Here is a 72,089-nt window from a genome sequence, read left to right on the forward strand (position 1 = left end):
ATATGAATTGGTACAACAATCCGTGCTTATACCATTTGAAAGCCACTTCACGTGAAACTGCCATGCAACTTTGTTAGGAAAAATTCCTTTAGGGTTTATAATGCTTATCATGGTAATGTCATAGCAGAACAATTGGTCTCTTGTGATTCTGACTGATAATGCTTGCCTCCTCCTGGGATATGTTAGACAGCCATTTCAGAGACATTTCCCAGAGATGCTTCTCCTCAGCTGTTGCTTAAATGTGTCTTTTTTTAATTTTATCACTCCACGTCCACCAGCTGCCTCTTGGGAATACATGATATCCCTATAAAGCCTGTGCAGCAAAACTTCTGTCCATGTTACAACCTTTCTGTGGTATAGTTTCCAACCGAGAGATCTGCTGCAACGTGCTGCAGAGCAGGTGAGCTTTAACAAGGCACTGAAAGAGTCAATGAAGAAGGAAAAGATTGTCTCCTAAGCATTATTTTTAACCACAGATGTGGCATTTGAATATTTAATGAAAAGTGGCCACATGGACATCACTTCTTGTTCCATCAAATAGCATGAATATCTGAACATGCTTGAAATGCAGAATTACTACATCACTACAGAATCATAGAACAGTTTAGGTTGGAAGGCATGTCTGAACAAGGGGGAATGGATTAAAACTAAAGGAAGGAAGGTTTAGATGAGATATTAGTGGGAAATTTTTTACAGAATGAGTGGTGAGGTGCTGGAACAGGCTGCCCAGAGAGGTGGTGGATGCCCCGTCCCTGGAGGTGTTCAAGGCCAGGTTGGATGAGGCCCTGGGCAACCTTGTGTAGATCCAGGCCTGGAGGTTGGTGACCCTGCCTGTAGCAGGGGGGTTGGAGCTCTATGACCCTTGGGGTCCCTTCCAACCCAGACCATTCTATGATTCTGTGATTCTATGAAGGACATGCAGGGCAACTCCCTTCCTAGCTGGGTGACTTAGATCCCGAAGACTGAAGTGGTAGATGACAGGAGGAATCTTGACCTCACTCCTGAGTTGAGCAGAGCACTTCAGCAAAATGAATTGTCCCAGAGGACTTCAGTATTTGTGGTGTGGTTCAGTTTGTGATACAAAGAGAGAAAATAACTCGTGATTCTTAGTAATGATTTTTTGCGTGCCACCAGCCCAAGCTGCCATTTTGGATGCAGACTAAGCGATGCCAACTAGACTACACTCTGAGGCAGCCAACAGAAAAACAGACCCCAGCAACGGGCGAAGAGGCACATGATTTCTGCAAGAATACCCATGTCTCTCACTCACTGAAATCTGTAACTCTCCTTCAACAGTTGAAACATTTCTTCCAACTGCCAGATTCAGCAATGTCTGTGGTTCCAAGAGTTTCAGAGAGCACTTGTGACATAAATTTACACTTCTTTTTCCCATCTCTTCTGAGGAATGTTACATGTACAAAAGGGAAAATGAGACATTGACTGAATGGCACCTCTTTAAAATGCAAATCAACAATCATGTCTGACATCAAAACACTGGAGCCCCGCCAAAACTTTTATAAAGGTGTGAATTGCTAATCTAACTTGGTGCAGGACTAGATGTTTTGACAATAATGTTAACAAAAGCAGAACATGTATAAAGCAGGGAGACAAATGAGTTTTGCCAAAACATATGGTAATCACAAGCTAAAAGACCACAAAACCATCTACTTAGTGTCATGATCTTCATGATCTTTTTTTTTTTTCTTTTGGATGGGGAGTGTGGGAGCAATAAACACCATGTTGTGTCCATGGCTCAAATCCTTCTCACACAAATCGTGATGCAGAAGCCTTTCAAACGGAATTTTTCTGAGACAGAATATACTACTCACAGGCTTTTGCCTACAGTAGAATACGTAAATAAAGGAATGAATTATAAGTGAAATTGGTTTATCATTTTCTTATTGGTGAATATGCCACAGAAATTTGGGACTGATTTCCCTTCAGATAAAATAACATAATTTATAAAGGAAATAACTTTAATTACATTAAATGAAGTGCAGCAGTGCTTCTGCTTGCTGTCTGATATTTTCCACAGTGGCAGAGAGACCAGTCAATGGAGACAAGTACTTTACTGATATTTACACATACAAGAACCTGGCTTCCTACTAACACAGTGATACATCTGTGTGAGATTCGTTAGTCTCTCACGTGCTTTGCTATTGAGGAAGCACAGATTAGTACTGGATAACCTATGTGGATGCACCTTTGTGAACAAAATCTCATTTGATTTGGTTCAGGAATACATTATTGAAATGGAGCTTTTTAAAGAGTACAGCACTGAAGTTCTTCCTGCAGAATAAGAACATCTAGTTGACTTTTCATTATAGTCCCAGAGAGCACAACTGTATTCTCCACTCTTGGGACATATGCTTTTCTTTGAAAGTCTGTGAAAATGTGAAAGAACTCTAAGCTGAAAGGGACAGGATCAATCATTAAAATAGAATAAGCATGGTCTAGTTAAAAGGTCTATAAGGGAAATTCAGGATTCCACATGTGCTGTGAAAGTGTTTCATAGTCTTCTGAGTAGATGAAAGTAATGGAAGAACAACCTAGATCCTGGTATATAAAACAGTTGTAAAAATACATTTAGCAATAATAAAAAATAACAGTTTCTAAGTTACTACTTAATCGTTTCTAATTTTCTACTAACAAAAATAATAACAAAAGTCATTATATGTTCTTAGTGTTTAATTCAGTTCAAATATGGTTCCTGGGTTTATGTGAAATACTACTAGTGTTAAAGTAGTCTGTAGTCAGTATTTAACGAGCTAATACCAGGTCTTCTTTCAAAATGACAGTGAAATGTATAAGCGATTCTAAAACATAATTAAATATATGGCACACCACAGGATTCAAAGAAAAATTTGTACCTAGTTTTCCACACAAGACAAATTGTCTTTGGGAGTCCTCTTGTGGTAGGACCTAATTATTGCACTTAAAATCTACCTGGTGGTCCGGCAACCTTTAGACTGAATCCCTCTTCAAACATTACTTTGTGCGGTTTGTGAAGCTAAAGAAAATGCACGTTAATATTAAGTGCTTTTTAAACCCACAAGAAAAGAAAGAAAGGTTAATATATAGCTATACCAAATATCTGCAGCATATAAACTTATAAATGGTATGTCAAAGATTGTTTTTCAAACCGGTAAAGGATAAAATGTTAGCTATTGAGACAAAAATGTCAGCTATCTTAGCTCAAAAAAAAACCCTCCAACAGTAGAAAGCAGGACTAAAAGACTATTATTACAGGCTGATTGCTTCCTTTGCTTTTTATTTTTGCCACACTAGTCACCTGTTGCTATATTATAAGATTATAGCCTTTTTTTCTATAACAATTTAGTGGAAAAAGACCAATCTTTCAAGTTATGTATGCTTGTAATAGGAAGTTAAATATCACAGTCTGCCAGGATTATGACATTTTACATAGCACTTCCATAGCACCCCCCAACAGGGTCAATACAAATAATGTGAAAGCAATATAAATGTACTAGCATATCTAGCCTTTGAAATACACACCTACTGCTGCCCAGCATCACTGGGAATTCTGCTATGGATTGGGAAGAGTCATGTGATCCTTTCAGATTAACCTTAGTGAAAACTGCAGTATGTTCAAAAGAGGCAGTGATCGATCTCCATAACTCTGTCCTGGCTTCAGTATTGAAGCATCCAGCTCACAGGCACAACAAAACGAGTGCACTGCTGAAACCCCTATCTGATTTACCATGGGTAAAGCTACACAAACATGCTTGGATTCTGTGTTACAGATGTGAAATAACCCAGAAATGCCTGTCCATTGTACAAATAACTTCATGTTCTAGGTTGACTGGAAATGTAGAGCCTATAAGCTCAGAAGTTCCATCTTTGACATTGATGCTGATGAATTCTGCCCTTTAACAAATATACAGGAGCTGGGTGGAAACTCTGTAAAGGCTCCTAATATGGAATTCATCTAAGTGTAACTGTCTTCATCTGAACTGTTATCTGAGGTTCTGCTTACTGCAGAAATGTAGGGCTGTACTTGACCCACCAAGTGAATCACAGATATTTTGACACCCATAACTTTTGGCTATAATTAATTCTACCAAAACAATTCCTGGTAAGTCAATTCCTAATGCATCAATCTTTAGTTTTCTAAATAGCAACTTTAAGGCCTACACTCACAGAGATCACAGAATATTATAGTTCCAGAGAGATACGCTGTTATTTAAGTGCTGTATGTTCATAGAAGTCACTTAACTGAAATGAGGACCACTCTATGGATTACCATACAGTATTCATACATAGTCACCCAGTGTGCATGTTGTAGGGGAACAGCTGCATGTTCATGGTTATAAATGCTGCCTGACCACACGAAAAGGACAGTACCTTTCTCTTGCATTGCATTCCAACCAGTTGTACCCCAAGTTTTCTGCATGTTTTTTTTCTGGTTTAATTCATTCAACCATTCAATAATCACATGATTCAGGGAATCTTTTCATTTCCATTCAAATGCAATTCGGTTGATGATTAATAAAAAACAACGAGCTGAATAAACTAATGTGCAGTTTTACACATGGAAGTGAGTGTTGTCTATTAACATGGACTGTTTACAATACCAATATACTTCTGCAGATGAAATAATGTGCAGGCTTAATATACTAATAAATGGATTTGTGGGGTTACAAGAGAAATTAACAGAAATTCATGAGTGGGAGCTGAACTGAATAATTAAGCAGCAAAATACTACATGGCATGTGTTCAAATTCACTACTTGGAAAAAAGGAACTGTGTTACTGAGCATATGCAACAGGGTATACAGATATTGTGCTTGAAGAATGCAGAAAATACTATTAATTTTAAATGAGACCCATTATCCCAACAAATAATGTAAAATGGAGCAAACAAGAAAGAGATTACTCACCAGGACAATTATTTCACAGGTGAGTCAAATAAAAATGACAGTTGGGTTTGGGATGACCAAACTGACCTACACCTTGACAGTCAGTAGGTAGTAATTTCAAAATACGTATTTTTAGAAGACTATTTTCATAAGTTACATAGTTTAATAACCTTCTGAAGTTTAGATACCAGTGTTTAATTCTTTGACTCTTCTCTGTGAAACTGGGAAGCTTCTGCAGGTGCAAAGTAGATGTAAACCCTTCAGGCGTCCTTCCATATTCAGGTCAGGAAGATACAGTATACTGTAGAAACTGAAAACCACTAATGGAAATGTAGATCTACACTAAAGCAGAATCTGTGACAAAATGAACCTTGGGTGCCTATGTGTTCTGAACTTACTGTACAGAATACCATGTATTTGGAATAGGAGAAGGTGGAGTCAGGACTTACAAAAGAATCAATGAAATAGTAATTTAATCAATGGTCAGCTTAAATAATTATAATATATTTTTACAAGATCAAAGATTACCCACCCATCTAACATGCATCATGAAGGATTTTGGGTTTAATCATTTTATAATACTCAGTTTTGTCTTCTCGTAATGGTTAGACTCTCATTGCCTTTCCATGTGAAAACTACCTTTCAGAGTGTTTTATTGGTACTCCCAGCTAAAGTTCTTATTAACTATTCAAAGAACTGAATGAACAGGCATAGCATAATCTTATTTCTTGCACACATGCAGAAACACTTGCAAACAGTCCCTAGTTTAGTTGAGCTTCCTTTCATGAGTTCTGGGAATCCCTGCAGTTCTGCTCCCTGGTTTGGATCTATGTCATTTCTCGTTATCACTTTACTCAAGGACAAGCTAATAAATCTGCAATTCCTTGGCTATATTCAACCTTCAGCTATTATTGATTAATAATAAAGCAACCTTGTCTAAGAAGTTTTTCAACTTTATATCTTTATTGATTGTAACTGCTTCTTCCATCCGCTGACCTGGTTATTATAACATCACCATTCCAGTTAGATTACTGAAAGGCACTTCATTGACACTTACATTGGAAACCAACAAGAAAGGAGCATCTGACCACATTTAAACTGGCCTGGTAGTCTCCTGCCCTCTGAAACTTTCTGCTACAGCTATAAAGTGACAGGACAACAGTCTGAGCTCTTCTGTCTAATTAAAATGAGTCAAAATCCTGTTTATCTCAGATGAAATCACAGTCTTTTTTTCCTCAGTATCAAATACAGTCTCAGAAACAAACAGATATGTGTTGTGACTACCAGGCTTAGATGGAAACACAGAAGTCTAAATATCACCTGCACAGCATGCTGAAAATAATAACGTAGGGGAAAGGAAGTAATGCAGCTTCCTCTGTGATCTGATGCACTGGGCAAACCAGCAGAACCTCAGCAAGACTAAGATGAAGTCCCAAATGGGTGTGTAAATAAGGATAATTGCTTAAAATTCCATTAATATACTTAGACAGCTAATCGGATTACCATCTTTTAAAACGAATCCTTCATGAATAACTCTTATTTGTAGTCCCTGACCAAGCCATAAGATAAACAGCACGAGATGGGAACTATACTGGGTGGTTCCTGGCACTCTTAGCCTAGTGTCTCTTAAGCAGGGTCTGTCACAAAGGGATCCATAAGCAGTTCGTGATGCTGGGAAAGGCGCTGATTGTTGGTATTGGCCTGAAAGGCTGGTATTGATGGCTACATTTTAAATGCCTAACTTCTTAAATGTACTGAGTCAAAGCTAGAATTTCCTGGTGAAGATCAGTAGACAAAGAACTGGAACACTTAACATACAAATCCCAGGGAAGTACTATTAGCTAAACTGGTACAGATGACCAAGGATACGGGGCTCTGATACACCCTGAGGAGTTCCATTTACCTTCATTTATGTTCTTTATGACTTTCCTAAGGAGGACAAGGTGGGAGGAGACCTTTTCCTTAGTGTTTGCAAATATTTGAGAAAGCATTTGATGTGATCACTGATACAATACATTAGTGAATAAAAGTCTGATGTGTTCCAAATGCAGAGTGCCTGAAATGCTTCCCAGTGAGATCAGCCTGCAAACACCAGGTAGCGTGGATCCGAGAGAAGCACTGAGCATCTGTAGGACCAAACCCAAGAATTGGAGCAGGTGAATTGAGATTGGTGGGAAACATAAAGGAATTTGGGGGGTTGAGAAATGGGGAATTTTGGTTGAATTATAATCCCATAGCCACTTCATAGTGTAACTAGACACTAGGATTATACATAAAAAGTCTACCATTTGAATGAAATAATATTTTATCTTTAGTATTAAAAGACTTGAATGGAATTACTGAGATGTATTTTTATACTGTCAGTCTGTTTGATATAGAGGTTGGACTTGATGATTTTAAGGGTCTTTTCCAACCTTGTAATTCTGTGATTCTATGATAGATGCATTTAAAAGGTTCTAGTTGACTTGAAGTCTATGTGAAAACTAGTTAATTTGTGAATGCATTTTAGAAGGGATGGACAGTTCAGTCTCAAGATAGTTCAAAGTAAAAAAGCAAAAGCAACAAGTAATTTGGAAAATAAGAGGAAAGGTTAAGAGTTAATCAGCAGAAAAACTAGAGAGCAGGCTCTCAAAATGTGTATATTCTCTCATTAAGTAGACATGGATTAGAACATTCACTAGTCAGAAGAAAATAAAAAATGTTGAATTTAAGCAATGGCAAGGAAAATGTAAGTTAAGTGTTAGGGAAGATTATACAGTACAGCGGCTTTTAGCTTAGGGAAAGTGGTGAAATTATCACTGGAAGTCAGAGTTAAATTATACACCTCTATATTCTGTGTGCTCAGAGGTAATCTGCAGGCATGACAACCTACTTTATTAACAAGAGAATAATTACGGCAAACAGTGAATGAAAAAAGAAAAACCCCAAAAGCACAACCCAAACCCTTCAGCTAACTTTGCTTTAGAGCTGGGCATCATCTCTCCTGCAAGATTAATGAAATTTTGAGTCAAACCAGTTACTCGTTATCTAGGTTTTTAAAAGAATATACCAAACGCCTCCCGTTCAAGGCACCTTGCATAGCAATCATATTAAATTTGCTTCAATAGTGTGAATGCATCCAATAAACATCAAAATAAGCAGGTGAATGCATAATATACAAGGATTGCTACAAGCAACTCTCCTCAATCTCTCTCACATTAAGGAACAAACAGAAAGGAAAAGTTTTGGTGGTTGACAAGAAATACCATAGTCCCTTGGGTAGTGTAAAGGTAGAATGCAGCAAACTGAACAGTGCCAACTTGCAGTTTGAAACACAATCATGTAAAAGGAAGAGGAAAGGTTAAGTCCTCAGTTTACTGATTTGTTCAAGAGTTTTGAAAACTCATCAGTATTTACCCCATGACTTACATAAGGAGAGCATCAGGCACGTAGAGGCACCAGTCATGGTTAACTTTGCAATTGTGACTTTTGTGGGTAACAATAGGTCTTACTTTTTCTTCTCTTTGTAGAAAAAAAACCACCACATAGGGAGACCTTGGTAATGTCTGTGTGGGCCTAAGGCTGGACGAGCAGCTTTCGTGCCCCAACACCTGCAGTTGTACATGCTCCATCACTGACACAGCAGCTCTTGCTCTTTAAACTACTCGGCACCAGGTTGTACGGGGAGTCGAAACACCTGTGAGTGTGTAAACGCAGCTCAAGTACGTGTGTGCACGGGGAGTCCCTCAGCCCGCACAACGCCGGCTGCCCGGCCAGCGGCGAGGGCCTGGCGCATCAGCCTCCAGGCCCACAGCTGGGTCCGTCTGGCACTACACCCCTCGGGAGGCGTTCGGGCGCTCGGCATAAGCCCAGCGGACAGACCGTCCGTTAGGAACTGCCGCAGTTCGCGCCGTGCCCCTCAGGCCTGAGCAGCTGTAGCCAGGGAGGCAGAGCCTGCCGAGCCCCCCTCCCGCCGCCGCGGCAGCCATCTCCCGCCGCGCCCCCGGGGCCTCGAAGCGACTCCCTCGAGCCCCGCCCTCCCCCGCCCACTCCGGCGAGCCCCACGTTCCGCCGGCCCCATCACACCATTCGCTCGCCCCGGGCCCCTGCACTACGATCGACCCCGGCCTGTTGACCCGCGTCCCCAGTGCCGCCGCCACCGCCCCCTCCCCGGGCCGCGGAGAGAACGGGACACCCCCCGCCCCCGTCACGCGCGCCTGGCGGGGAAGGCCGCGCGCCCCGCTCCCCCTCCGGTCAGAACACGCGGCACAGCAAGCGGCCTTATTGGCCAGCGGGGCGGCCACTCAAGGAAGGGAGGCGGGACCTCCGCCGCAACTGCCGGGTTCTCTCGCCCCTCGCTGCTGCGGCTGCGCGCGCTGGCGGGAGGAGCTCGGCCGTTAGGCGGTGGGCGAGCGGCGCGTGCTGGCTGGGGCCCGCTCCCCGCCCCGCCCCTCCCGCCGCCACCGGTCACGTGACGCGGATTTAGCGTTTACATTCGAAACGGGCGCCCCCGCGGCCCCCCCTCCCCTCCTTCCCCCCCCGCCCGCGCGCGCCGCCCGGCGGTGACCGTTTCGCTTTCATTTCCGGGCGGCCGAGGGCGAGAAGCGGAGGAGCGGAGCGTCCCCGCAGTGCCCCCCCCCCGCCCCGTGGTCCGCCCTCCGCCAGCCCCACCCCCTCGGGCTCGGAGTGAACCGAGATTCCCCTTCCCCTCCCCCGCCCGGCACACACACCCCTCCTCCTCTTCCCCCTCCTGCGCCGAGAGAGAGAGAAAGGGAAGGGAGGAGGCGCCGGGCCTGGGTCTCCCGCACCGAGCCGCCGCGGCACAACATGGAGGAGCTGGTGGTGGAGGTGCGGGGCTCCAACGGGGCCTTCTACAAGGTACCGGGTGCTCGCGGCTGGGTCGGGCTGGGCCTCAGGGGAGGGAGTGGGGCCTGGGACGGGAGGAGGAGGAGGCGGCGGCAGCGGTGGCGGCTCCTCCTCCCCGCTCTGAGGGAAAGCGGAGGCCCCGGGGCAGGAAGGAGGAGGAAGAGTGGGGAAGGGGTGGAGGCCTCGGCGGGTCCCTCTCGGTGTCTGGGCCGAGGGAGCCGGGCCGCTGGGGTAAGAGGAGCCGGCCGCCGCCTCAGGGCTGAGGGAAAATTCGAGGCCTGACGGGGAGGGAGAGAAGGCCCCGGCGTCCGAGGAGGCCTTGGGCCTTCCCCCTATTGTGGGAAGGGGAGGCCCTCTCGCTGCCGGTGTGCGAGAGGAGGCGAGGAGAGCCCGGGGCCGCCTTCTCCTTGGCGCTGAAGCGAGGATCAAGGCTGGGATGGGGCATTAATTGCTAAATCCTCAGCTTTTGTCGCTACTTAAGGAAAGTCTCTCTCGCTCTCTAGGTTTCCGAGAGAGCTGCGCTGCCGGTGCACGGTCTTTAAGGCGGGGGTGGAGAGGAGGGCCCTTGTTAAATACACGTTCATGATAAAATGCTGTCGTGGATTCCTGCTCTTAATGCCATGGCGGGGACACTGCCTACGGATGTTGAAGAGAGCATTTCTTGACCAAGTACATATGTGCTGAGCTGCTTAATACACCTAATTATCAAGTGTACTTCTTACTGAAACTACTTAATGGCATTCCATGTTTGTTTCTAAGCCCTTGTGCTGAATAAAGCCATCACTGAGCCTTGAACATACATGCTGAGTCCTTAATATTTTGTACAGTATTTCTGTGCCTTGCATGAGTTGGGTTGTATTAATCAGCATATCGATAGGGTATCATTTGTGGGGTTACCTTATTTACAGAAAAATCTAATTTGGACACAGTGGATTTGGGCCTACTACCATTGATGGGTTACCAACAAACCAGAAGCAGTTGTGGATTGGTTTCTGCAAGTCTGCCATGGTTTAAATGTTCCTAGTACTTTAAAAATTGGGCCTAGTTATTGTGCGACATCCAATATTTATGTTAGCGATGAAGGAACAGGTAGAATTTCACCCTCTGATGTTAGTGTGGTAGGGCAGGTTGATGTCCAGATGATACGGTTCTAACAGCTCGGCATGTTTCTAAGACAAAAAGGCTTCCTAAAGCCTCCTTTTTTAAAAGATAGGTGATAATAACTTATTAGGATTTTTTTTTTTTAAATTATGTATGAAACAAGTCTGTAAATCCGGTAAATAAGCATCATGTGGGCTTGCAGTGTTGCAGTCAAAGCCCTTAGATCTCTGTATTGCTTCTTGGAATTATTTAGTGCTTCCAAAAATCAGTTTTATGTGTTTAAAGATGTTCTTCCAGAAGGAAACAGGAGGCTTAAATGTCTTGTGAAAGAACTTGTAATAAGGCTTTAAAAAAATTATATGAGTGTCTACACAATCATGCAAAATAGGTGATCATAAAGAAGACATTGGGTGTTCTTTACTTATAAATATTACAAAGAAACCTGGAAGAATTGAAAGCTTCCGTAACTTCCTTTTGGTTACATTCAGTTTTGAACATCATGGGGTCCTGTACTCCTTTTGTCCATAACATGCTGGCTTTGGTGGTAGTAGTTAGGTGAAAATTTCTTTTTGAGCATATTTTCAGGGGAACGTATTAATGATGACTAAGTGCATCCAAAGTATAAAACAGACATTGCCCACAAGTTGTGTACTACATTAGCCTTTTAACTTTTAGAAATATAAAAATAGGATTTTTTTTTTTTGTGTTGTCTTATTCTCTGACCCAGAGGACTTGGTTAAATTGTCTAACGGGGCACAAGAGATTTTGCATTCACCTGTATTACCTGTCATGATGGAGCATCACACTTAAGATAAATGCAGCAACTAAAAAAGTTTGGATGTCATTTAAAAAAAAAATCCTTATGCAATAATGTTCAATTTAAATGAGTGATTTTCCTTTAGCCTGAAATACTCGAATTTTAGGTACAATTCTTTTCTTTCATCATTAATGTCTGAGTATCACTCTTACTAATGTTTTCTTGTGAGTTTTATGCCCATCTTGCAGATGGGGGATTTGATTATAAAATGAATTACTTGACCCAGCACAAGAAGTGCATGTTGGTATCAAGTATGGATGTAATTGCAAGATGATTTCTAGTTAATGTAGAAAGTTTCTTCAAGCAGCCTCCTGTGAGAAATGTTTTACAATAGTAACACTGCAAACAAATCAAAAGCAAACCCATTCTTTTATTCGATCTCATGGTGTACTGCTAACTTCTGATAATTGCTTTGGCTTTGAACTCTTTTGAAGATCTTCATCAGAATATGTAAATATTTTAGAACAATACAGCTCTATCTTTGATAATTAAGGCATGGAGGGAAGCAATAGAAGACTGCTAGAGGTGTAAAGGGACTAAGTGGAGCAAGTAGGCACTGAATCACCACTTCAGGTTTTCATATCCCCCGTGTAGCTCTCTGAGGACCTTATAAATTCAAGTCCCAAAGCACGTAGTTTCATTTTTGAGTGTACCCAGCATCATCTTGAACTTGACAATACAAAACTGGTGCCCAAGTGTCATCTAAGCCCTAGTGGGACTAATAAACCAGTCTTTTCTCTGCTTGTATTACCTGTGGGACTAGACCTAGAATGCGTTCTGAGATACATCTAGGGGGATCATACTCCATACAAAACGTAGAAGATGGTTTGACGATGCATTTGTACTCAACTAGAATTTCATACTGGTCAGGTGTGCTACCTTTCACAGAGTGCCAGAGTGTGTTGGTGTGATAACTGTAGTGGAAACTATTTCTGAATGGAATTAAAATACTGTTTGGTGAATGCTCCACACTTTCCTGGATTTTTTTCTCCTTGGTTAAGATGAATTTTTCCATGGATAGTGCAGTGCAATCAATGAGCATGATTCAGGGACAATTGACAGTCTAGTACCTAGAGATGCTTAGTCATTACTTGGTGTGTTGCTGGGCCCAGAATCCTTGGAAAGAAAATACTAGATTTCCTCATTTAAAGATGACTGGTCCAACAAACCACAGGACTCTGAATCTTGAGGGGAGGGAGCTGTCTTTCTGCAGCTTACAGCTAAGTAACCGAATCTTGCAGATGGATGCTATTAGGGCACATATATTCATGTTTTTTTCTTGTATAGGTGTAGTAAATTTTGTTTTGAAGTTCTTATCAGGAAACTAACAGACCATCCTTTCTCTATCTTTCTGGGACTAGCTTTAGATAGTTCCCTTTGGAAGGGCACATGCTGTCTACCTTTCCAGCATAGGATTGATTTTTCTTGTCCTGTTTGGGAGTGATTATCTTGTATTTTCTGAGAAAGATGCAGGCCATCCTGTTTGAGGCACATAGTTTTGGAATGTTTGCTGCTAACATCCATTCCTTTTCTGTAGCCAATTTTTACTACTTCTTGCTCTATAACCTTGTTTAAAATCTTTTCATTTTAAAAGGAAAATTGTTTCCTTGGTTTTATAGATACTTCACTTGGTGGGTTTTTTTTAAGCTACAATTGATAAAATCATTCCTCTTTCTTAGGTTTTTTATTACTCCAGGTCTTGCTATTAACAGCTGTCCCTTTGTCCTCCTCCTGCATTGTGTATGAACTTTTTCCTTTTGCTGTTCTGTACAGATGTTGCCTCAGCAACTCTGTCCAGTCTCTTTGTAAATTACCAAGTCTGTCAAATCAATCCTTCTGAGGATTTAGTCCTGCACCCTTTTCCCTTGAGTGGGTACTGCTTCTGTGACTCTTCTCCTTTTCCTATTATGTTTCTTTGTATGGCTTGCCTTTCTCAGACTTGATTAGCCGTGTGACTTTCCTTCCAACAGGTATGATATGTAATGGAACTGTTATGCAAACACTAGACATACACTTGTATCAATGTAGTGTTTCTTAATCCTAAAAAGCATGTTCTTCTGACATTCATTCCTTAGAGTTAATTATCCTCCTTTATTAAAATGGTTGACAGCACTCATGTCTGATGATGTGAGCAGACTTCAAAAAAAGCAACAAAACTTCAAGGCAGCTGGAGCCTTTATTTGTTCCCTTGAAGTAGCTGTCATTCCATTTAGCACAAAAATAACAAATTACTGGTGTCTCTAATAATTCTTGTTTTATATCAGATAATCTGTAAAATTTAGACCGTATCTTCAGCATATAACCCTTAGAACGTGTGTTTGAAAGATGCCATAACATGACAGTGTTGGATTGTAAACTTTTTTACTGAATTACTTCTGCAGGATGGTGAGAAACATGATTGGTGTATGGGACTGAAAGTCGAATTTGGCATAAAAGACTTATGCATATGATTTCTTTTTTCCTCCACATTAGAGAAGAAGAATCAACTGTAGCCATTGTAAAACATGCTTCTGTGAACAGAAGCAAAAGCAAACTTTTTCACTGATTCTGATTTATTTTTGTGTACCTGTGTTGGGTATCTCAGCTGTTGGTGGTAGTGATACCCCAGCTGCTGTGGTCTTTCACTGTCCAGTTCCCCTGTTTTGCTTTGCCTAGTTTCACTGTATTTTTATGCTTTTCATCTATGTGTTGACATTTATCATCACCAGTGTTTTGTCCCTTCATTGGTCTATGTTTCAAGCTCATGCTTTTCCATCTGAATTTCCATGCCCATTTTATAAATTCTTTGAGAAAAAACCTGATGGATGTTTACTGTACTTCTCATCAAGCTTAGTGTGGAGTTAGTACCTCTGCTTTTAATGACATAGCGGGCTAGCTTGTCCTGCATTTGGAAATTTGGTTTATGGTGTTAAGCTTCTCATGTCTTTTTAGCACTGTATATAATTTTATATATAACACAGAATAAAGAAAACAAAACAGTTCTGATAAACATTAATTTTGGTTTTGCAAAGGCATTAATAGTTAATAATTTTTTAATGAAAACTTAGACATGTTTCAAAGAATTATTATTTGTACTTAGAAGTATACAAATACATAGTGCTGTTAGGGTCCAAATGCAGTTTAGTTACTACAGATACATTTAAATACCAAGGAAAACTCACACAGTGTTATGATACTATGAAAAACTGCTGTGTTAAGTTTCTCTTTTTTCTGTGTTACAAGAAACTGAATAACAAGGAAAACCACAATTCTATGGGTAGATGGGATTAGACAACCAAATATTCAGGCTGTTAATATGCTTGGTCTGATTAATTGTATTTTAAGCATATGGAGCTAGGCAGAAGTGTTGTGTATGTGGCATATCTGAAAGTAGGTATTTGGCAAGGCATCATTCACTTTGTAATTAATTAAAAATTCATTACAATGAACATTTGTAATTTTGCAAGGCTGGAAATTAAAAGGCAAACAACAGTGTTATGACATCAAGTTCTCTGGCCAGGTTGGAGTGAAAACCAGATATTCCATCTGTTTCTGTGGTTGTCTTCTAAACTTGGTATAAACAAAAGACAACTGTCAAATTTTTAGTCTTCACTAGCAATGTCTGTCTTGATGCTACCTGTGTATGGTCACCCTTTAATATTCCTGGTTTGGGTTCCTTCGTGCTTCTGGGTTGTGACCAAAGCAGTGTTGAAGACACTTTTCTATTAGCTGGAAAGCAGTAAGACTCTAAAGTAAATGACTCGAAAACCTTTGCACATTGTTGGAATTGTTTTCAGCCAGACAGAGTTGCAATGAGAGAGCGCTTCATCCCTTGTACTAGGTCCTCCTCAGCCTTTACGTTAGGATGTGATGCGAATCTAAGACGAGATTAGTTCAGTATTTTCTTCAACTAGCTCTGTGTCCCAACATTGATTTTTTCCAGGTAACATAAGTACTAGACTCTTTAGAGGCTTTAGTCTGGTCTTCAGCTTGATAACTTACATTTGGTTTTGATTTTTGTATTAATGGTAGGCTTTAGCATTATTACCACAAGTTACTCTCATTGCTTCAGTCGCTAAGATTCCACTTGAGGATTTGTACATTAGGAGCTATCAAATCTGAACACAAGATGAAGTCTTGCCCTTTGCTGCTATGGTTGTGTATTTTTCTGTTGTTTCCTGTAATTTTCAGGAATATCTCTTGTTGTTTCCATCACCATAGAGGGAACGGCTACTTCTCAAAAAATGTATTTCACAGTAGGAGAAGTGTTTCTTTGCTATTTTATGAACATGAGAAAACTTAACTATAGCAGATTCTTCAGGCATTCTGTTTTGTGTTACTCTTAACCTATTTTCCCTGAGGCTATTCAGTGTTAGTTCTGTTGGATTTACTTTATAAAATAATCTCTGCTTTTGCAGTACTCAAGTATTATTAATAATACTAAACTCTATCCTTTTTCAGCCTGTGGCATGCAAGTGTTATACCAAATCCTTGGTAGTGATTATAGTATTTTCCAGGTATGAAAGGCACCAATTTCTGATAGATCTGTAAGAATAGGTGCTTCAGAGCTGCACATGGCAAACATTGGAAGAAATGTGGGTGGAGCCTTTTGAAGGTGATGTGTGTAATCTTCTGAAATGAGTCAGGACTAACATAGTATTTTTCAAATGCATATCCACTTCTTGAATTTTCCAGCAGAAGACACAGCAATATGAAACATTAGAGAAAGGTTTAGTATCTGTAATGATCAGCTGGGAGTTCTGTAGCCTCTTCGTGTAAATAGCATTTGTTAGCGTGATCCAAAGATGTGGTCTTAAAATCTGTTCTGGATCATGTCATTAAAAAATACCAACTATGCTTGTAACCCCCTTGGAAGGAATATCTTGGAATTTTGAGACTTGCCATTATGTAAATACTACAAGACTCAGATATGCTTTGGGTGCTACAGTAGTAAACTTTGTGGTAATCTTACAGTATTGAGAGGTGAGATAAGTACAAAACAATTCTTTGGTATTGTCATTGTGACTATGCTTTGACTTTTATTCAAGGTGGCATTAATTATTTTCAGATTATTAACTAGCGTTGCACTTCATTCTTGTACTGAATGTCTCTGAATAATGACAAGTGTGTGTGCGTGTGTACAGCTTAATTTTAATATAACCAGTTCTTGGCGCTCTATCAGGCATCAGGTACTGCTTTTCTTTGGTGCAAAGATACAGCTGCAACTCATGAAAGGCTTAGAAATACTCTATAAAGGGAAAATATCAGATCCATATATATATTCCATGTAAGAAAGAAACTCTTACCTTTTTTGTAAGAGAAAAGAGCTGGTTTTGTCCTGGAAACTGGAAATGCAAGGAGAATAAAATGTTCCTCAGTTAATTAAAATCTTCAGAAGTGGTAGTTGCTGCTAAATTATTTTGAATTTACTGAGAATTTTTCATTATACAGTCTTGTTCATGGACTTTTATTTATGTATGTTGCAAGGATGTACTATATATGGACAAATACTAGTGGAAAGGTTAGTCAGTTGAGTAGTAAGGGAGGAAAAGCCATCTCAGTGCGGACTCTTAGTTCCGTACTCTGTAGCTGCATGGGAGAGGAAGACTATGCACAACTGCTATCCATCCCTCAGAAGAAAACTGAAGTAACTGTAGTAAGTTAAGTATGATGAAGTAAAAAAAAAGAAAACTGTAAAAAGGGATATAGATAAGTGTTGCTAGTGTGTTCTGTGCATGTATAGCTTGGGCATTCTGTCGGTGCATCAGGATACTATCAGTCATGAACCTAAGGAGGTTATCGGCTTCCAGTGTAAGTCCTTTTCAAAATTAATAAAAGCTGACTCAAAAGCATACTTAAATTCTGAGCTTTAACAGTGTATGTGAAAGCAAGGCATTGTACAGGTTTAATTATGTTTTTTAGTATCTATGAACAGATCTGACTGTACCTTTTTTTCCTGCGCAGGCATTTGTAAAAGATGTGCATGAAGATTCTATAACTGTTGCATTTGAAAACAAGTAAGTGCTTTAATGGCTATACCTATAAATGATAGAGTATCAACCTTGCATTTGATTAACCTACATATAACTTAATAATGTGGAGTAGCATCTTTTAGATAGTTTAAGCCTGCTGCTAGCATGTTTTACAATTATGGTTGACATTCATGGTCATGTGACATTTCTGTATGAATGCTTTTAACTATTTAAATATTTTTAAGCACAAACATAGTAACATGGGTTTGTTGAGAAGATAGCCGTGTTACTGAAATTGCATGATGACAGTCCAGGTTTGAATAAGCAGCAGTGGTACTATGACTGCCTTTCTCATGTGAATGTCTTATTTTTATATTTGGTAGATTATTACAAGACTTGATTTAAAGATGGACTGTAAATACTAGTTTTCTAAGCTTCATTTAAGATAGTAACTTGTCAATTAAGTGACCATTACATGCATATGTTGAATCACATTACCTGTAATACATATAGGCACAAAAGCTTAACAGAATTTAAAAATGTAAAATTACTGGATTAAAAATGTTTCTGAATTTTGTTTACAAAGAGTGGGAAGAGTGTAGGCCACTCACTGTTTTTATTTGTAGCTGGCAACCAGAGAGACAAATACCATTCCATGATGTGAGGTTCCCACCACCTGCAGGCTATAATAAAGATATAAATGAAAGTGATGAAGTAGAGGTATGTATGCTCCATTAACAACATTTCCTTTGAGAAGTGAGAGAATTCAGATTAAAAATGTCAGCCAAGCCAGTTCAAGGTTTGCTTCCATGTTATATGCTGTCATCCTTTTTGATTCAGAGCACTACATAGAACACCATGTCAAGCATTTTGACAGTTGTAAACCATATGGCTATTTTGGAATTCTGTGTACTGTGACCTCTGTACTGACTTACAAACACGATTAGCATTTCTTTGATTACAGGCCAGTTCTTTATCAGAACTGAATTAATCTAGAAATAGATGCTGGACTGTAGTTCTTCAGCAGTAAGTTAATAATGTCTGTATTAGCAAAACTTAAAGCTGAATGAGATAATTTGCATTATGTGTGTACGTAGGTTATAAAAATAGATGTATATGTAAATACTTATGTGAGCACTGAGACAAGTTTTAATATAGCACTTTCTTGAAACTTATTTTATAAAATGATAAAAATTGATTTTTATAATTATTTTTAAAAGAGAACTTTCAAGATTTACATCCTGCTTGCCATGCTATTTAAGCTTATTTTGATTTGAAAGATAAGAAAATGGCAAAACTTCTTTGGTGTGGATGTGGCTGATACCATATGTCCTACAGAAGTGTAGATACGTGTCCTCTCCCTGCTACCCACTGGTAGGATCTCATCAGAATACACACAATTAGAAATAATGTTGATTAAATGTTAACAGATGTAAAAGGCTGAATTATCTCTCTTCTGATGGTATGTAAGACCGAAGCAACTAGTGCCAGTAGATAAGGTACAATGTTAATTGTCTGTACTATCTTACATATTCTATTTTATATCCTGCCTGTGTTTTCAATAGACAGTTTGGCTGTTTTGTGCTTGCTAAGCAGTGCTTAGATTAGAGGCTGTATGTACCAATCTGTTTTGCTGGGTCAAGTTCCTATAGCAGAGTTCCTGATCATATTAGTCAGTGTCAATTTTTGTGATATCTTGTAAAAATGCTACAGAGATGTAATGTGTGTGTTTTGTTTAGGTTTATTCCAGGGCAAATGAAAAAGAACCCTGCTGTTGGTGGTTGGCTAAAGTGAGAATGATAAAGGGTGAGGTAGGAATATGCATATATACATATATATTTTTAAAATACTTTTTTTTTTTTATACTTTAATTTTCTTACAATGTTTTTATATTGACCTGCACAGTGTTTTTAACTTGTCCCTCTTCATTTCCAAAGAGTTCCTTGTTCAGGACTGTTGCAGTTACCGCTAACCTCAACCTGTACAGTTAACAAAAGTGCCTTTCACTTAAAAGTGTAATGCTTGCTCTTGTCATAAAATGTGTGGCTTGGATGATTTTATTATTTTTATATCAGTTCTACGTAATAGAATATGCAGCCTGTGATGCTACATACAACGAAATTGTCACAATTGAACGTTTGAGATCTGTGAACCCCAATAAACCCGCAACAAAAGATACTTTTCATAAAATCAAACTGGCAGTTCCAGAAGATTTAAGGCAAATGTAAGTATAAGCATTTATTTAAGTTGTTTCAGAATGTGGCTAGTTTTTTGAGCATGAGACAAGAAGGAATAAAAATGTGGTTTACTGCTCTAAATTAACTTAAAATTTTCATGTAAGAATATAGGGAATTCCAATGTGGACATGTTTACACTTCAGAGGTATAAAAAATGGTTTTTTGAAATGCAGTTTAATCCTGGAAGAGGAAATAGTTTTTTCAATGTTTTAAGGCTTGTGTGCAGTATAGATTAAGACATTCTTTTCTTTGGATAGAATTTTCACGTGGTCAGTGTTTCACTGGTAGAGTGACCACTGATAGAGTATCTGACTGTTTATGCAAGTTGGTATTTAATGACTAAACACATATTGTAGGGCATAAGACATTTTGGTAATTGTGCAGTAATCACCAAACATTCCATAGTATAATACAGAAACAACTAGTTTTCTTGTAGAACATGAACGTGTCATTCTCGTGTCAATATAGCTCTAAACCTCAGATTAACAGTGACTCTTGTTTTTTAGCATCAGATCACTTTTTTTTTTGACATAGATGTTATTGGCTCAGTGTGCAATAAGCTATAAATTTATGTTAAACTAAGGAGTTCTGAATTGAATGTTAGAAAAAACAAGCTCACTAAGTGAGTGGACAGAAGAAACCTGGAGAGACAAATTACAACATGAGATAAGCATAAAGTCATTAGAATGCAGCAGTAATTACAGTGAAGTTGCACATCATAGTGGTTCGGTGTGTTTGAAATTTTGGAGTTGCTGTCTAACATAGTTTTGCTTAACTGGTTTGTTGTTTCATAGATGAACATACTGAAAACTTAAGAAATATTTCTAATCTTATTCATGAAAACAAATGAAAGACAAATAAGTAAAATAAATTATAACAATAAAATAGCACTTGAGTTCAAAGAGAGAACTTGGATATGTTTAATTAGATTCTTTGTATTAAGAAATTAATATTTTTGGCTGTGAATCATAAACATGGCGGTTAAAAATGCTACAGAGTTATTTTTATTTCTAGGTGTGCCAAAGAATCTGCACATAAGGACTTCAAAAAGGCAGTTGGAGCTTTTTCTGTAACATACGATTCTGAAAACCACCAGCTTATTATTTTGGTAAGCGAGAACTTCTAACCAATACCATTGGCAGTGGTTTGCTTAAAATGTTAATGTCTAAACCACTGTGTTTTCATTTATTAATATCTTAGTCAATCAATGATGTGACAACAAAACGGGCAAATATGCTGATTGATATGCACTTTCGAAGTCTTCGTACCAAGTTATCCCTGATACTGAGAAACGAAGAAGCTAGCAAACAGCTGGAGGTATGTTTGTTTTCTCTGAAGTAATTTGAGTTAAAAATTAAAAAAAAAAAACCCAAACTTCTGCATTTCCTAGCTGGTAGGACTTGGATTGGGGTGGAAGAAGTTATTATGTATTGCTACTATTCTCAAATGTAAAAAGAGGCAGATGGAGATGTAACCCAATGAAGAAATTTATGGATAAAAGGCCTATTGTAGGAAAAACTAATTTTTATCCAATCCAATTTTATTCAGTAGGTTTTTGTGTGGGATTAAATGCAAATACATAAAAATCTGTCATGATTTGAAACAAAGTTATTAGCCGTTATTATTCGTTATTGTACGAATAGTGTCACATTCAATACCTTTGAGTTACTGTTTTTAAAAATAGATGAGAGTGAATATGGCATGATACTGAGGTGAACTAGAACTGGATCTTGTAAAACAACACAGTGAAAATGAGAGCTGGAAGGGCTGAGGCTGGTGTTTGTAGGATGTACAAAGGGATGCGTTTGTAGATAAAATGTTAGGAATTCATCTTGCAGCAGATACAGCTTCTGATATTCCTGTGACTGAAGAGTGGGTGTTGACTGGCAAGAAGCTTGACTCATTTTTGTCCATAGGAGGGGAAAAAAAAGAGTAGGTTAGGAAATAAGGGAATCTTTATACAGTAGAATTAAAGTTTCTTCATGGTTTTTCTTGTATCTGCAAATCAGAAAAACTAGCAACGTTTCTGAAACTTCTTTTTAGATTCACTGTCAAGACTAGAAGCACCACTAACCATTGCAATTCAGTTTTACCTGGGTGTGTTCCAGCTCTTTTACGCTGGAGCCAGGTTTCATTTATACTCGCCCCTAAGGGTTACATGTATTTAATTTCATCTTGAAGTGGATGTGGTGTAGTAATTCAGGTCTCGTATATCCATTAGGTGTATTCGCCATTACAAGAAGTTATCTCTGTTGTGCTTTCTTTAGTCTTTTGACTCCTGTATTTCAGACCTGCCATTCAAGTTTGTTTAGGTCTTGATTTTTCTTAAGACCAAAATAAGACCAGTTTCTTCTCATTGGGGTATCTTGTTGAGCACCCCACTGTAGCTCTTCAGTGATCCATTCTCTGTCTTCAGAACTGACAATTGTGTGGGCAGTTTACCTCTTGAAGTGCAAAGTATTATTTTGGAGGTGGGAAGAACAACAGTCTCTTTAGAGCTAATTCTCTGTACATGCCCCCACAAATGCATGCAGCAACAGCTGTTGTCATTGACTCCTTTCCCAAACTAATCTTGGATTCTTGCTGTCACTGTACAGCTGAACCTTTTTGCTGCTGTGAAGGAATGAAAAACTTGATTTGGTTTTCACTTGGAAACCATTATTTGACTGTAGTTTCTACCTGAGCAGTACTTAAGTGAAGGTTGTGAGATAAATATATGTGGTTATAATTTGCCTGACAAGAGTTGACTGGTAATTTTCATGTTAGCACTTGTTTCCTGTACTTATTAAAAATACAAAATCAATTTCAACCAAACCTGAAAAGAAAAGCTTCAGATCATAAAAATCATGCTCATGATTTCTGTTGAGGCACTGACATACAGACTGTACACGTTGATCTGCAGAAGAAATATTTAGTGAACGCTTTGGGCTTTACTGCATTATTATTAATAGCTCGTTGGTTCCATCAAACTCTTTTCTGTGTCTTAGACTTTCTAAACTCTAAAAGTCTATGTTTTTTGCCTTCTATCAGTTTTACCTTTCCCACTTTCTGAGCCATAAGCACTAGACCTTGGGGTTTTTTGTTGTTGCTGTATCTTGTACCTTCTTTATTTTCTGCATATTACCTTCTTGACTTGCATGACTGCTTCTCAAACATGGCAAATTACTTGCATAGTTGGTTTTTACTAAGTTATTGGAGGGAAGTAGAATGCAGAATTTTTTGTGTTTAAATAAAATATGTCTTGTAATAAAATGTACAGAAATGCCAATGATATTTTAATACAAACAGTGTAACTACAACTTGGAGTATCTGAGGTTCCCAGTGATGATGTAACTTCATCTTTCCTACATACTGTAGGTAGCTGTGTTAATAAATTATTGACTTGGTCATCCTGTTCTCTGCTCTCATGCAGCACTCTGTAACAGATGTCAGCTAGTAAATAGGCATTTGGATTATCTGTTGGAATGTAGATCTGAACATTTAAAATAATGCTTTCTGAGTTATCTGCAGTCAGTTAATGAAGTGCTCGATAGAGCTTCCTGTGCATTTGAAGTATATCATGACCCTTGGATACTTACACCACTGTCTGCTGTAGCCAGTTCTCTTGACAGTGATTTAGCACAGGACGTTTATCAACAGCTTTAAGGAGGAGTAGGTCAGGTAACAGCAGTAGTTTAGCTGGGACAGAATGGGGCTTACTGTGGGCGCTTTCTTGATGTTTTCTCAGCCTCTGTAGGGTCCCATGTTGTTGAGGTTAAGCCGCTATTTTAAAGGGCGCTTATGTGTCTTCACAGTTGTTACAGCTTTGGCTGTGATGCAGAAACATGTATAGGATTATTTATCTTTGTCTGAGAAGAGGTAGCATAGAGCTCTCACTCTTTTTCTTCCTTGCAGAATACTCTTTCCTACTTTCTTAATAGATTATCACAGTTGGAAATTCTCTATCTTCCCCAACGCATTGAAATACTGTTACTTTCCTGTGTTGTGTTCTGCTTGGATGCTTGTGGATAGTGACCACATTTTTGTATAGGAAATTTATTCACTATGGTAAATAATGACCTTTTTTATGCAGTTAATATTTGCTCTTCTGTGCATATTAAAGTCCTGTAGCTTCCTTTAAATGTATGACAACTACATTATCATGGAAAATATATATTCTGTTCTGTATGTTTATACCCTACTGATAGCTCTGCATATGTTTCTTTTAGCTCTCAGGATGACCAGTCTTAGCATTTTTTCCTGCTTCATATAGCACAAGCATCCTTTAAGACAACTGGGGTTTTTTTTTAAAGCATGAAGAGGCTGCGTAGGAGAAACTTTAGCAGTCATTGTTTTAATCTTTTTAAACATTAGGTTCTGTTTCTGAAGGAAAATGTGTCCACTTATCTTCAGCAGTTTCCCCACTTGCTTGGCAGGTTCCGAACTGCATGCGATTCAGCATTTCCTGTGTGTTTTTCCTTGCACACATGAAATCTGTTCATGGTTATAATCTGAGCCACCTGGAATTGACAGAAGCTGTTCATATCAATGCAGGCTTGTATGGGTGTTGACAAAATCTAGGCTTTCTGCATGTTTGAGTATTTTCAGCACCATCCAAGTCCTCCGTGTGCTACAAGAGATTTCTTAAAAGCTTCCTGCTGCTCCCCGTGCTCTTACGTGCTTACTGCATGGTGGAAGCTTTATACAATTAAGAAGATATTAAAACTGTTTTACCTATGGACATGTGTATGCATACTTGTGCATCACGTTAGACCTCACTGACATAGCTGTCCTGTAAGCTGAGGACTGCTTTAGGCGATTATCATGGTCATTGCAAGTCTCATGTGGCTTTCTAGTGATACTTTCTCAGTTATTTCAAAAATCCTCTTCCAAATCCAAAAGCTTGTTAGTTTTTTGTGGGTTTTTTCTTTTTCTTTCTCAGTGTTTTATTTCATCTAGGAGATCCTCATTAAGATTGCATAGGCTATTTTGTATTGTTTGATTAGATCATAGCAGTTGTGTCCAAAGGTGGTGAGCATTGCAAAGCAGTAACTAGGTGTTTAATTCAAGGGTAACTGAGCTTCAAACGTGATCAAAAATTGTTTTAATAGTATAGTCTTTAGTCATTGTTACTGCTGGGCTGAAGCAAGGACTCTTGTCTCTTAAGTGTGTCACAATCTCAAGTTCTCAGACCCTTCTCTCTTGGTAGAAATGTGATTCCTGCATGAAATTCCTTACATACTTGTTCACTGAATTCAAGCAGTGTACTGTAGTTGTACTTTGATTTTTGTGGTGTCTGGCATAGACAAGGATATTCTTCATTTTATTTTGAAGTGGAGTAGATATCCATACTTACTGTGTTCTGTATAATTTTGTGTACAGTGGTTTATTGCTGTTTCCCCCTACCTGTTGAAATGGGTGCAGTTCTCTTGGAGTGTCAGGGTTTGCTTTAATAATCCGCATAGCTTCTGTTTAATAACCTAAAGGAATGCTGTCTTACCTAGTAACACTTGATAGCTGTAGTTACTCTGGTAATGCAAAATATAGAACTGTCAATGCAACTAGAGGCTAGCCTTTTATGCTAATACTTAAAAGGCAATATTGGGACTTCTGAAGAAGACTATTCAGTGTTTTTGAAGTGAAAATGAGTGCATCAAAAGCATTAATTAAAAGTACACTAAGTACATGAGTAAAGAGTCTTCTCTAAACTTATGTTCATTTCTCTCTGCAATATACCAGAAAACTAAGTAAAATAAAGCAAACTAATATATGTTTCTTTAGAGTTCTAGGCAACTTGCATCACGATTTCATGAGCAGTTTGTTGTACGTGAAGACCTAATGGGTTTGGCCATTGGCACTCATGGTGCTAATATCCAGCAAGCCAGAAAGGTCCCTGGAGTGACTGCAATTGATCTTGATGAAGATACTTGCACATTCCATATTTACGGAGAGGTGAGTTAGCCTTAAAATAATAAACAGTATCTGTTTCCTCAAGGTATTCTGTGTCTCTCATACATCTGTCTTTTAGGATCAAGATGCAGTGAAAAAGGCAAGAAGTTACCTTGAATTTGCTGAAGATGTCATACAAGTCCCAAGAAATTTAGTAGGTATGTCAGTTCTGGAGGCTAACTGTATGATGCCTTGTGAGAATTCTTTTCATATTTAAAAGGGTGGTAGAGTGAAGGTTGAAGAAGTGCTCTTAGTGAAAGGATTCCAGGTAGTAGAAAGTTCAGGGTTTTTTTTGTTTTCCAGCTCCTTGCAGAACTTTCACAGACACTTTTACCATCAGTACATTGTAAGAAATTACCTTCTGATTTGCAATTCTGGGATATCTTAACCTAGAAACAATATACTGAGGTTTAAATACAAAGTAGAATAGTTTCTGGATTGAGTCAAATAATTAAAGCAGTTCCTCCAAAGAAGTCCAGAAATGAGTTCAGCTATACAACAGCTGAATCTCTAGTCCCATGTTTTCCTGGTATATTTTGAATAATTTCTATGACTTTGTACATGTCTCTTTGTTCCTGTCTCTTTACATCTGAAATGCAGTTTGTTTAGAAGCAGCACTGTGAAATAAACTGAATGCCTGGTTAACATACCCAGTGATCAAGAAGGTACCCCTCAGACAAATCTAATAGATTTTCATTATCAAACTATTTAAAAGAGAGAAAAGTCCTCAGGTACCTGTGCAGCTCTTGTGTCAAGGAAACCTTCTAATAAGCTTTTGATGCTACAAAGCAACATAAAAATATATGGCTCAATTCAGTAGATAAGAACATGGAAAACACAGTACAGCTTAACGTACCTCTGCAAGCAGATATTTTAATAGGTTGTCACGCAGCGTATGGAAGCTGGAGCTGAAGCAGTGTGAAATTCTGCAGCGGGACAGATACTTAGAACAAAAATGAGTAGTTTTCCCCACTCACAGAATTTCAGAATATCCTGAGTTGGAAGGCACCCATAAGTATCATCAAGTCCAACTCCCTCCTGGTTTTATTGGTTATAAGTGAAAACAATAAGCTGCCATGATTATTTTAGTTTAAGGTTTTAAATTTTTTTTTTGTTTTGTTTGTTGTTTAAAACTTTCCAATTATTTCTGTTTTGGCAGGTTTTGATTTCTAGTCTGTTTCTTGGCCTTGGATATTTTAGAATGTAAAATTGGCTGAACCATATGTTCTATCCAAAATAAGCTATGTTTAATTTACTTTTTTAGATTTCTAATAATTTGACAGAATAAATAATTTGCTTTGAAATGGCAGTTTTTTTCTTTTACTACATTATTGATACGTGGAAGTTTTTATATAATGAAAATATAAACATCTGACTTACCTATTTAGTTATCCTGGAGGAGCTTCAAACTGGACGACAACAACAAAACACCACCCAAGATGTTGCTTTTTTTTTTTTTAAAGTTTAAAACCTGAAACTTAGGTTTAAAATGTATGCATTTTAAGATTTTTTTTAAGTGTATGTTGCTTAATTTTACTTGTAACTAAATCCAAATATATAAAAATTTATTTCTTCTGGAACAACCAGTGTAAGATCTGTTCTTACCTGGATTTGTTTGGTTTACTTGGCTTTTTAAAATCACTACCAAAGCTTCTTTATACTACTTAGTAAACTGCTGTTAGATTGGCCAGTGATGTGTAATGGAATAAAGAACTCAAAAGCAACTTTGACTCTGAGAAGCCTTTGCCATCAAGGAAGAACTTATTTGCCATACTATAAAGTTTTTCTACAAATATATAGGATTCATACATTCACAGTAGAAAAATGGAAACACAAAAATGAAAATTTATTTAGCTTTGAATAGAAACAAAGTTCCATGTTGCTAATAGTGGGTTTTAATTTGCTCTTCATGGATCAATTTTATCAGCAAAACAATAGCTGTTACAGACTCAGTATTTTTTGCATTTATTTCTGTGATGTGCCTATGAACTAGTTATATTTCTGTTACATAGCTTCTTGGAGCTCTTCCTTACTGCTGTGACTGAAGGATATGGCCCTTCCCCATTAGCTCACCAGCAGCTCTGTTTTCCTCTCAGTCTTCATACAGCAAGTTATTTTGCATAGGTTGGAGAGAACTAAAGTTTCAATTTTCATTGTCTCAAATTAGAATGTCTGGTTCCAAAGATAAATGCATGCATTACTGGCAGTGGAGTATAATTTATTTCCATTTTTGTCTCTGACTTTTCAATGAATTTAGAGATACTTTAAAATAATTTATAAGAACTCAGTTTCAGGGAAGAGAATTTTACATAGTATCTTTTGGCAATATCAGAAAACTTCCAGCTATAACTTTTGTGAACAAACTCTGAGCTTTGCTTTGTTACACACCCAGAAAGTAGTCACTGCAAACATTAGGGTGTTGTAGAAAGGGTTTTCATTCTGATTTTTACATGCAACCAGCAATGTTTATTTGTAAATCACTAAAGTTATTTTAACGCTACCAAAGCAAATAAGTGTGCCAGATAGTTAATATTTCTGTAATGGATAATAGATGGATAATAGAAATAATTTTATGCTAAGGTAAGTAATTTGTGATTGAATTTACTTTTTTCTCTTACAGGAGTTCTGAAAAAGTAAACTCTATGCAGTAACAAACTTCTGTAATTAAGTGCCTCTCTTCCTCTGGGCTGAGGTAGTTGCCTTGGAACAGTACCAAAGTTAATGACCCAAGCTTATTTAGATGTTTTAGTTCATGGCTCACTAACTAAATCCGTTTTGTGGAGTTTAAGTTACTTTTGACAAGTTCTTGCACTAAATATACCTGTTGAATTAGAGTGTAGCAATAATCTCAGGTTTGGGGAAAAACACTAAAAAAGGAATGTTCTGTATGTCCTTTCTGCAGGAAAAGTAATAGGAAAAAATGGAAAACTGATTCAGGAGATAGTGGACAAATCTGGTGTTGTAAGAGTGAGAATTGAAGCTGAAAATGATAAAAATATTCCACAAGAAGAGGTATGGTTTTAGTTAATGTGGTTTCTGTATGTGTGGTTATATTGTACCTAGTGGTAAAAGTAAATTCCTCATTTCTTTGTAATGTAAGAACGTTTTGTGTGTTTTCTGATGTAATCTGTGTTTCCCTATTAATTCTGAGGGGCATTTTTATGTAAATTTGGCTTATCTGTGTTTGAAAAATGCTTTCTGAAATTTTTTAGTCCTGTTAGCAGCCATGTTTCCCAACACATGCTCAGCTATAAATTAGTATATGCAAAACTTAGTGTTTCCATTCATTGATCTAAGTTTAGTTTCTTAGGGTTTTACCTAGTTTAATTTTTTATAAGCTATTTCTGACATTGTAATGAAAGACTTGTGCTTTATGTATAACCCTGTCTCTTTCTAAATATTACCTAAGTTCACAGTAGCCTGTAAATTGTAACCTAAACACAAATCAAGCGTGACCAATGTGATACTGCACGTTTGTGCAGGAAGGCTATCAGCCTTGCAAAGGGCCTTAATGAACTTTGTAATTTGAGGTGCTTTTATGTGGGGTTGTGTTGAGGGGAAAGGTTGCAGGTTTGCAAGGAGAGCTGCAGGCATGAAGCTTCTAACATCCTAGTGCAAAAATATTCCCCACAATTTCAAATGTGAAATGTGCTTAAAGAAAACTCAACTGTCTTTATCTGGAAAACTAAATGTGCACCAGGTAAAGAATCTTTGCTATTGGAATAAGACATGAAATATATTTCTGGAACTCTGACATTCTTGCTTGACTAGTTATTTTTATCTTGTATTATCACTGTAAAACTATTGCTGAAGACTCACAGTCAAATTTCCGTTCTAAATTCTTTTTGTACTTGTTTTGCATCTGTCTGAAAAAGATACTCACTTCAGATTTAAAGGATTTGCTGCTGTGTCATGTTTCATTTCTAGTGATTAATTGTTGCATCATAAAATTCTTGAACTAGCTTAAGCAAGAGGTGCCATTATTGCTGCAGGCTAAAAATTTCAGCATTTTTAATGCATCAGCACACAGAATAATGGAAGGGTAAAAAAGCAAGTAGTCATGGCTGCAGTTAGGATGTCAGGTTTGGTTTTGGTTTTTCTTCTGGCTTGAAAAAGCTTATTTGTTGATGTTCTTCAATCCAAAGAGCAGCGTTTAAAGATGAACTTGAAAGCTTTTTTTACCTGCCAAGCTCTTTGTTCATACTTTTCAGTTTTACTTGTTAATGGCATTGCTAACAGTGGCATTGCTTACAGTACTTCAGGTGTTAGTTGTGTCATAGCAGGAGCAACACAGAAGCCTAAGATCAAGTCTTGGTGGGTAAGAGTTAGTGCTTTTAAGTTTGTCTCATATCTGAAATAGGTGTGAATAAATCTTCTCAGGTGTGAACTTGTTCATGGCAGCCTTTCTTTTTGTGAAGTTTAGTTTGGATACAGCATTAGGTTCTTCTTATGACTGAGATGTTAAACACCACCTATAAATTTCAAGTGCTATTTCATAACTCCCATCATTTTGTAACAGGATCTTCAGGCTTTCCTTCACTTCAAAATGAGAGAGGGGTCCTGCATGTTATAGTAGTGATGTTATTTTTATATCTACATTTCTAATGCATGTGAGGTCTGCTCAGTGTTCACCACTGAAACTATGTTCAGGATTGGCACTTCTGGTGTGAAGATAGAAATAAGGTTCAGTAAATAAGTACTTTGCTGTTTTGTATGGCTAACTTGCTTGATATTGTTACTGGCTCTGTTCTCAATAGCTTGCGTTGCTGTACCTAGAATCCACTGCTAAAAGCAACAAGAAGCTACTTCCTTAAATGCCTCTAAGTCAGTTGTCTTGTGATCTTTAAATAATTGATAGTGTGTGCTAGTTAATGCCAGTTTAGTAGGAATTTCATTGCTCTTTATCAGGTTATATTAAATATATATGAAACTTAAAATACCCCAGATAATAAAATGTTTCAGGTAACGATGCCTGTGGCTAAAGGATTGCCAGAACTTATGGAAGCTAGTGTTCAAGTTTTTTAGGATTAGAGGATTTTCAAAATTTCCTTGCTATCTAATGCAAATATGTAAGATCTAACAGAAGCTCTTTGTATGTAAGAGGAAAAATACCCAAACAAACAAGAAAAAAAACACACCCAAAAGCAGACACAAATTACAGACTTGCCACTTGCTGTGTGTGTATTAATCTTGGTTTGAAATGTTTGTGTCTCATATTACTTCAGCAACAAACCCCCACCTTTGGAATGCAGTCCTGTGCATGGTATAGTGGGAATCAAAGGTGTATTTAGAGGTTCTGACTAGATAACAAAACAAAATTTAAACTAATCCAGTTGGTGCAGCCAAGCTCTGGGTCTGCAGTGACATTGGTCTCAGCAGCTGAGTGTTTGTTAGGATTGTCTTCTGCAGTCCACAGTGAAGCTTATACTGCCATGGTGAGGCTGCAAGAGTCAAGTAGTTTAAAGCTAGATCATTGGATCTGTGTGGGCTGCAATCACACCTCTGAAATGCTGCATAGGCATATTTTAGTGTCAGGAGTTCTGGTGTGGAAATTATCCCTGTGTCTGCTGAAGTGTAGTTGTTTTCAGTTCTGAGGAGCCCTTTTACATAGATTTCTTGGCCTGCTTTGGCTGCCTAAGGTACTCTTTGGGTATTTATCTCTAGAGTTTATAATTTCAGGCATTAGAATTTCCAGCTTTGCATTTTAGATGTTTATTGAATCACTTAAAATGCTTGAAAGGTAAAAGAAATATAAGCAAGCAATTGTCACTTAAAGTACTAACTCTGGTTTTTGAATATTCTTTTGTTTGTCTTTTACAAATAAAGAGATTCTCAAAAGGATCAAGTTTGCTTTAAGACAGGGTGCTAGTTTGATTGATTTTTTTTTTTTTTTAAGATCAAAGGTTTCTTTACTGGTGTGTAGCCAAAAGAACCTGGTGTGAGAGGATAGACCTGTTCATCAGAGGTGCTGTTAATTTTAGGGAGGGAACCTGAAGAGTTTTGATTTGATTTTTATTTTTACCTTTTTTTCAGAAAAATAAACGTTTGGCATTGTGACTTATTTTTAGAAAGCTCTTTGCATAAAAGGGAATTATTTTTCATTATCTAGTCTACATAAGAATTCAAATACACTACTTTTTAATGAATGTTCATCCATGTTGTAAAGATTATGTTAAGGTTTTACAGTAATACATTCAGTATTTGATGCCTAATCAATAACCATAGGACTACTGTAACTGTTTTTTAGGGTATGGTACCATTTGTGTTTGTGGGAACCAAGGATAGCATCACTAATGCAACTGTTCTTCTGGATTATCATCTTAACTATTTAAAGGTGAGGAAAACTTTGCTGCTTTACCACTGAAATTTTTCTATCAATACTCGATACGATAAGATTATCAAAATCTCTTTGGGCTCCAAAGGCTATTGAAAAATTGGTGTTAGGACAGGTTTTCAGTCATAAAAGGCTTCTTGTAAAAGGTATATTTTTATAAAAGAGCAATTTATCTGAAAGATGGGGTGAAAATTTTTTTCCAGGATGCGAAATACAAAGAAATAATACCAAAAAAAAGTTAAAATCTTTAAAAATGCTGACAACTTTGTATAAAGAATAGTCAGTCCCTCATGCAAAGCAACCAGCATTCATACAGAGGGCTTGCATACAGTGGGCATGTAATTTCAAAGCTCTAGACTTCTTTTTCTGTAGTTAATTGGCACTTCAAGCTTGAAGGTGTTTTAAGACAATTCAGCTTTATATGTTGTTTGCCTTGTGGTTCCTTAACTTCTGCAGTTGTGTGCAGTGCTCACTGTACTTTATATAGTGAGAAAAAAATACCTACTGTTAGTGCTTATGGTTACTTTTGCTTACAGGTATTATGGCCAGATCCGAACAGTAGGGACTGCTTGGAGTTAATTTGATTAAACTGGTTCTTGAACATCTGAAACCTTCAGACCAGTCATAATTTCATACATGTCCAGTCTGTGCATTAGCTATCACTGAATTGTCTAGAATGCTAAGATTTCTTCTTCTGAGAGGGAGAGACTTCTCAGAGGAGGTAGAAGAAACAACTTTTGTTCCCTTACTTACCTACTCAATAAACTGTACCTTCTAATCTTGTTTCTGGAGCACTTCGATTTATCAGTGCTTTGAGCAGAGATAGAGCAGCTCTGCAGCTGTGTCAGATAGTAGAGGCAGAGAAGGACCGCATGAAAACCAGTACTAAAAATTAAGCTGCTTTCTTGCACTGTCATTATTCTTTCACAAAATATTTCTGGTTTAAGTTCCTTTGCCACCATAAGTGGGTGCTTGCTTGTGAGCAGTACTTGAATGGGTACAGACATGTGAGCAGAAAGTGCTTATTAGCCCCACAATTTAATTTTTAGATTCTTCAATTCGTTGTCAGTTAGGGTCATCTTCTCCTAGTACTGTCCTGCATAGCGTTCTGAACACATACAACAAAGTTCATCAGTTTGTAGAACAACTAGAGGATAAATCCTTATCTTGGAGGTTTTGATCACAGCCTTATCATCCCTTCTAACATACACACAAAATGTTACCATCTTAGCATCCCATTGCCTTATGGTTCACTTCTGGAATAACATCCCTCCAGTTCACTGACAAGAAGTGGAACTGACCTGTTCCTTTAAGACTTTCTCTGTTTCTGTGCCTCCAGGCAAAGTTTAGTAAGGAAACTTTTTGTTAGATACACAATAGGACATCAATATCAAATGTACTGTAGCAACTCAGAGTAGTGAAGAAGTCAAACTTTGCTGGAGTAACAGTTACATAGTGAAGTTTCAGAATTCTGAGGGGAAAGGAGAAAGATCAGTACGAAGATCCCAGTACCATGATCACAGCCCCAGGACAGTGGACTTCACTTGTTCCAGGATCTGCTTGAAAAAATCCCATGGGATCCACTCCTAGAAAGAAAACAGGTCTGGGACAGCTGGCTGATACTTCAAGAATCACCTTCTCCAAGCTCAAGAATACTCCATCTTGGTATGCAGGTAGTCACAAAATTAACAGGAGGCCTGCATGGGTGAACAGGACGCTTCTCACAAAAATCAAATATAAAAAGGAAGCCTAGAAAGGGTGGAAGTAAGGACAGGTGGCCCATGAGGAATATCAAGACACAGTAGTGTTTGAGAAAGCTGAAGTCCATTTGGAGTTGAATACATCAGGAGATGTGCAGGGCAACAAGAAAGGCTTCTACAGGTATACTGGCAGTAGAAGGAATACTATGAAAAATGCAGGCCTGCTGCTGAATGGAGCAGGGAACTTTTTCACAGAGGAGAAGGATGAAAATACCGAGTATCATCTTCACTTTATTTTGGTGGTTTGGGTTTTTTTGTTAAGACTTTTCCTAAGGAGTACCAGGTCCCTGAAACCAATGGGAAAGTCTGGAGAAACAAAGACTTACCATTCCTGAAGGAAGATGGAGTTAGGGAACAACCCCAGGGAGAAAGTCCAGGATACACACAAGTCAGTGGGACCTGATAGGATGCATCGCTAAGTGCCAAGGGATCTTGTCAAAGGCATAGTTGGACTGGGTGACTTCCAGAGGTCCTTCCCAATATCACACTAAAACTTTGATAAATAGCTTCCTAACTGATTTATTTGTTTTTGAAGGGAATAACCCCAACAAGCCCACAAAAATTGAACAACAAAGATTGTTGCCACTTTGAGATGTTGTCTAGCTCACAGCAAAAACTGACAAAAGTGCTCTCTGAATATGTGTCAATGTAGATAATTACTGTTTGTGTTTATCTCTTAGTAGCAATGTGTGGTAAGAATTTCTATGCCTGAGTTACAGCACTTTGCTAACGCTGCTTTTATGCTTCTTCATTGGTGTTATTTGTTAGAAATAAGGAGAAGTTAACAGCAGTGTAGTCTCTAATCCTTTTAATGAAACAGTACTATTACATCAACGTTGTTTGATGTTTAGATTTGTTACATAAAACAGTGTAAGAAACTTGTATTGGGATCTTAAAAGTTTAAATTATGCCGTTGTTGAAATAGTATAAATGGGTGTTACTGCATTCACAAGTAAAGGGATATTAATATCTCTGTTTAAAGAATGTTTAACTTCCTTAATAATAAAGATCTCATAAATTTAATACTGAAGCATAGTTGATTGTCCTGGAAGCAGTTGATCTGAGTGCTTTTTCTTGATATATCCATTTCAAACTTGCCAGCTGTGCCACTAAGAGAATTGGTAAACAAATTATTCTCAGAGATGAGTTACTATTTAATGCTTAACTAGATTATTAGTTGCAGTACTTAAGTTTTTCGTGACTGCTGCATGTCTGTACATTCAGGTGATTAACCAGGGGTTACATGTGACTTGCTATGCTTTGTGTAGGAAGTGGACCAGCTGCGTTTGGAAAGGTTGCAAATTGATGAGCAGCTTCGACAGATTGGAGCTACTTCTAGGCCACCACCAAATCGTACAGATAAGGAAAAAGGGTACATGACTGATGATGGTCCAGGCCTTGGACGTGGTAGTCGACCTTACAGAAACAGAGGGCACAGCAGGCGTGGTCCAGGCTACGCTTCAGGTACGTATCTAGAAGCACACTTAGTTTTTAAGAGTGGCCTGTTTGTGTCTGGATTTGTTGAAAAAGGAACTGAACTTGGAACCAGACTAGTTAAAACAGAAATTTAGTTAATACAGAGTACTAATACTTGAAGATTATACAGGCCTTTACATTTTTATTAGAAGAACATAGTCACAAAAATGTAGTGTTCCTCTGTAAAACCTCGTAAAATCTCATTAATGGTTTTCAGGATTGTACTGCTTAGGATTGTACTTCTTCAGAGCAATCTATTGCTTCATTACTCATGAGGTAGGTCAGCTGGTGCTGTCCTGACTGAAAAGCCTGTAGTATGAGCTTAGTAAGACATTCTTAGCTTACGTTGTACATAGGCACAACAACATTAATTTTGTATTAAGTCCTTCTACTTAAGCTCCCCTGGCTAATAACAGGGATTTGGAGGGGGGTGGAGGGAAGAACCAGCTTTTATCAGTGAAGATTTTCTGTTAAGTGGAAAAATTATGGCCAGCTATTTTTGGTTTGATACATTTCTGGCATTCTTTGTTCTTTGCTTTTGTAGTGTGTGCTACAGGCTGTTTCATGATGATTATTTTTCTTTTCATAGAAGAGTTGCAGTGGTGAGTGGAGGCAGGGCAGGTTATGTTTGGAACTGAGCTGTAGAAACAAGTCTAGTCTGTTCTTAAGTTTTACTAGACTTAGTACATTTGCATAGTATATTCAGTGTATTGATAGGCTGATAACACCAAGTAACTATAAATGTATGGCACAATTACTTAACCTTAAAAATACTTAGAACTTATTTCTGTCTTGACTCTTTGAAGAAGCAGTGAATACTAAGCACATTTGTGTCGTGTGCTATAGAGGTTGAGAGGCAAAAATCCCAGAACTGTGTGTTAGAGAAAGAAATAGAGTTTTTCATTCTACTCTAGTATTTTCATGCTAAGCTACACTGGCATGTTTGGATTTTTTTATCCTCTTGATAGGAACTAATTCTGAAGCATCAAATGCTTCTGAAACAGAATCTGATCACAGAGATGAACTTAGCGATTGGTCAGCAGCCCCAGCAGAAGAGGAGCGAGACAACTACCTTCGTAGAGGAGATGGGCGAAGGCGTGGAGGTGGTGCAAGAGGGCAAGGAGGGAGGGGTCGTGGAGGATTCAAAGGTAAATGTAGACCTAATTTTGAAAGTGGTCAGTGTTGGAATCCTTAAGCAAGCGCGCTTCTGTTAGCCCTGTTTTGTTGTTATCTCCTAGCCTCCTGGTGTCCCTCTCCTGAATTCTGTCTGTTGATCTCTTCAATTGAGTATCCTATTTCATATACGTTGAATGTTGAGCAGAGGGGAATAATCCCTTCTTCTGACCTGACAACCACCTTCCTACTAACCCAACCCGATTCAGTTATCTGTCACTATTGCAAGAGCACAGTGATGTCTTACCCAAGTTTTTGACCACCAGAACACTCCTTTTGTGTGGAGCTTCTGCATACACAGTCCACAGGTGTGCGATTCCATGGGGTTATTCTGTTAAGGCTATGGGAATTGGGATTCATGTTAAAGGTGTTGAGTTTTGTTACCCGTTTCTTCAGCTTGTTGAAGTCCTTGTGATAAGCAGACCTGATTTCCATGGTATCAAACCATTTCCCATAGTTTGTCACCTGCAGAATTGCTGAGGAGACATTGCATCCCAGTGTCTCTTCATACGTTATGTAAAGCCTTTATTCTCTATGTAAATTTATTGGGATAGCATTCAAAATACTTTGTTTTCATTGACTTAAATGTGTGGATTTTGCTATCACGTGTGCAGGTCAAGGAATCAAATTTTAGTTTGTCATTGGATATAGAAAGATCTTCTTTCTCGCTCATTCAACTATCCACATTCCCATCATCTTGTATTTGATTTTCATGCAACAGGATTATATTAGGTTGTAATTTGTGTTCAATGGAAAGGAACAGCAAGTGTAAGATGGGAGAACATGTGATACTTCATTACATTTCTTTGTTTTAAATATTTTTGTCTACAACCCTGCTTATTGCATCAAATGCTTTTTCAAAGTGAGTATTGGTTAATTTCATAAGATTTTTTTTTTAAAGAAAAAAAGGTAATGTGGCATTTAGAATTACGGAATCTCCTGAGTTGGAAGGGACCTATAAGGATTAAGTCAACTCCTGGCTCCACACGAGGCAAGAGAATTAGTGCATCATCCAGACGCTTCTTGAAGACAGTCAACCTCAGTGCTGTTTAGAAAGCTCACAAGGCATTAGAAAACATGTGACCAGGTTTAATCTTAGTAAAGATGGCTATTCTCCTCTCCTCTGGCTTACCGCTTTGAGAGGTGTTTTTACTTCAGTCAGTCTTTCCCAAACTGTGGTGGTTTTAAACACTCTGGCTTTGTCTACTTTTGATGAGAATGTGTGTTCTTAATGATTCTTGTTTAAAGAATATTTGTTTAACAATGTTTAGCATGAAAACTGTTAACTAATTCCCTACTATGCTTGCATAAATTTTAGGTAAAAGATGATCATATGTCCTTGTAAAAAAAATTCATTGATGAACTTTCCTTACAGGAAACGATGAACAGACACGAACAGATAACCGTCAGCGTAACTCAAGAGATGCGAAAGGGAGAACAGCAGACGGATCTCTTGAGGTAACTTTTCTCTTACTGGAATTCTGCACTGTTTAAAATTGACTAAGTGTCCTATAGTGACATTAGCATCCTCAAGGCGATACAGTAGCCTTGTGGTTCCTTGTTCCGTAATGCCCCAATCAGATGAGTTCTGTGTCATTTTGTAACACATACACAGGAATCTGTCTATATCAAGGTGCATAGATGCAACCTCGTAGTATTAGCTTTGCCCTGTCTTTGGTCAGAACTCTGATCACAAGTCCCAAGGATTTACTAATCAGCTTGATGTCAGTCTCTGTTCTTACTAGCTTTTTGTTTTTAGCGGTTCGTTCTTGCTGCATTGTCTATTGTTGTCTGTCGCCTATATACCTGAGTGAGGAGAATCCTTAACGCTTTATATAAAGAGTGTGTTGTAGCCAGAATCTTCAGAGTAAGAAAGATTAAACTTCAGAAACTACCTTCACTACTAAATGAAACATTTGCATTTGAAGGCTATGCAGTCTAGAAAGTAAGTTAAAAATGCATATCAAGAAACTGTTCAAGTCATACATTGAAATATTTTATAACCTTAAATATTTTATAGTCTTTTATAAAGATATTTCTGCAATTTTTCCAAATATGTTTTGTTGTGTAAAGTTATTCAGGCTTATATTTTATATATATATTTATATATATGTTAAGTTTCCCCATGTGGAAGCTTCTTACTTCAAATGATAAGATGCAAACCTTCCACCATCCCTTACTGCATTTATTTGTAATACAAATAGAAAGATGGATTTTTCGGAAGTGAAAAGCTTTTCCAAAGTTTCCTCCGCTATTAACTTTTCATCTTTCTCTTGCACAAACACACTGGAAAAAAATTTTTTACCTTCCAAGACAAAGGAGCTGGGAGGCTTTTTGGTTTGGTTTTTTGTTTGGCTTTTTTTTTCTAAATTCACTAGTGTGTGGCATTTCTGAACAGAAAAGAACTCTTACACCCTGCATTTCAGCTGGACACGCTTTAACAAAGCCGTAAGGGTGTAGTCCTGTTGTGTCTTCGGACTATTAAATAGCCATCCTCCCAGGCCGCTATGGCAGCGAACGCATAAGGGGTGGATGAAAGGAAGGGAATGCTTTATATAACTCTGACTTGTTCCAGATCAGAATTGACTGCAATAATGAAAGGAGTGTCCACACTAAAACATTACAGAATACCTCCAATGAAGGTAGTCGGCTGCGCACGGGTAAAGAACGTAACCAGAAGAAAGAGAAGGCGGACAGCGCAGATGGTCAACAGCCGCTGGTGAATGGCGTACCCTAAACTGCATAATTCTGAAGTCATATTTCCTATACTGTTTCAGTAATTCCTATTCCATGTTAGAGAAACTTGTTAGGCCAAAGACAAATAGTAGGCAAGATGGCGCAGGGCATGAAATGAACATATGTTCTCTGTTAGCCTTTTTTAACATCAACAGTATGCAGTTGTTTTCAGAATAAGAAGTTATTCAAATATTTGCATAAAAATACCTGAATTTCCGAAAACCGCTTTCAAGTACATATTGCAGTTCAAACAATGAAAGATTCCTTTTTGTTTGTTTTAAAAATACTGAGCTGTGCATTGGTAAACTTTCTGTTCAGTTGTACCATTTTAACACATCGGGTCAAATTCACTGCTCAATTTCAATTTTCAGAATAAATAGTGTTTGCAGTAATCAAATTGGCTTCTGTTTTCAATCTAACTTACAAGTTCTTCATGAAATGCTATGTCGTTTTATGTCCTGTGTCAGTTCACATTCTGGTCCACCTTTTTCAATATTTTAGTGGACTCTGAAATATGTGTGATGTAACAATTGTCATTTTCATTAGCAAAAAAGTTGTATGATCTGTGCCTTTTTTATATCTTGGCAGGTAGGAATATTATATTTGGATGCAGAAATCAGGGAAGATGAGTTGGTAACACTAAATGTAAAATATATGTAGCAATCCTTGTCAGACGTTAGTACTTTATAGACAAGTGCATGCTTTCCATAATTTTTCCTTACATAAACATTGAGTTAGGCAGTTATAAGAATAGGAAATTTATTTTGCACTGAAGATTTGGCAAATAGTGTTATTGAAAAAGGGGTGTAATTTTTTTCTCTGTAGGCAGTACAGAAGCTTTTTTTTAAAAAAAAAAATTATAAAAAAAATTCCATTGTGGAAAACTAAAAAACTCATTGTTACTGAGGGAACAAGTGTAACGTGTTCACAAGCTAGTAATGTGTGCCTGCTATTTGGCCAGATGACCAGTTTAAAGCGCTGATGTTTTTCATTGTCCCAAATTTTTTTTTTAATTGTTTATTTTAATTCAGGGACTATCTCAGGAGAGGTAGGAAGAAAATCACATGTAACACCCTGGGAAATACAGATATGGTAGTCGGCGGTACTGGAGGTAGAACAAAAATTCATCATACGTTGAGGTACAAAGTCTGAGTTACCAGCCAATTAGAAGGTGTCACAGGATTTGATCCGAAATACAGTCATACGCCAGGGAAGGATGGGAAGTAGTGGGAGGAGCTGTGCTTTATTTCTGATCACACATTGAACTTACTGGGCAAAACTGTATGAGGACCTTCATTTAATCCATTTTTGTTCCAATTACTTCAGAAGGAGAGCCACTGTTCATGTACAGAATTTTACAAACTTGACCTTGCCTCTGATGTACTTTTGTGAGTTTTGTTTCTTTGCTTTTTTCATTCTTTTTTTTTTCCTTGCATACAGGTGAGCATACTAAAAATGGCAACGAACTGCACATGATTTAACAAATATAAAAATGTCTTAAAAAGTATTGCCAAACATTAATGTTGATTTCTAGTTATTTATTTTGGGAATGTATAGTATTTGAAAACAGAAATTGGTACCTTGCACACATCATCTGTAAGCTGTTTGGTTTAAAATACTGTAGATAATTAACCAAGGTAGACTGACCTTGTAATGTATCTGCTCTTGGGCAATATTCTCTGTACATATTAGCTACAACAGATTGGATTTTATGTTGACATTTGTTTGGTTATAGTGCAATATATTTTGTATGCAAGCAGTTTCAATAAAGTTTGATCTTCCTCTGCTAACTGATGTTGATGCAATCCTTACAAATGATTGCTTTTAAAAATCTCAACTTCAGAAAGTAATTCTTTGTTTAGACTTTAACTGTAGCCATTGGTTATTTACACGTTTTAGGAGACTTAAATTACCAGTTTTCAAAAATATGACACAGTGCTCAAGAAAATGCAATCTAATTATGAAATGGTACAGTACCTATTGAGTTGTCACACTACATGCACTATATTTCTCACATTCAGTGGTTGAGTTCACTAAGGTGCTAACTAGGTTAAATGTGAAATTACTAAACGACAGTCTGACTATAGCTGCATTCCGTTTCCAAGTGCATTTTGGGGTTATGACCTTTTTCAGTATTTGTGTGCTTAACATGTATCCCTTTCAATTCAAATTCCAGTGTTTTTAAATGTTATTAAATTTCAACAAATTAAACTGTGAATCTAAATGTACAATTTTATTTTGAAAAGTCATGTTGTTACGGAACTTACAAGTGGAACAAATGTCTGATGCTTGAGTTCAGATCCGTCCTATTGGTAACTTATAAACTATGGTCTAATGAATTAAAATTATTTTTAAAATAAAGTTCTTTAAAAAGAGTGAGAGGTATTTGTGAGTGATACCAAAGTCTAAATTCGGTAGGGTTAAGCTTAAAGCCTATGAATTAACAAATGCTTATGAAAATAGAAAGTTTGTGTTTCTTTCCTATACTAGATGGGTTATTGATGGTGGGATGTAAGGATTATTCAGAGTTGGTATAGAACCAAGGTAAAAAATTACAGCTTTTTGAAATGGATCAAAGTCTCTATGAGTTGAAGAGGCAAACAGGTTTAGTTTCTTGAATACAGAGATTAACTTACAGATGAATTTTTCCATCCCTTTGTCTCAAATACCAGATTTTCTGTACCATGCTTGCTTTTAACAAGCCAGAAACAAGATTAAGTTCTCCAGGTATCATACTGGGTGTAGAGTCTGTGTTCTTTGTAGGAGCCCTTATTGTGAAAGATACTGCGATTCAGGGAAGTTCTGTTTCTCTACAAAAACCCTTCATTATTGAATCTTAAAGGAGAGTATAGATTAATTACCTTAGAGAGTCTCAGTCACTTCAGGAACTCTGCTGTATGGTTCTGGTAAGTGACATTTTGTAGTAATTAGCAAGAAAAAAGGTGGTCTCCAATTTATTTTTTAGCCTGCGTATTGTTTTGCCTATTGTTGCTTTTCCAGGTACAGTAAGACTCGTAGCGCAAAACCGGTCTTGAGGGGTGGGGGAGATGATGATACTGGGTCTGGTGGCTACTTCAAAGAATTTTTTTAAATGACAGTACTTAGCTTGATGTAATTTCTGCAGTAGTGTGTTACCAGCTTGTTTGTCCTCCACTTGAACTTAACAATACTTTTAGTAGTGTGTTTTAGGATGAAAACCTGAATTTTCCATCCGTGCTCACATCCATGAAAATCAGGGTGATGAGAAGACCGGTAATATGTTCTATAGCTTTACATGTGTTAACAAAAGTGAGTCTAGTTCTTCTGAGTTCAGTGTTCTGAATATATTCGTTTGACTTGCAAGGTGGTTCTTCCCAGAGTTTCCTTCGACTGAAGCACAGCATAGCTTTCATGTCATACATTCATGCTGCTCAGATTTACTACACCAGCTCTTTACTCCTCAGTTTCTGAAGGAGACTGTCTGTGGTCTTTTGCCTGCATCAGGGGATGACTTTTTCTATTTTTTTTTATGTACCCCACATCTGTCACTCCTGCTTTCATGGTTATGAAGATCATCCATCTTGAGCAGCTTGTCATGGAGATAAATAATTGCTACTAAACCATGAATATCAATCAGTTGCTACTATTACTTTGTTGTTTAAATATTTCTTTACAGTAAGCTTCAGTGAAGTAATTCTTAGTGCTTGGAGTACAGCAGTTGATAATAAGAGCAGTGATTGTAGATGATTCGTGGATGATTCGATAGGAAAAGACTTTTTCTTATATTTTTGTACTGCATATAAGAAACTAGTTTCCAATAAAAGCATTTAATCTAAAGCAAGAAAAAGAATCCCATTTTAGTCTGTATAACTGACTAGGGGCTCGACTGTTGCAGTGTAACAAAGAATTGATGGGGGTATTGAATATGCTTTTTTGGCTAGTTGATTCAGGTTGAGCCTTTAGGTATCGACTACAGTTACAGCAAGGAGAGTCAACAGTCCGAAATTTAATTAAATCAATTAAGTGGCCAACATAAAATGGGGGGGTTGGGGCAATTTTCTTGGCTTCTGAAAAGTCCTGTATTTGTGCATCACACAATGCAGTGTTCCATGAGAGTAATCAATGTGGAAAATCTTAATTGCATATGAAATCATACGCTTCGTCAAATGAAGACTGGCTGTTCTGGTAGATGTATTTATGTATCTTCTCATTGGTACTGTTGGTTCTGTGTCTAGTCTGTGTATGGAAGGAACCAATGAAATTGGGGATATTGTGTATTGTTGCTTATATTAGCGAGCTAATGCTGCATACAAATTACTTTAAAGTCACCCTTTAAACTCATTACTCAATTAGCTGAAATTAAAAAAACCCACAACATTTGCATGTGAATAGAGAACTTTTTCCAGGATGGTTTATCTGTTCAGATGGCTGTGCATGCAGCACATGTGTTTTCTAAAACATAATACTGCTGGAGGCGGCTCGACTGGAGAACTGCTGATTTGGGGGCATCTGCGTTTACTTCCTTTTAAAAAACACTGTTCCTAGTCTATTCCCAGAGCTTTTCTTTAATAAAAGGAATGGAAATGTCTAAAGATCTGTCTCAGACCACCTTACTTCAAGTGTGTGTGTGTGTGTGTGTGTGTTTGGTGATCCTATGGGATCATCCTGTTAACTAATTAATTCACATTTAATGTACTGTTGGGAAGCAATAACTTATGGACTCAGACCAGAGTGTATTTTGATGTCTTGAGGGGTCAGTTACCCACTCTGCACGGTTAAGTGGTGTGTGTCTTTCAGACTGAACTATGTTAACTTTGCCAGTTGAAAGACTAAGATTATTTTTTTCTCCAGACTCTGTGTGCAGCTTTTTTCTGGCTCCTCTGATGCGTTTATCTCATCTGTACTGTTCACTCTGAGCTGCACCATAGTAACAGGAAGCCCATTGTGATGAGTTTTGTTGACATGTCTCTGTGTAACATGTCTGTAGTTGCAGTGCTCTTCAGTAGCTGTGGTCTTCCAGCAGTAGCAAAGAAGACAGCAAAAGCAGTATGTAATGGGAAAAACTGGAATTCTTACCATCTCTCTTGTTTTCCTTCTCCTGGGGAGTGTTTTCCTATTCACAATTTGTCTTGGATGGCATTAGATTTTGATAGGTAGCCTGGAAAACATGATTCCTGCTCTCTTTAGAAATAACTTCATGTTTAATGACCAAAGCAAGTCTCTCTGGAACAGTGTGTGTGTGTGTGTATTTTACTCTACAGCACAAGTCCTTCCTAGCAGCAGGAAAGCTTGCATCACTTGCCAGGAGTGCTGGGAGACCAGACCCAGCAAAACCAATACCTGTGTAAAATGCAATCCTCCTTTTCCTTCCTTGCACGTCAGAAAATGGGGCGCTTGTCCATTAGCAATGCTAACAAAATAATCTAGGTTTAAGCTGTTTTAATAATTAAATGTACGTAGTAATAATTGAAAAAGACTTTTCAGGGTAACAACGGGAGCAGCAGGCAAAGTGCAGTTTAGCATCTGGCAAAGCACTCTTCAGGGGTTGGTTGGAGGTAAAAAACCCAGCCTAAAACCTGCTGTTAAATTGCTATAAATGAGTTGGGGATTTCTATAAGTATTTTTATCCATAATATCATTTTGAAACACCTTTATAAAAATGGTTTTTATCAAAATATCTTTCAAGGCTGAAGAATTCAATGAGCTGAACTGCAAGTCAGTTGTAAGCTTCCACCAATTTTTAGTTCTTCAGTCCTGATCCTGTTTGTTAAAACTGGATTAAAACTTTTAAGCTAAAAGTGATCTTTTAAGGTGTCAGCTGTCTAGTTCTGGGGTGCTTCAGAGAGAGAGGATTTTTTGGCTTGTCTGTTAACAGGATACTTCCCTCTCTTGAAATGTGTAATTTATTCAAAATCACTGCAAAAAAAAAAAGTTTTACTAGGTTGGGCAGTCTCCTTATTTGAAGGAAAAAGGAAAACCGAAAAGCATCCCTGCTCTGAGCAGTTGTCTGCTATGATGTTTGTTCTAGTCCGCAAATAGCGAGCCAAGCTGAGTAACTCTTATGCATCATAACCACATACCTGTGACTCCTGATGGTTTTATTGCAGTGATGCTGCTCTTCAGCACCCCTCTAGTTTGGAACTTCACGGTACTGATGCTGTTTTGTCTCATTAATTCAAGTGAGTATTGCAAGGAGTATTTTCATAGAAGCAGCAAGTATTTGTGCTAGTTTGTAGTTGCATTTTCAATGTTGACTTGGAAATGATTGGGAAAAACTGGAAAATATTACGAAGTTGCTTACTCTAGATGGGATGGATCAGTCCTGACACTTAAAAGCTTTATGTATGTTGTGTGTATACAGTTATATATAATTAAATGTGTTTTCGCCCACAACTATAGTTCCCTTTTCCCTCTGTATGAGAAACAAATGTTGCTTGTTTCATACCTGGCAGTGTATCTTACTTTCATTTTACCTTTGATTAAAGATTCTTCTGTTTTTCTCCACTTTGACTTTTCTTTCCTCCTAAGACCACAGTTAAAGGTGTGCTTGGAATCTGTCGAGATTCGATGCATTTGCTTACTAGAGCAGGTGGCTCAAGATAGTTAGCAAAGGTTTTTGGCTGATAACTTGCACACACAAGTTAAATTTGGTCACCTGACATGTGTAAAGGATCAGCCCACACGTGAAGCTTGCATTTGATCCTTCGTGCACTGAGAAACCAGCCTTCAGAGAGAAGCTTTTCAGATTGCGGTGAGAGGCTCAGTTGCTGCAACTGTCACTGTAAATTGCCTCTGTGATACCTAGATGAGGAAGTAGTTCTGCCTTAAATAAAGGCAAAAACATTTTTCTAGGGTGTGAGCTCTTAGATATAAATGTGATTCATAAGTACGTGATGCAGCTCAGACTTACGTTGATCAACTGTGGCCATTAAAGCGATGTCTATGGCTTGTGGCTCTTCACTGTCACAAGAGCTTAGTGTTGTAGGACAGCCATGGTCATACTTGCAGATAGTTCTTATCAAACTCTCAGATACCTCATCTCACGAACTTCCTGTGCGATCATTACAGAAATCTTCAGAAGTTTCTGTTCTTCTGTCCTGATTACTGGCACAGGGGGCTATGACACAGCTGTTCATTCCTGTGAACACTGCTGGTCACATTTCTGTTACGTGTTGGTTTCAGATTCTCTATTTTGACTCAGGTTCAGCTCTCCCTACTCTGATGCTGCTTTGTCCCCAGGGAGTCTCGTATGGCACAAAAGAGGCAAGTTGTGCCCCAGGGCAGAAAGGATTTATACACTTGGGGCTCCTCACGCTGCTGGCTGAATAATCTTCCAAAGGCCTGATGTTGCTCACTCCCTCAGCTTTTGGTTAGGCCATGCTCTTGTTTCTGTTCACACAGAACTGTAATGCCATGAAATGCCTGTAGGTAAACTCCCTCACTGAGAGCTACTAATGTTGTCAATGGTGAAGTTTCTCATGGAGAGAGAAAAGGAAGCAAGTAGGAGGGGTTTTTTTTTCTTTCCCCTTCCCCTTGCAGGGGGGTTGCAACAGAGGGGTCCCCACCCTGATTTCTCCTTTGGGTTTAATGAAAAAGAGACACAGTGAGGCAACAAGCTTTACTAAGTCACATTTTTTGGAGCAGTGTAAGTGGAAGGTGATGATGTAGTCCCAGAACCACGAATCACTAAGGTTTAGGGAAATACCCCGGTACCTCTATATTCAGGGATGTTTTGTTCTTTTCTACACAACTGATGTAGGTCACTAACCTATCCCCACATCTTGTTTCGATGCACGTTTAGTTGTACCTGACAAAGCTGCTTTTGGCCACATTTCTGTGCTTCAGTTGGGGTCTGATCTTTATCTAAAAGAGAGGCTGAAAGTCCTGCCTGCATACACAAGAGAAGTACATCTCTAGGTGTGACACAGCTTCCATGTAACCTGCACCTTACAGGTAAAGAGTAGGGCTTTTTATCTTGACAATTTCCACCTGAATGGATTCCTTAATTTAAATTTTCCAGCTTTAGTTCTTTACTCACTGTGGTTCATGAAGCAATTTGAAGCAATATAATTGAATACAACAGAAAGACATCTATGCTTAACCTTGCTAGCCATCAGCAGTCACAATTCATAACGACTATAAATGCCTTCATAATGAAAGATAATCAGTATGAAAATGTCATTGCATTTAATTAATTATGGATATTTTTGTGGTAATGAGCTAATCATTATGAGCTTTCAGGTTTTGCACCACCAAGTCAGCGTGTTTTAGAAAAAATTGAAGCAGCACCTAATAAATTTAACAAGAAACTGAAAGATGCCTATGAACTTCACTTAAGCTTCTTCAAGCCAGTGAGTAAGTGTCACTTCATCACTGCAGCACAGTTTCTCTCTTCCCTTTCCCCTTCTTTACCCCTTCTCTTCCACTCCACCTTCCCTACATGCCCTTGGCATGTAGCACATTTAAAACCCTCGGTCTGATGCTGTAAAACTCACTAAATCTCTTCAAAATGGAATTGTTAAACACCCCTTTGGGACAATCATAAATCTGCTTCTGGTATGTTACAATCCTACTATAAATTCTCTTACCAGTGATGGGACTCTACTGGAAATGCTGGACAGCTTGGTGTAGGATCTACCTTGCCCAGCATTGTTGTGTCCAACCTGAACTAGTTTTCCAGTCTCCTCATGTGCACAGAGGAGGAAGAGGCCAATTTGGCACATCCTGAGTGAGAGAAGGGTTTTGCCCTGCAGTACTGTCTCTGCCCCTGGCTGAGGAAGGCTCTGGGGGTTTTAACTTCAACTGACCCACTCCCCTCTTGTACTGCCCAAGCTGCTGATGTTTGGCAGCTGCTGTCAAAGCGCCATAAGGGATGTGATACCAAGTTTTACAGGGATTGAGACATGTATTACTCGTAACTATCTTGTACACTTAAGCCCTTCCCACAGAGGACCTCATTATTATCACTAAGTCAGTTATGAAATTGAAAGCTCTTAATATTTTGTTGAATAACTAGATAGGGCATCTTGATAGTTTCTTTCAGCTGATTTTTCAGCTGCATGTAGAAACATGCAATTAGTGCCAGAGAGATGTTTAGTTGCAATATATTTTCTGCTGTGTCCTTAAAAAAAAATTGTCAAAAATTACTGGGTTTTTTAATTAGAAACAGCCCAGTCAGGAAATGTAGTTTGTCTTTCCCACTTATTTCACAAACTAAAGTGCAAGGAAATGGCACAGCAGTGTTTAGGTTCACTTTGTAAATGGTTCTTACTGAAACAAAGCAAATTAGATCTTGTATGACATGATTTTAGCTTTTCTGTTAATTTTAATATAAAGATTGATTAGGTTTTGGGAGAGAACGTACATGAAAGTAAATGATCCTGTTCTATGGCTGCTTTTACCCTTTCAAAGCATAGTGGGGACACCAAAATGGTAACTTCCCTGCACTCGAGCATTGCTCCTGGAGTAGAAATCTTATGTTTATTTCCTTTTTGTTGTTGTTTTTTTTTTTTAAGCATGCAGTCTCAAAGGTGAACAAACCTTAACTCCTTGCAATGTAGGAGAGGGCCTTAACAGAACTAAATGCTTGGAAAATAGATGTTGTCCTTCCGACACCAGCCACAAACTGAGATGTTACATGCCGTTTAAAGACGGTGAGTATGCTCGTGTAGATCACTGCCTCCTGCTACACGCCAAACGCTGCTTCTTGCCAGGCAATGCCATTTTCATTTCCATTTCTTCCTTTAGTTTTTCAGGTCACCAGCCTCCTTGGTTCCTGGGAGCATACAAACAGGAGGGCAATCAACTTCTTAATTGGGCAAGGCAATGACAGGACAACGGGGAATGGACTGAAGCTAAGGGAGGAAAGGATTAGATTAGATATTAGGGGGAAGTTCTTTATAGAGAGAGTGGTGAGGGGCTGGAACAGGCTGCCCAGAGAGGTGGTGGGTGCACTATTCCTGGAGGTGTTCAAGGCCAGGTTGGCTGGGGCCCTGGGCAACCTTGTGTAGCTCCAGGCCTGGAGGTTGGTGGCCCTGCCTGTGGCAGGGGGTTGGAGCTCTGTGATCCTTGGGGTCCCTTCCAACCCAGACCAGTCTGTGATTCTATAATTCTATGATTCAAATCACGTGTAAGCTTGCATTTATTTCTGTGTATCTATATTAGTACAGAAAACAATTCATTGATAAAGAATTGTCTGCATATCTTGTCAACCCCAGCACAAGCAATGGGCTAATAGTTGTAGTCACATGTTAGTACAAAGAATGGAGTGAAGGCTTTGTTTGTGGAAAGGGAGTTTTAATCCAAAGTAGTAGTGGCTCTGAAGAAAGGTGAAGGAACTGAACGTATTAAATCTGGTGAAAAGGAGGCTGATTGGTTATTTAATAGCTACTGCAGCCTGTTTAGAAAGGCAGTTACTAAGATGAAGGAGCCACAAATTACTCTTGGTAATAACAAGTGGTAACTGACACTAACTGATGCTTGAGGAATTTATCTGGGACATTGAGAGGGGGAATCACTAGGCGAGTAGTGTGATTCTAGAACAAGTCATCAGAAAGGGGGTGGAGTCACCATCCTTAGAGGTGTTCAGTACTTGGCTAGACAAAAATACGACTTACTTGAACTCATGTTAATTGTAGACTTGCTTGAGGATTGGTCTACACGATGTGCAGAACTCTCTTATAACCAACATTTCTGATTCTGTGTTCTCAAGTCATAGCCCTAACAGTACTTTACCTTCCTCTCCTAGATTCCTGTCAGGAACAACGTCAAGATACTAGAGTGATGTTTCAACATCCATCACAGACTTGAATAGGAACAGAGCCAAATATTAGCGTGGTTTTTTCTAACATAACAATGCTCATTATATTGTGTCCTTTTTTTCCCAACAGTTAAGCAAGAAGAGTTCTCAGACACAGGCAATCAGGCCAAACATGGATGTAAAATTAGAAAAGATAATATAGAGCTTAATGGTTTAGGTGTTACAATTTGGCATACCTCCACTGATTTCAGAGATGATAGCTGATTTTCAGGGAGACCTGACTTAATACAGATATGAAGCCCCAAGGGAATACCTGTATGCTAACACAAATTCACTGCCTGCCTGCCTGTGCTTGCTTTAAAGCAGAATCCTAGAATCACAGAATGGTCTGGGTTGGAAGGGACCCAAAGGATCATAGAGTTCCAACCCCCCTGCCACAGCCAGGGCCACCAACCTCCAGGCCTGGAGCTACACAAGGCTGCCCAGGGCCCCATCCAACCTGGCCTTGAACACCCCCAGGGATGGGGCACCCACCACCTCTCTGGGGAGCCTGTTCCAGCCCCTTACTACTCTGTAGAAACTTCCCCCAAATATCTAATCTAAACCTCCCCTCCTTCAGCTTCTATCCATTCCCTCTTGCCCTGCCACTATCTACCCTTTTAAAAAGTTGATTCCCCTCCTGTCTATAAGCTCCCTTCAGGTACTGGAAGAAGTCTGGATCAAACTTTGAAATTTTTTGTGTAGTTGAGTGGTTCCACATCCCAGGGCCAGGGCAGCTGTAATTACTATTAGCTAGACAACCTTTGGTAGAAGAAAGTACTGTTCAGCAGGAGGCCATCAGAATCTGTTTGGCAGGTAGGGCCATACTGCAGAAGTGAAATGTTTTAATAATATTCATTCCCCCCTTGGGACTCTGGATTATGTATGGAAGACCCTTCACTATAGTGAGAGGAAAAGCTGTACATTGAAAATTACAGCTCTTCTGCTCATTTTTAGGACATACTCAAGCAAATGTTAAAATTAAATATGCTTATTCAGCTGTGACTGCTTGATTCCTCATTCCAGTTAAGTTTTTATTGTTTGGACATAAATATCAAGGGCTGACTCTTTTACAGAATTATTTGTTCATAGATTAATTAGCTACTCGAATGCTCCTGGATGTACAACATATGTCCAAAGAAAATACACACAGTTACTGCCCTGGGAGCACATGCTGTTTGCCTCATAGCAATCTGTTGACAAAATTGAAGCACTTAGCAGATATTAGGCTCATGGCACTTACATCTCTGTAAGATGGCCACAGGCTGCATACTTGGAATTTTTTTTGTATAATTTCACTAAGAATAAAATGAGGTTTTAAGAAAATGCTGCAGAAGTTAAGAACGGAACAAGGTCAACAGCACGCACTTGCATGATTTGGTCTCAACTTCTTAAGAACCTTCTAAGGGACTTTGATGGGTTTTTTTAAAATTATTATTATTTATTTAATCCCCCCCATGCCCTGGGCTCACTCAATCTTCAGTTACCTCTGAAACAAACCAAATACTTGGGGCACTTGGCACTCAGGTCAGATTTTAAACTTGATCTTTCTCATCTGAGCTCATTTCTAACACCTACAGTTTTTCCATTGTGTTGCTGGCTGAGATAGATACATGTTAGAGGCTAATCTGTCACCTATATCTCAATATATATCTCAGAATGATTCATCACTAATAAAACTTGTGCTGACTCTACAGATGTGCAGCTGACATTTCGGGTCCTTGTGCTTGTGGCAGGAGGATTTTTAATTCTGTGGTGTCTGCCATTCTGCTGCAGTGCCTGTTTGCAGAGAAGGTAAGTGTTACAGTATGACCAGGCCAAATTTCACTTAAATTCAGCTCTGCAGGAGGCAGATCCTCACCTGGGATGATAGGCTGAGGCGTGGAACACCAGGTTTTAGCTCCCTTGACTCTCCAGTTATCCTCTCCCACTTTCTGCCCCTGCTCCCCACCAAAGGCTAACATTGCCATATATGTCAAAGGGATTTGGTTTTCATTCCTTTCCTCTTTGGAAGGAAGGCAACACTCAACAACTGGCAGTTGTGAGCAAAAAAAAGCGTGGAAAATGATGGTTCTGAGCAAAGCAAGCCATCGAGCAGCCTTCAACACTGTGCACAGTCTGTCCTGATCAGTCCAATCTAGGTTTGTAGGACACTGTCCTGAATGCAAAGAGAACCCAGAACACCAGTAAAAAAGAAAAGGAAAGTTTTGAGGATAAGTTAATTTTATTCAATAGTACAAATTTAAAGAGAAAAAAGTGAGAAAACTTCTGCCATTTGCCTCAGCTCTCAAAAATCACAGGGAGAACAGAGACAAAGAGATTCATTTACTACTCCCTTCAAAGGTGCATCTACAAAAGTGTGACATTGCTTGTGGTAAACAATTGCTGCACAGGTAGTGACGTGTACAAGCAGGAGTGAGTTATCTGAAAGATAGTAGGGAAGAAAATGATGGTAAAAGGCAGTTTATAAAGAAGAACAAGTAGAAGTGTGTCTGAGTGGGGTAGACCTAGAGTTTTGCAGCAAGACACAGAAGGAAAGAAGAACATAGCATAGGGGAAGAGTAACAGAAAGATGGGCTGGGGGAGCCCTTGGGAGAAAAGCAAGTTAATTATCTCTAATGGGTGGGGGGGTGTTAATGTATAGGGCGTATCATAGCCTGTGAGTGCGCTTCAGTGTTTGATATTGTGAAGAGTTTCAGCAGGAGTATATGTTCCTATGATAATGGAGAAATGGAAGCACCACGACATCAAAACTCATTAAGATGAAATGTATTAACATAAGTGTGCTTTATTTGTCTGAGGTGGTGGCTCCCACTGAATGGCTGATGCTATAGATTGGTTAATATGACAGATTTGCCTTCTTTGTGAAGGGTTTGGGTTTTTTTTCTCCCTCCCCAAGTGTTAAACTTTTGCTTTACTGAGATATTAGTAGTCTGTGTGGGATCGTGTACATGCACGTACACACATGCACAGACTTTACTAGTGCGGCTGCCTAGCAGATGGCTATTTGCTGTGGAGTTCCACATTTAGACAAAACCTGCTGTGAAAATCTCCACATTACATCTTACACTCTGCTCAACAGCTGACGTTCAGCATACAGATAGCTGCACTGAGTCATCAGTGACTCTGAAAACAGGAGGCAAAGAATTAACATGAAATTATCATAAATTTTCTGGAAAATGAATTAATACGTGTTCGTTTTGAGAGAATTCACATTAATGCTTAAATGATCACTGCTGTGTTTTTTCATAGCCAGTGAAACTAGGAATATTGCTGTTCTGCTCTGACTTGGGTTTTGCTTTGTTTTTTAATGCAGTGATTAACCAGATGCTAAATGGTTTTAATTTCCAACATCATATATTTGAATTCTAGGAAAGGAGCAATCCTATAACATTGTAACTTTGAGTTTTACCGCTTTTAGAGACAGTTGGTAGAGGATATGGCTTTGAAAAGCATTCCTTTAATGAGCCCTAAACCTTCTCTCTGGATGGAAATTCTTTTGTTTTCACCATAGTACAGTCATTCGTGAGAGGGTCCTACCTATGGTGCCAAAACTCCACTGCAGTGGAAGTGCATGAAAGTAAAAATTGTTCTCTAGAGTTATTGAAAAATAAGAGGCCTCTTGCTGATGTAATTTGGGAGAACTGATTAGTTCCACTGTGCCTCTTACAGAGCAAATTCCAAGGTTCCCCATAGGAGTCTCTACTTATATTTAAAGAAAAATAAAAGGAGAGAGACACCACACCTGGGTGACTGGCCCTGCAAAGCTTTCGCAGGCGCTTGTGCTGTGAGGCTAGGAGTGTCTACAGGAACTAGCCCAGGACTACAACAGGAGGGGTAATTCCATAACATGTAGGACCAAGGAATTCCTGTAAAATTGATGGAGGGAGCTGAGTACTTCTCCCCTTGTCACACTTGATCAGCGTTAGTAATTTCCAGGGTCAGTGGGGCTTTGTTATTCCACATCCCCACTGATGACCTGGGATTTTTGCCTCCTTCCTGTGGTATTTTTCATGCAGGAAGCAGTACCTACACATGCCCACTCCCTTGTAATTGTCAGTTTTTCTTGTGTACTATCAGCATACCATCTCTTCTGGAGCTGTGTACTCTCATGCTTTTGCTGTGTCCATAACTGTGCTGTCCTATCTTATTTCCCTCAGTTTTGTAAGTCTTAATTAACAGCCACACGCAGCGATGGGTAGATGAAGACTCTAAAGGTCAGGAAAATGCAGGTGCACTTAACTAGAGCTATATTTAAATAATTCCATGTAGATTTTAAAAATAGAATAAGATTAGGAAAGTCTTCATATCCTTCTGCTGGATTCCTAGGAAACCTGTGGAAAGCAGACCATAGAATTTGGTTGACTAGTTAGTGGGGAAATTTCTGGTCATGGTTGCATTATATGAATCAGAAGGTGAGCTAAAATTCATGAAAAAATGTAGGAGATGGGAAAAGCTTTTTGAAATGTTTTTTCTAGCTGTAATCTGCCTACGTTCCAGTGGTGAAAACTTGTTATAGCCCCTGAAATCAGCTGAAGCTAAGATTTCCCAGCTGACATCTACATCATCTTCTCCAAATTCCTTCTTTGGACATCAACTAATTTCAGCTCTTGTTTTAATATGTTGCAGTCAATGCTTCAATCCTCTACAAAAGGCGAACAAAGAAGTAGAGCAAGTTGTGCTGATGAGAAGAGAACGTAGTAAACACGGTTATGGCTATTTACCAAAATGACTTGAAATACTCTAAGGACCATAAGGACCATAAGAACTAAAAATTAACCTTGGAGTATTCTTTTGTTCTTTCAGTTTAAGGTTGTTATCTTAAATAAATTCTGTATAATACTAAACATATTGCAGTACTGAAATGCCTCTTGCTTCTCAGTCCAGTAGACTTTCTCATAAGGCACTGTTTGTCAGGGATCACCTTCAATTTCTGTTGTGGAAGAAGTAATGAGTCTGCAAGAATTTGATTGCCACCCTGGGATGTTAAAGAACAGCAGATCAAGCCATTGACAAAATTTTACAGTCGTAGGTTTAAGTCCTCTGGCATTTCAGTGTTCCTTATTCCATGTGCAAACTGTGTTGCATGGGAAAATGGAAGAGCAAAATGATGTTTTGCTGCTTTCAGGAGATGCAGATCCATTTGCAAGCACTAAGAAAACTGTCCTTCTGTATGTTTTACAGTTGACATACTCACATAGCTCCACATCTTGGCATGCTTCCTCAATGCTGAAGAGCAGTTGACTACTGAAATAAACGTAATGGAGAGTGAAATGCTATTTACTCTATGTGAGCAAGGCAAACTATAGCCTATTAAAGGTGACAATGAAATTAAAAAGTGACAGTGAGGTCATTATATGATAAGGAAATATTTCTGGGAGAGTAATGATTTACTAAAAATGTAATGATAAAATGTAAAGGTGTCCCTAAATCTAGTTGTACTGATGTTCACTTGCTTGTGGTTTTGTGTGGGTTTTTTTCTTTTGGTGTAGAGGAATTCCCACCTCAAGCAGAAGGACACAAGGATTACTTGAGTATATCCTAGAAAACAGGTTGTTTTGTTATGGTATCAAAGTAATACAGTGTTGTCAACCCTTGATAATAGTAGTGATTTTGCAACAGAATGTCTTCATTTTAAGTTCTTCATGCTCATTCCACATGTCCTGTACAACAGGGCTAGTAACACCAAGGGGCAAAACTGTTGGTGGGAACTCCTGAATAACAAAGCCAGCCTTCACTTACTAATGTAGAACCCTGTGGAGGGGTATAAAGGTACCAGTTAAGTGCCTGTCTCACATCAGAGCTCAGTCTTAGAATATTGTCAAGATTAAGAAGAGAGTGTTGTCATTCATTAGTGGTGGTGAGTGGCAACCTTCCTCTGTTTTGATTCTGGATGGAGCCATAGCATGGTAGTGCTACTCTTACTGAGGACAATGGTTCATTCCTTACCAGGCTGCAGAGGACCAGGGAAATCTATTGTTCATGGGGTTTAAAGATGATATGCTTGGCAAAAATACAAAATACTTGAGGAAAATGTGGTAGTGTTTTCTCTGACATTGTTCCTCTCCATAGTACTTCACCATACCACAGAACTTTCTTTGCTCTTTGGATGACCTGTCTCCCAATGTAGGTGATTTCACAATGTGGTTTATTTCTGTTTCCCTGTAATGCAACAAAAATAAAGAAGCATGTAACAGTTTCCAGCAACTGACTGGCAAATAAGACTGACCACCTGAAAGATTCTCAGTAGAAATCATTATCTTCCCTAATAATGCAATCAGTGGTCATTTTAATTTGGGTCTGTGAAGTCCATATAGCAGAATTTCCAAGAATGGAACTTTGCTTCTAATTAAGAGAATAAATATTATGAGTGGTTCTTAGAAACTCTGTTCTTTAAGGTTTCATCATTTAACAATTTTTTCTTAGTTTCATCGGTCCTTAAACCGTCAGTGCTTAAAATCCAAGTGTGATAGAGGTGGAATGTGCATATGGGCAAGCTCATGAAGTTGTTGGATAACTTCCTGATGGTCAGATGTTGGTATACGCAGGAGCTTTAAAGCCTGGTGATGTAACCATTGCTAGTAGCATTGTATTACAGATGAATTGGTTATAATTTTGTAAGCAGAAGTGTTGTATTTTCAGTGTGGAGCAGCACAATGATGGAGATTGAATAGGGCTCTGTTTGCCTTCCAAATCTAACATATATTTGCTGTTTAGTGGGTTGTTTTTTTTTCTATTCTTATGAATGGCAAAGTACATATAAAGTCATTTTGACAAGGATAAAACCAGTTTCCTGATACGTGAATTTAGGGGCACTGAACAGCTGCAATGTGCATATGAAAAACCATATAGGTCCTCGTGGCTGATGGTGATTATGGAGAGAGAGCTGTGCTCTGGAGAAAATGAGGCTTTCATATGGTGCTTCATGATTTTGATTTGAAGGGTAATAAATTCCTTCTGTTTCCATGTCATTGACAGCACAACTGCTTTCAATGTCACATAACATTCTGACAAAGGGACACATACTGATAAAACAACTGTAGTTAACAGTAAGTAATCAATGCATCTGCAGTAACCGTATCTGGCAGCACTAGAACAAGATGAGCATAAGCAAAATATAGGCACTGTAAGAGAAGGAGGTGAGATGAAAAAGACACAGAGAGAGTTTATTCCCCCTAATGGGATGGTAGTCAGGAGCACAGTGTGTGGACTTGGGCCCTGTCCCTTTTCCATGAAACAGTTTCACTGTAGAAAGCTGGAAATGCTGTTTTTCAGGTGGAGAAGACAAAAACCTTAAAATTTTCATTTCTACAGTAGTTTGATAGCTCATTGAATCAATAGTTGTCAAGCATGGGTATTGCATAAATAACCACTGTGTGTGCCTCAAATATCATAATAGCCATTTCGTTGTTATTGAAGGTCAAGATTGTCACCTTATGGTCAAATCACAGATACCCATTCACAGGCCCGTGTGTGATGTTAATTGTGCTGATGTTGTCATGTAAATGTGGCTGTTTTGATCAGCTTACTTCCACCAGTAAATATTCGGATCTTTCTGATAATATTTTTGTTTGGTTTTGTACTCCTGGGCCTTAGCATACGACAGAACAATCCCAACATGGGGTTACCCTATTTCTACCTGGAACAGGTCTTTTCCCCGGTGCCTAAGCTGCCGTGTATCTTGTGTACTGAGCTGCATGTTGCTGAGCCAAACTAATTTCTCCTTTGTCCTTTCTATCCATTCAAAGACCTGGATGAGGACCCAGGTCAGCTAGAAGACGACACAAGCGTGTTCTTACAAGGCTCCTCACAGCAGCTTTGTGAAAGAAGTGGCTCCAGGCTGGGTGAGGTCCCCAAATCTGCAGACCTTCCACCTTCCAGGCTCAGGGAGACACCTCCAGTACTAAAATCAGGAGCCACAAGATGGTGCTGCAGGAAAATATTTTTCCCTCAGTGGTTTTGGTTTCTGGAGAACTTTATTGATTTCTACCTTTTACAATGTGGTTCATCAAGTCACAAAAAGGAAGATAGTGTACAATAGAGCAATGGTCACTCAGTAAAAAAGACAACATAATACAGCATATGATGACAAGGCTTTAGAAGACTTACAAGATATACAAACCATTGCTTGTGGCTTTAGATCTGTTCTTTCTCCTATTGAACTGATACAGAGTGAAACAAAAGAGCTCTCAGTGGAACATCCCTCTTTATCTTCACAAAGATTAAATAAATACAAGGCTAAACAATCTGCCCCAGTGCACAACAGCTGTGTCCAAGAGTGGATGCTGCTACCCTAGAGACAGGAGCTATGATACGTCTTCAGCACTAGTACAGCTCTTCATCATGTTGCAGGGAGCCTACGCTGTGTCCAACAGCAAAGGGTTTGTCTCACTTTCTGTTCCCTCTGCAACTGAACCCCCCACCTTTAACCACATTCTGTAAGATGAAGAAAAAGTGTTGAGATGATTTCTGTAAAGCTTTAAAGCAATATGAAATGACTGCATTACACTGCAGGCAGTTGTGGCAGTATCTGGTCCTTCTCTCTGTCTGACCTTTGGAAAGCTTTTCAAAGTCATGAGAATTGAACTTAAAAAATAAATACAAGTGCATGAAACCCAAGATTCTCAGAGTGACAGTGAGAGAACAGATTTGAATGGTAAAGCTCAAAAATCCAAAAGCCAAATACGAATTTGTATTTAAGCAAAATCCCTGTGATTGGGGAACTTGTATTTTTGAAGGCTTGAGGTTCAGTTCTGAGATCCATGCAATGTCAGGTAGTGCAGGTATAGCAGGAGGTTGTGCTTCATTGCCTAACAAGTATTTTCCCAGCTTGTCTCCACGTAAGGGTTGCAGTCTTTAAATGTTATAGTTCTTCTGATCCTTTGCTGATGTAGGTTTGGATGCACAGCTAAAACGAAGTGGAAAGGTCTCCCTGGAAAAAGTGTTTCTGTTCTGCAAGGTCCCAGCAGAGTGACTGGCTCTGTCCAGCTCAGTTTTGCTTCTGATCTTTGTGCTACAACACTTTTTTGTTCTCACAAAACCCAGGAAAAATTCAAAAACTGTTTTCTGGCAGATGAAAGTGAGGATGTGTCCATGGCTGTACTGTTGTAACCCTCTGAGTTTCACTGTACTGCTTCCAAGCCCCTTCACAAAGGGCGTGTTTCTCACTGCACTGCTGCTTCCCAAAACCCACTATCCCACATGCCTCTCCCATCAAGCATGTCTGTGTGTTCCATCCTGTGCACAGGTAAGGGGCACGGGGCTTCGCTCAGCACCAGCTGTTGCTCTGTGGTATCAGCAGCCGTCTCTGCCCCATGCTCTCTGGGTTTGGTAGTGTCAGCCAGCATTCAGACCAGGTGGGAAGGCTACTGGCAGCCCAGCATGGAGATGGCCACTCAAAGGGAGCCTGGCTACAGGTGCTACAGACCTGCTGCATCCCATCTCCCTGATTTTTGGGGATGTGATTTTTCTGTCGGTAGGGCTAGAGCTGGTCAATATTCTACCTGGTGTAGATCATAGCTGAGTTGAAGTGAAATGATTAAAACAATTTCCTTTAGAAAAGGGATTTTCTCATGCATCTCCTTTGGCACTGCACACTTGCCCAGGCTCCTGGTAAGCTTTTTATTGACTCTCCATCCTGTGCTTCAGACTTATTGCACAGCTAGGAGATCTGGAGAGATGATGCACAGATATAAAATGCTCTTGTGTACCAGGAAAGTCCTGCTTCAGTTAAAGGCACCAGGTAGGCAGCAGCATTACTGAAAAGCAATTTCATCAATTAAACATGGCCTTAGGAATTACACTAGCTAAGCATGCAAGGATTGTGGTTGACTGTGTGATACAGCTTTTCCCATTGTTTTCAAAGAAGGGCAGGAAAAAGTTCATTCCCATTCCTAACATTGAGTGCATTGTTAGCTGGTATTTGAAGTTACATTTCTCAGATACCAAACTGATAATTTTAAGGATTGATGGAGTTCAGTTGGAAAGAGAGGGAGCTACGCAGAGAGGCTGTGGAGTCTCCTTCTCTGGACACATTCAAAACCTGCCTGGACACAGACCTGTGCAACCTGCTGTGGGTGATCCTGCTTTAGTAGGGGGAGTTGGACTAAATGATCTCCAGAGGCCCCTTCCAACCTCTACTGTGCTTTTATTCTATATGAACAACTACCAAGGAAACCTGAGAGCCTGGGGAAAACCAGGTATTGGGGTGGTGTTGACCAGTTATTTTGATGACACAGTAGGTGACCAAGATTTAGCTTTGCATAGTGGATAATCATACCAAATTACTGTTAGGGTTCTCCTCATCCATAACAGTCCTAGAATGCTGTAAAATGACTATGGTTAAGCTGTGAAATATCTGGGGCTGGGGCACGTCGACCAAAGACCAGACTGTGCAAGATGGGAAGCAAGAGAAGCAAGATCATGGGAAAAATGCCATGGAACACTTTACCAGAATGCTACAGAATCTTATTCCCATTTGGCTTTTGCAATTTATTTGTGTTGGTGTGGTCACATATAAAAGTCTGTCACAGCAACTGCTACAAGCATTTATCTTTTTTTTTCTTTTGGTAGCAATAATCTTGTGTTTGTTTCTTTTAAAGCATAACTACAATTAATCATAACTCATCAGTGCAGCTAGCTAGGAAGCAAAAGGTTAACTGCAAATTCTGATTCACTGGTTAAAGACGCTACTGTAGCAGCATTTGCTCAAATGGTTGTTTTACACATGCAGTGGCGTCATCCAGTTTAAATCCTGCTGTGTTTCTTTGCCAACAACTGCTAGTGAACATTTGCCCACCTTCCCTGCTGCTGAGTAGTATCAGGATTAGATGCAGGGAGGCGAGCAGGCTTACAACTTCATCTGTTGGCACCACAGGAATGCAGGAGCAGAACAGCATGGCAATAGGGAAAACTTTCAAAATCATCAATTTTAAGGTCTTACCTCAAAATGGCTATTTCCTGGCTGGGGGGAAGGGTATCTTTCCCCAAATGTGCAAGGAAAAAGAAAAAGCAGCAAGGAGAAAATCTTTTTCAAATAAAGACATGATGGGCATTTATTTATTATCCAGCCTAGCAGGCAGGTGGATGTCTGCAAAACTGTACTAGGAAGTAGATTTTGACATGGGAGGAGTGCCTGTCAAGAAAACACTGGTCTTATCTGGCTCTGTTGGGAATAAAAATTTAGGGAGCTTTAGTACATCTTGGACTTTTTAAAGATGATGGATAGCTTGCAGCAACAGGCATTTTCCTCACCTCACCAAAGGAAGCCACTTTTCCCTCAGTACTTAGCAAAAGTCTCTTTGAATGACATGATTACAGAGAATCACATTCTGAGCAAAGAGACCGGTAGAGACAGACAGCTGGGTTTGCTGAGCATTTATATTAGTTCTTGCCTGCACTTAAGAACAGCTGAAATCTACTTCCTGAACTCCCTACATTTCTTCCCTGCAAAGTTCTGATCTGACCTTCTCTACCACTTGTCTGTACTCAGGGGCAGAGGAGAGGGGATGTAACATGCCAAAGGACAGAAAGACAGGGAAAGGCAGCATCGCTCTTTCCACTGAGTTCCTGTGCCTGAGCTCTCACTAATGCTCCCTACCTCCAAACATGCTCCTACAGCGCATGAGCTGCACCCCCTTTCCCAGCAGAACTTTCTCAGCTGGTTGTCAGCAGACAGTTGATCTGGGAAGTGGGGTAGCAAGCAGATACTGCTTTTTAACTACAAGTGTAGCATTAATGGTTCCTCATAGCTTTTTAAAGTAGCTGAGTAGAGAGTTAAACAGAGAAATAATCTGCCTCCCATTCTATCTTTTCTCATTGTTTGTCCTCTGTAAACACACGGCAAGCATCTCCATTATTAACTTTGAGTCTGAGTCCCTTGTGATTTGTCTGATGATAGTGATGCCTGTTCTTCATAGCTGCTTTAGTACTTTACCTCCCATGCTCAAACAATGCTCAGCTATGGCATCAAACAATCAGCTGAAATTGCGCATTGGCAACTACAAAGTAATTGAGATTTTTTTGGGGGGGATTAAAATAGATTGTGACAAACTAGGCTGACAGCTCCAAAGCAGCTGTTATGGTCTGCAGCAACAGTGATGTGCATTGAAGAGCTCTTGACCATATATTTATGCAGTAGACCTAATAGCTCATAATAAGCTGTTATGTTCTATCAATTAAGTAATATGTGTTGTTAAGAATGCATGGATAAACCCACAGGAATTATTGTTGTCTACTGCAGTAATTTTCATATTCTTATACTTCAACAAACTTTCTTTCTTAGAACAATTGGTTTTCTATTTGCTTAATGCTGTTAATAAGAGGAAAACAGCCAATGCTGAATGAATTGTGAAGTCTGCACAAAATACTGTGGTAAGTGTAGAGCATCATCTGAGGCTCATCTTGACAGGTTAGAGTTGTTTCAACATGATGTTCAGGATGTTCAGGTCCTAACACTAGTTTTACGAGTACAATAACTACTCTTACTCTTAACTTAACACATACCTGCTGTAATTGCTGTTGTGCTGTTTCAGCACTGCTTCTAGTTTTAGAGCTGACCTGCTGTTACCTGCCTGACCAGTCCTTGGGGCTTCCAGGCTTTTAGACCACGTTCCCCACCAGTAAAATACTTTTGAGCAAGTACCCCTCCTACTGTGCTAATATATTATGTACCCTGTAAAATATACAAAAAAAAAAAAATTAAATAAGGCTGAGATAAAGGTGGAATAAACACCTTTTTATATTTTCCCCATGTTATTAATGGTGTGAAAAATATTCTCTTCCTCTGAATGGATTGTCTTGTGTACCCCCTAGAGTGCATGCACCCCACTTAAGAGACCACTGATTTAGTGTAGTGCAAGGACAGATCTCACTCCCCACTTCTTTAAATATAATCTTCTGTGTTTTAATTGTCTCTCCATTACTCTGTTCCCCCCACACAGACATCCTAGTCATATAGGAGAAAATGACCAATGAGACAGGCATGACTTTTTCTTTCCTGTTCACTCTTGACCTCATTATTAAGCCTGTTACAGATATAGAAACTTAATGACTGCTATGGATAAGATGGGTAGATCTTAATTATTCTTAGTACATCATGTGGTCAGACTGCTCTAGTAACCCCCCTATAATCTGTAATAAAATTGAGTTTTATTCATCATTACATGGTAGGGAAGGTGTTGTGTGGTCCTGGCCTGAAGTTCTGTATGCAGTCAGCTGCAGAGTCTCTCATCTCTTGTTATGCTCCTCTAGTTAATTTTCAGGAAAATTTGCTCATGCTTCCCAGTGAATAGGAACAGCACCTGCCTGAACTGAGTAGCAGCCCTCTGACCAATGCATCAACCTGTTAATTATCTTCCAGTGCAAACTACATCATCTACACAGATGACCACCAAATGTTAGCTGGCTCCTGGCTGTTACCTTCCTGAGCTCAAAGATTCCAGATAAGGGAAAGTACTCAGTCACTTAAGAGACTGGTGGTTATGTCACAGGCTCAAGTGAAGAGAGGTAGAGCTTCCTTCATAGCCAAGGCTGCTAAAGTGGCAAAGCTGCTCACACCTGTTTTACTCATATTTACTTCTGCTGAGCAAGGGGAGAATGCTGCCAACCTGCCCAAGTCTAGCCTCAGAGGCAAGAATAATTATTTCTTGATTCATTCAGACAACCAGCTGAAAAGGGTCTTTTCTCCTTTCACATTTGATTGTCTCCTTACAACTGTTGCAGACCTTTTGACAGCAGTGTAGGCAGTCCTTGTATTAATACATTTCTTGGGGGTTGTGATAGCCACTGCCTCCTATTCCAGTCCTAGTGTGATGGATTGGAAGAGTACAGTTTGAAACTGACTCATGCTTTGGAGGAAAAGAACTTGTGTGCCACCTCCAGAAAAAGTCAGTATTGAATTAAGGCTTATGGAATTTTGTGACATTTCTGAATGCTATGTATAGTTCTAGGTTACCCTACATATTGTTCCTTTTTGCATTCTGTTTAATGGGCTTTGGGTTTTCTGTATTAATCTTTGGTATCTTGTCTTTGAAGGTATATTGATTAACTAAAAGTTTTCTTGAAAGAAGAGGTTTGAGACAGCTGTAGGGAAAACCTTTACCAGCAGCCATTTTCCTCTTTGTGGCTGATCCAGGTGAAGATGATGAACCTGATGATGAGGTCACTGCACTGGAGTGAAAAGAGCAGAGGAAAAGAGGGCAGAGTAGAAGGTGGATGTGTTGTGGGGAGCTGGTCAGGAAGATAAATAATACAAGGTTGTTAAGGTAAGAAGATCAAAACAAGTTGTTTCTTGACAATTGACAGCAATGTGTTCTTTTGTATCTCCTTAAGTTTGTAAGCCTGTGTTTAGGCTCCACAGGAGTGGGTATAGCTTAGTTGATGAAGGGGGAAAGAGTGGAGCTTTTTTTTCTGTTTGGTGATTAGACTGTGTGGAGGAGGAGAGTGAGCTTAATGGGCTTTTATTGCATAGTTTGGCTATGATCTCTTAATTCTTTGTTTGTGGTGTATCTTGTTACTTGCTTTATCCCCTTTGCTATTTCAGTAAGAGGAAAGGGTGGCTCCCTTTAGTATTAGCCTGTCTGTGAGGCTGGTCTTTGACTGTGGGAGTAACAGTGGGAAGAAATTAACCTTTGCTGGGAAGAGTAAGAGAACACAGCTTGCTAGAGGATGTGGTGAGAGGTGTACCAGGAAATGCAGAGGACAGACTGTTGTGGTGCTGGCTCCTGTGCAGGGTAGGTCTCTGGGAGAAGAGATCTCTTGGCTTGCTTGTGTAGAAAGGTGGAGTGTTAGGTCTGTGTTTACAGAGAGCTCTCTTTGTCATGGGTAAAAGGAGAGTGTTGGTTGTGTAGGAACAATAAGCAGACTTGAGAGTGCTTGGAGCCCTGCTTTTGGTTCCCCTGTATCGGTTATTAAGCTCTGTGATGTCACACAAACCGGTCTGTGACTACAGCAAACAGGCATTGGGCAAGTCAGCTGTTCTCATCCGGGATTCAGGATTTCTTACTATGTCCATATGTGGCCTTCTGAAAGACCCAGTACTTTCTGTGTTGTGACATATTAACTCTGAAATCAGTTAGGGGAAGAGAAGGTATGGTGTGAAGAGGGAAATAAGTATCTGCATTTCTATCAATGTGAGCAGAAATAGTGGGCTCTAGGTAAATGTCTGTGAATATTTACTTCTGCTGTTAGGCACTGCCATTAGTCCCTCTGATTAGAAAGAGGGGGCCTGGGCTCTGGTACCGCAGGGGTTGGAGTTCAGAGTGTGTGGGCAACTTGACCAGTATTATCCTCAAGTATTACATTTTGCAACAACATGTGTCATTCATCTAAGTGGAAGAGGGCTTTGTAAAGACTATTTTTATATGTGATTCTGCAGAAAAAAAAATATGGACAGTCAAAGCTGTTGTAATTAGAGTTTGGCTCTAGATCCAAAATATTTATGAATTGATACTGATGCTGTAAGTCTCTTCTGAGACATTCATTCACAAGTTTGATTACAACATTACAGAAGAAATAAGTTACAAAGGAATCAAATTTCATACAAGAAACCCTGGAAAACAAGACCACAAATGACAAAACATACTATTTAGAGCCCAGATGGCTGCATAAAATAAATAGCCATTTCCTCGGTGGAAGCATAGGCAATTTGGCTGTGTGAAGCTACAATTCCAGCAGAGATCCTTGAAACAGATGTTAATATTGCTTGTGCATGGAAACTTTAGTAGAAAGCAAATGTTCAGGTGTCATGAATGTAATGACTGACAACCTCAGATTTCTTTGTCGGTAGGAGATATGCACTTAAAAGCATAATGTGACTCTTGTAGAGCCTGGAACATACCTGTGTGCATGTTGTGATGAGCTAACACATGTGGCTCCTTAGGATGTTGGAGGTGTTTTGGTAATTTTCATTTTGCTGTGATTGGTAGCACAGTGAAATATTTCTAAACCAAGAAGAAAAATTCAAGCTGAACTTAAATATTGATAGATAGGGATATGTAGATACAGGCATAGATAGATATAAGTGTCTTTGCCTGTGTAGAGCAGAAACAAGAAAGCGATCACTTTCTGCTTTCATGTCAGAATAACTTAAAAACTGCCCTTTGTTAATGTGACTGTCTCCAACAAGTCTGTGTTATCGCTTCTGATGTACCTGGTCAGACTTAGCAACTCCATAATCTTAGTAGGAGCAAATCCTACTCATTTGTTTCCATAGATGGTTACATTCTTGACTCAATTTTATCCTGAGAAATGTGAATGACAGAAGTACGTTTTTGTGGAGGCAGTTCTAAGCTTCTCAGTGGAATATGTTGTCTCTTTATAGTAAGAAAGAAGAGTGGCAACTTAGCAAAAACCTGTGCTTCCAGCCCTTCAAACATCCACCTGATTTCTGTTTACTAAGTGTGGCACTACAGTCTTCTGATTGGCAGTAGCAAGGCACATCTCTTATGGCTTGCACCTGTGGAAGGTTTTGTTGGTCTCCAGCTGAATCCTGTTCCAAGGGGGCCCTAAATACAGAACTTGCCAAATGACTCGTTATGTCTGGGAGTGGCTAATGGGAGCATGGTCATTATCTCTAGTGCGTGCAAGATCAGGTGGTAAGGTCCTTGTTTTGAAGCAATAATTATCTGCTGATTTGAATACCTACTGAAGAAGCAAAAATGTGACATCTCTACACTAAGACTGCTGTGGGTAAGGGAAGGGCTGCCACTTACCCCAAAAACTTTGGGTGGGCAGTTTGGAGACCAGTGGGTAGTGGTGAAACCTGAGAACAGGTTGTTTCGCCCTTCTCCCTGTTTGACAATACACCTAGAAGGAGATGCTCTGAGGAGACAACTTTGCACAATGGCTAATGGTCAGAGCAAATACCTAGACTGGGGGATGTGCACTGTTTCTTACTCAGCCCAAGACGATTCAGGCCCCACCAGGCCAATTTGGAAACATGAGTGTTCTAGGGAAATCCATCGTCTGCACTGCTGCGGTCACCAATTTGATGAGGAAACACTGGAGTTCATTGCAGTAGGGTCAGCATTCATGCCAGTGTTGTTAACTGTTTAGTCAGTAATAGTTTAGTGATCTTGGATGTAAAGAAAACACTTTGCACAGGAAGCTGTTGTGTTGTGTCAGTAGCTCAGTATGTTCATTGTCATGGATGTGTGAGGCTTTCTGTCAACCTTCAAAGATTTAGGCTGGTCTTGAGAGGTCCCTGAGGCAAAGTAAATGCAAAGCATTTAAAAATTCTCTGGGTAAAGCATGAGATTGCGCTCTTCCTGTCCTCTGAAAGAGAAGAGTAAGAAATTCTTAATCCTGACTTTGCTACAGCTGTCATGGAACAGTTTCAGTAGAATAAAATTTTGTTTTTTCTATGTGGTTCAGAGCAGCAAATTGGTTACTCAAGTGTGTTTACCTGCATATCTTTAAGTCAATAATCTCCCACATAGGTCTAAGCTTTCTCTTTTTCCTTTTCATAAATTAATGTAACGTTAATCTCCAAGTATTTAGGTCCTTTCACTCTTAATATTTATCTAGTTTGTAAGCCATAGCAAGGGATTTGATGTGTGACAGACAGCTACTGTTATCTCTGCTGTTTGGTGTTGGAACTGCTCAACTTGAAACCATATGCTCAGTTGTTTGTGCTAAGCAGCCTTTCCCCTGGACAGGCTGTGGAGGTGTGCTCTCTTGATGAAGGAGGCTTTGGAATCTCTCCCCAGCTGTACAGCCCAGTTCTGATCATCTTGTTCGGCTCTGAAAGGACACCATTTATTGCAACAGTAAAATGCCTTTGTCTTCCAAGGCTTAGTGTCTCTTGGTTAGAGCAGGGAATAGGAGTAGAATATCATAATTCAGAATCCTAAATCATTCACTTGGCCGCTCTCCTCCTGAGCAGCTCCATCTCTGCTACGTTTTCCCCATCTGTAATAACAGACATATGCCTATGCAGGAAACTGATATCTTCAGCTAAAAGTCTAGTATAAAATATACATTTTTCTAAGAAAGCATCAGAAATCTTTCCAAAAAGAAATTGCTTTACTTTATGCTAAATTGCAGTGCCTCTACTGTCATATGATACTGCTGCTCTAACACACTAAGTCAGCTGAGTCAACAAGCTAAACACTGCACATCCCAGTATTAATTTCAGCAATCTTGACACCTCTGTATCATAGTGTTACACTTCTAACTCAGCTGTCAGCGTGCAGTAAATGTGCTGGTACTGTCAGCCCACACAGACTAGGGCTTAGTATCACAAGGGGACTGCTTTTTATGCTCACTCTGAGAAATTCCATTTTTATACTCTTCTGCATTTACTGTAACAATGGGCTGGGCTTGCCACTCCTATCAATTAATGTCTAATGCTAATACTGCAATAAACAAACATTTTTTTGTGACTCTTCCTCTCTAAAGAGTCCCTTTCTTTGATGTAGAACCAAAAAGGACCACAGTCGTTCCTTCAGTTTCAGAGGAAATGTGCATCTACTGGTAACTCTTGCAACTGGGACACCTGTTAGTCTGACCGATGAGACAATAAAATCAGACTCAATTGCTTTATTCAGTGAAGATAAGTAGATAAAATCGCAGAAAATAAAGTCACAGTAAAGTAAATTCTTGTTCCATTCACAGCTGTTAGTTTAATGGAATTGCCTCTCTCATGAAAAGCACAGCTGCTCCAGCTCTGCCTGCAGCATGCGTGGCTGCATGGGCCGGGAGGGGGCTCTGGAGCTGCAGCAGGGCTTGTCCAAGGCAGCCAAGAATGTGTGGAATTAGAACGTGCATCTAGCACCCCAGCAAGGTCCTGAGTGTTTGGACCAAGCTGTGCTGGTGCCTGTTGGGTTGGAAGCTCAGCTGAGGGCTCAGTTTGTGAATAACTCGACACGTGTCTGCTGACAGATCCCTGTCTGTCACGCTGTAGGAGATCTTGTGCAACTCTGTGCTCTGCCCCTTAGTAACATCAGCGTGTTTCACTGCTACAAGTGAGCACCTGTCCTCACAAGCTGGTAGATCTTTGCAGGCCAGACTGTTAGCCTCGGTGCACGAGTGTTTGCAGGTAATGGGGCCTGCATCTTTGCAAGTTCAATTAGCTGTGGATAGAAATGCAGCATTGGATGTGGATCTGATTGTCTCATTTGTGAGGGTGGTCAGTAGCTAAGTGTACAGGGTTGGTTGTTCTTTTCTTTTTCCTTCCCTATACTCATTTGGCTCTTACTTTAGAACTTCTCCTTCAGCTTAGACCATGCACACAATAGGACTCGGTGCCTTAGTTGGCCGTTTCTAAATAAGAATAATTATCTCTCAGAGAAACTGTGTGAATAAGTCAATTAGCGTATTGGAAACAGCCTGATATTGCATTGGAAACGATGCTGGGTTTTGAACATGGTCTAAATAGTATGCAAAAAACAAGGCTCTAGACCAGTAATGAACAGTGACAGAAGGAAAAATTATTGAATTGTTGCTCATTTAATGGATGTGAATCCTGCTGTGCACTGGATGAAATTGGCCCTGTGGGGAAAATAGAAAGACTAGGTTAATTCTTACAAAAAGGGGAATGACTTATGGTGGCAGAGACAAGCCTAAATTTAGCACTTCCTCACTTTTGAGTGTTAAGTGTGGCCATCTGAAGATGTTTCAGAAAATGGCATGTGGGTATTTGATTTAGGTGACTGTCTAGCTTTTGATGAGAACTGAATATTTAGCATTTCTGTCCCAAGGGGTTGCCCTAATACACAGAAGCACAGGGTTGGAAAAGACCTTTAAGATCAAGTCCAATCGTACCCATCCTCTACTGAGCCATGTCCCATCTGGGGATGGTGACTCAACCCCCTCCCTGGGCAGCCTCTTCCACATCCTGACAACTCTTTCAGTGAAGCATTTTCTCCTTACATCTAATCTGACCCTGCCCTGGCACAGTTTGAGGCTTTACTGGAGTTATCAGTTTATGAAGAGTACTGAAATGCCCAAATCCACAGAGAGCTAAGAGAAGCTGCCCAGATGGGATTTTGTGACCCTCTGTGTGGGGAAATAGAGCTTTGTCACAAGCAAATGGAGCTTCTAACCTGGTACCTACTGTGGAAGTCATTGCACCTGGGCAGACAGGCAGCAATATCCCCATCCTGGTACTTTCTCACTTTTAGCTTGGTGCAAGCAAGGAATGAAGCTGAAAGACTTAGTCCACTTTTGAATAAACTGGGTTGTGGAAAAGCAACAGTTCATAATGTCCTAAATACCAATGGGTTTTCATAGGGGCAGAGGGAGGTAGTGTGCTCCCTCATTTTAAACCTTTTTCAAAATGTGTCTTCTGAACTGGGTTAATTTGTTAACGTTCAAGAAACAACTGCTAGAATTTCTTGACACAGATAAAATGCTTTATTTTCCCTTATCTCATCCTTGGAAAGAGCAAAAATGCTTTGGCTGAAATACTCTAAAATGCCCAGTGTGAAATCTTCAGCCCAAATAGTTATAATTGAGATAAATTATAAACAATTGAACACAGGATCTTCTAATGAGAGGTGTCAAGGAATATTAATAATAGATGTTATTTCCAGCCATGTCTGTAATAATACATGATAGGATATTTAAGGTAAAGACATGCAAGTGCAAAGTGAGGCGAATGTATGTACTCATCTTTTACATTTTAATGGAACTAATTAATGAGGCTGGCGTGCTTTTGAAAATGCTTTAATTTATTCTTTGATTAAAAAGTAGAAGTCTCTCATTAGTACGAAAATATCTTTTCTGAGTTATACTTCTGGAGTGTATAAAACAGATCAGTGCTGATATAAACTGGGAATTTCAAAATTATTGTTTACATTGCATACTATTTCTGCATCATTCATTGTGGATTTACATCATAATTAGTTTGCTCTGTTTTCCCTGCAGTGAGCTTGACTTGAAACAGAAAACTCCTCTGGATTTAACTGTTGCACCTGATTGCTTTTTTACTTTCAGACATTGGCTGTAAGGCATTTATCTTATTTATATTTCTTTTCATTTCTGTGAGAAGGAGAAAAAAAATCTGTTTCTGTATTTGATCTATCAAATGGTGTCTCTTCAGCTTTGCTCAGTATTATGTAAGGTGACCTTTGCATTGGTGAAATGGTATTTTGATTGTGAACTGCTGCTTTGGCTAGCTCAGACATGTGTGCATCCACCCTAATTTGCATTATTCCTCTGCAGACCTCATTTGGGGAAAAAGGATCTAGTGTAGCAGTTCCCCTCTAATGCAGAGTTCTGTAATTAGTGTCCTCCTTCTACTTACTCACAATTTTGTTTGAATATTAATTGATATTAAACAGCCCCTCCGTGTGTAGGGTGTGGGGGGAGTTCCCTGGCTGAAGGGAACACAATTATGGACATAATGGGATGGCTCCAGCAAGGAATGTTGTTGCACCTTTGGATAAAAGCATGATTCTGTTACTTCTCTGCCTTGCTTTAATGGATGAAACTCTCCCCAGGCTAAAAGGTTTATGAGGTCTTTACATTACTAAAACAACCCTGAGCTAAAGCTAAAAATCCTGCCAGCCTTCAGGAATTTCATCTGGATAGTCTAGGATATGAATGTGTGGCATGGAGCAGTCCTGCAACTCCTACATCAGCCTGCTAAGGTGCCCTGCGGCAGGTTGTCCTTCTCCTGCAGCCGCAGTGGGGCTGTCCTTGGTCATGCTTTGCTGTTTCAGCCCTCCTGCTCACCAGCCCTCACCTTTCCTCTGCGCAAAGCAGTGGGGTGGGAGGGTCAGGGTGTAGATTCACGAGTTCCTGCCTCCTGCCAACCCGCTCAGGGTCTGTATGTTGTCCTTTCTTGCGTCCCCGGATGCTGGCAGAGAAGTGATGAGGGTAATGGCGTGGTTACCTGCTACAAAGTGCTGAGCTCTACCTCAGAGCCACCCAAACTGCTGCAAACCAAAGGAGTGGCTAATTGCTTTTGGAGCAGTCCTTTTCCAGCTTTCTGCTACAAAAGGTTCATGCTCTGAAGTGAAACTGCAACCTTCCCTGCCCTTGCTTACCCTTGGTGTGTGGCTGTGAAGATGGCTGTGACAAGGGAGGAAGATTTTTTCCTTCTAGAAAGGCAGGATAAGATCCAGAACAT

General features: G+C 39.3%; 1 protein-coding gene across 1 annotated transcript; it reads left to right on the plus strand.

Moving 5' to 3' along the window:
- Positions 1-9,685: 9,685 nt before the first annotated feature.
- FMR1 (fragile X messenger ribonucleoprotein 1) lies at positions 9,686-39,586 on the plus strand (the record flags this gene model as incomplete). The annotated part of the gene is made up of 15 exons (XM_084269173.1): positions 9,686-9,736; positions 17,586-17,638; positions 18,220-18,313; positions 19,333-19,404; positions 19,669-19,817; positions 20,845-20,938; positions 21,031-21,147; positions 25,591-25,761; positions 25,838-25,916; positions 28,661-28,770; positions 32,006-32,092; positions 35,121-35,316; positions 36,297-36,476; positions 37,877-37,959; positions 39,128-39,586. The coding sequence occupies 15 exons, from the start codon at positions 9,686-9,688 to the stop codon at positions 39,236-39,238; spliced, it is 1,647 nt and encodes a 548-aa protein (XP_084125299.1). The 3' UTR covers positions 39,239-39,586.
- Between the last annotated feature and the right edge of the window lie 32,503 nt (positions 39,587-72,089).

This window comes from Gallinula chloropus, assembly GCF_964237585.1.
Source record: "Gallinula chloropus genome assembly, chromosome: 11".
In the NCBI taxonomy this organism is placed as follows: domain Eukaryota; kingdom Metazoa; phylum Chordata; class Aves; order Gruiformes; family Rallidae; genus Gallinula; species Gallinula chloropus.